At 35.7% G+C, this 72,089-nt stretch overlaps 3 protein-coding genes and 1 pseudogene across 3 annotated transcripts; all 4 read left to right on the forward strand.

Annotated features, from left to right (window-relative positions):
• Positions 1–239: 239 nt before the first annotated feature.
• LOC131172019 (MDIS1-interacting receptor like kinase 2-like) lies at positions 240–3,906 on the forward strand. The gene is made up of 2 exons (XM_058132964.1): positions 240–3,531; positions 3,614–3,906. Exons 1-2 carry the CDS (start codon positions 240–242, stop codon positions 3,904–3,906), a joined length of 3,585 nt encoding a protein of 1,194 aa, XP_057988947.1.
• Positions 3,907–11,095: 7,189 nt separating this feature from the next.
• LOC110657177 (MDIS1-interacting receptor like kinase 2-like) lies at positions 11,096–14,652 on the forward strand. Its single transcript, XM_058132965.1, has 3 exons — positions 11,096–12,216; positions 12,352–14,033; positions 14,116–14,652. Exons 1-3 carry the CDS (start codon positions 11,096–11,098, stop codon positions 14,406–14,408), a joined length of 3,096 nt encoding a protein of 1,031 aa, XP_057988948.1. The 3' UTR covers positions 14,409–14,652.
• A 40,955-nt stretch (positions 14,653–55,607) lies between these two features.
• Positions 55,608–59,082, forward strand: LOC131172020 (MDIS1-interacting receptor like kinase 2-like). The gene is made up of 3 exons (XM_058132966.1): positions 55,608–56,728; positions 56,864–58,545; positions 58,628–59,082. The coding sequence occupies exons 1-3, from the start codon at positions 55,608–55,610 to the stop codon at positions 58,918–58,920; spliced, it is 3,096 nt and encodes a 1,031-aa protein (XP_057988949.1). The 3' UTR covers positions 58,921–59,082.
• A 3,378-nt stretch (positions 59,083–62,460) lies between these two features.
• LOC131172021 (MDIS1-interacting receptor like kinase 2-like) lies at positions 62,461–65,940 on the forward strand (annotated as a pseudogene).
• Positions 65,941–72,089: the final 6,149 nt, after the last annotated feature.

Raw genomic sequence — 72,089 nt, forward strand, 5'->3', positions numbered from 1 at the left:
TCAACTATTAAAATTTATCATTATACAACACCAAATAATTTTCCAAGGGGTCGTCGAAGAACAATGAAGTCAAGGCTTGCTAGCATTCGCCGTGCTAAAGAAGGCATTTGGGCAACCGTGTCCAAGGGGGAGCTTGTGAAAGGAGCACTGGGTCAAGTCTTGTTAGTATTCATAGTGCACTAAAGCTATATATGTATATATATATATCCATGGAATTCTGAAATGTAGAGTAAACAACTATGGCAAGATTGACTTTCGAGAATCTACCTTCTCTTGTTTCCCTTGTTCTTTTCTTTCTGTTACATTTTTCGCATCATGTTGCTTCAGACTCTACTGATGAAGCAAATGCTCTTCTCAAATGGGCAGCCAGTCTTCAAAACCAGGAACAGTTCAACCTATCTTCATGGCCTCTGCTTCCAACAAATGCCACCAATTCCAAACCAAAAACAAGCCCGTGCACTTGGCTTGGAATTTATTGCAACCGTGGAGAAAGGGTCTTTCGATTAAACTTGACAAATGCAGGTTTAAACGGTATGCTTCACGACCTTTCTTTCTCATCCTTTCCTGATCTTGAGTTTATTGATTTCAGCTACAATGGACTTTTTGGTACCATCCCACTTGAAATCACTCAGCTTTCCAAACTCAGATATCTTGATTTATCAAATAATCAGTTATCAGGGATAATCCCGTCAGGGATTGGCCTCCTAACAAATCTTGAAATCCTGCACTTAGCTGAAAATCAATTAAATGGTTCAATTCCTGAAGAAATAGGTCAGTTAAGTTCCCTTATTGAGCTTTTCTTATATAGCAACTATTTAGACAGTCATATTCCTGTTTCACTGTGTAATTTGACCAAGTTGTCTACATTACACCTCTATGATAATCAATTTTCTGGTACTATTCCTTTGAAAATGGGAGACCTCACCAATTTAGTTGAACTTTTCATGGATACCAATAGACTAGAAGGTTCTATCCCTTTCACTTTTGGAAACTTGACAAAGCTAACTTATTTGTTCATGTACCAAAATCAACTTTCTGGTTCTATTCCCTCAGAAATTGGAAACTTGAAGTCTCTCAACTGGCTAAGCCTTTTTGGAAACAATCTTTCTGGCCCAATTCCAAAGTCACTAAGTGGTCTGTCAAGCCTCACCCTTCTTCATCTTTACAGAAATCAACTCTCCGGCTCCATTCCTGAAGAGTTAGGAAACTTAATGTCTATTTCTGATCTAGAATTGGGTGAGAATCAACTTAATGGTCCTATTCCTTCTTCCTTGGGTAATTTGAGCAAGTTACAATGGTTAAATCTCCGTGCTAACCAACTTAGTGGTTCTATTCCTGCTTCCATGGGAAATTTGAGCGAGTTACAACATTTAAAACTCGGTAGCAACCAACTTAGTGGTTCTATTCCTGCTTCTTTGAGTAATCTGAAGACCTTAGAATTCTTAACAGTCTATGACAACCACTTAACTGGCCCCATTTCCTTGGGTAATCTGAGCAACTTGTTGATTTTGGAACTCTCTAGCAATCGGTTTACTTCTTTTTTGCCTCATAATAATTGCATAAGCGAATCACTTCATGTTTTGGATGCAACAGACAATAATTTGAGAGGTCCAATCCCAGAAAGCTTGAGAAATTGCATGAGCTTACTTGGTATTTCTCTTGGTAGCAACCAACTTAGTGGTTCTATTCCTGCTTCCATGGGAAATTTGAGCGAGTTACGACTTTTAAAACTCGATAGCAACCAACTTAGTGGTTCTATTCCTGCTTCTTTGAGTAATCTGAAGGCCTTAGAATTCTTAGCAGTCTATGACAACCACTTAACTGGCCCCATTTCCTTGGGTAATCTGAGCAACTTGTTGATTTTGGAACTCTCTGGCAATCGGTTTACTTCTTTTTTGCCTCATAATAATTGCATAAGCGAATCACTTCATGTTTTGGATGCAACAGACAATAATTTGAGAGGTCCAATCCCAGAAAGCTTGAGAAATTGCATGAGCTTACTTATTATTTCTCTTGGTAGTAACCAACTCGACGGAAACCCATTTGAGGACTTCGTTGTCAACTCAAAGTTACTATTCATGGATCTAAGTCACAACAAATTTTCTGGTCAGATCTCAAGCATTTGGAAATGGAGGTCACAAATACAGGCCATACGTGTTGCAGGAAACGATATTACTGGCATGATACCACCTGAGATTGGAAACTTTAAGCAACTACGTGAACTTGATCTTTCTTCAAATCATATATCTGGGAAGATTCCGAATGAACTTGGAGAGTTAACGCCTCTGCTGGAGCTAGCTTTGAATCAAAATCAACTTTCTGGAGCTATACCTTCAGAACTTGGATCTCTGACCAATCTTGAGTACATGGACTTGTCCACAAACAGATTGAGCGAGCCAATTCCAGAAGATATTGGTGACTTGGTGAAACTACACTACTTGAATTTGAGCCACAACAAGTTGAACAAAGCAATTCCAAAGCAGCTGGGTGAGTTGGTTCACCTCTCGCAGCTAGATTTGGGTCATAACTTGCTGACAGGAAATATTCCTATAGATTTCGCGAAACTTGAGAGCTTGGAGGAACTGATTATCTCTCATAATAATCTCTCTGGTTTCATCCCCAACGCTTTTGAAGAAATGCATGGTTTGTGGAATATCGATATATCCTACAACCACTTTCAGGGTCCAATTCCCAATAGCAAAGCTTTTCAACATGCTTCTATAGAAGCTCTGCGTGGTAACAAAGGATTGTGCGGCAATTTTAGTGGCTTGGACCCTTGCTCGGGGCAAAAACAAGTCTCGAAGAAGGGCACTAAAATTATGCTTATAATTTTACTCCCTGTTTCAGTAACAGGTGCTCTTTTATGTATGTTGGTTGTTCTGTTCTTCAGGTTCCAAGCAAGGAAGAGAGGTTCAAAGAGAGAAGTTGAAATGAATAGTGAAGGGTTGCTTGCTACATCAATTTTTGATGGAAAAACATTGTACAAGGAAATCATACAAGCAACCGAGAATTTTCATGATATGCACTGCATTGGAGAGGGTGGATTTGGAAAGGTCTATAAAGCTGAGTTACCATCAGGAAATACTTTAGCTGTGAAGAAATTCCATTCACTGAATCAAGGTGAGACAGCAGATCAGAAAGAGTTTCTGAATGAGATAAGAGCATTAACAGAGATAAGACATCGAAATATCGTGAAGTTCTACGGCTTTTGCTCGCATCTAAGACACTCGTTTTTGGTCTATGAGTACCTGCAGATGGGCAATCTGGACACTGTGCTAAGTAATGATGAAGCTGCAAGAGAATTGGATTGGAATAAAAGGTTGAATGTCATAAAAGGTGTGGCAAATGCCTTGTCATACATGCACCATGAATGCTTGACACCAATTATTCAGAGAGACATATCAAGCAAGAATGTTCTGCTGGATTCAGAATTTGAAGCTCATGTTTCAGACTTCGGCATAGCCAAGTTTCTGAACCTAGACTCTTCCAATCAGTCTATGCTAGCAGGCACATATGGATATATAGCACCAGGTGATGTACTCTGTAGTTACTCCTCTAAACATTGAGTTAGTATTGTAAATTATCTACTATAACTACATATTTGGCATTGCAGAGCTTGCCTACACAATGAAGGTGACTGAAAAATGCGATGTCTATAGCTTTGGAGTGTTGGCGTTGGAAATCATCAATGGAAAGCATCCAAGTGATTTAATCTCTAGAATTTCATCACAATCTGCAGACACTGAGGTAGAGATGAGCAATATGTTGGACCAAAGGTTATCTCCTCCGACACATGAAGTTGAAGACAAATTGGCGTTCACCGTGACTCTGGCATTCTCATGCATACGTATGAACCCACAGTCCCGGCCGGCTATGCAGTTTGTTTCTCAGCTCTTGTCAAACTAACTTTATTTTTCAGAGCCGTCACTGCCCTGTACTATGCTAGCTGAAGCGCAATTGCTGGGCAGCTGCTATCTCATTCCTCCACTTCATCGCAATGCACTTATTTTCATAGAGAATAATTAGCAACAGCTAAACCAATTAAAATTTAAGAAATAATGTTTTTAGTAGGACCTCCATATTTTTTGGTGGGATACACAGTGATTTTTAGTAATGTGTTAATTGAGTGGAAGTATACACTTGAATAAATGTAGGCAAGAAATTTTTGGTTAATTTTTACCAATATTCTCTCAATCTTAGAGTTTGTCACACTTTCATCCTCAGTTTCATATTGTTACCATAAAGTCCCCCAACTTAAAAAATATTATATAAAAGTCTCTCAATTTAAAAAATATTACATAAAAGTCTCTCATGGTAGAATCCCACACTATAAAATGAAAAGGTCGAGTTTGTTTAGTATTGTTATTAGAACTGCTGTTAAGAAAAATATTTTCTTAAATATGATTTAAATAAATTTAATATGTTTTAGTATAAGAACACCAAAATAAGAAAATAATTTTTTTCAAACTACTTCTTTCAATAGCATTTAAAATTGTACTTTTTCTAAAAAAATGTTTTTTGACATTTGAAACTCAATGTCAAATAGTTTTGAGAACTTTTTTCTTGTGCCAAAAAATTGGGGTAAGTTTGTTAGATGGGTTTTATGATTTTAAAGTTGGAATTTCTTCTTTTTTTTTTTTTTTTGGAATGATTTGTTATGCTAAATATACCAAATTTATGTGTTTATTTATGAAATTGCAGATTTCCAATTATTGTATTATTAATACGGATAAATTTCAACAACTATCCCTGAACTTATATAGTTGTAACACTACAGTCCTTTAACTTTAAAATGTAACATAAAACCCCCTAAACTTTTAAATTTTACACTGTAAAATCCCTCTGACTTTCAATTACTGATTTTTCAGTTAGAAACTGATGTGAATAGCTCCCGCATGACGCTTAGTCAATATTTCTCTCTCCTCTCTTATACAAAGTGTAAAATTATTCTCTTTAAGCATGAAAAATTATTCTGTCTATAGAGAGAAAAAAGATTCAATTTACATATGGCTTGAGAGAGAAAAGAGAAATACTGACTAAACTCCATGCTGAAACTGTTCAGGTCAGTGTCTAACTGAAAAACTGATAATTGAGGGTTAGAGGGATTTTAATGTGCAAAATTTAAAAGTTGATGGAATTTTATATTACATATTTAAGTTGAATGACTGTAATATTATAACTAGATAAGTTCAGGGACAGTTGTCATAATTTATCCTAATTAATAGACATGAAGTAGAAATTGCAAGAAAGAGACTAACATCAATTTCATATGTGACACTTTAGTTTCTTTCATTTCTTTTTATCTTACAATATAGCACTACCGCATATTAGATTAGTCGGAGATATGATGAGATTCTTATATGAAATACTTTTATGTAATGTTTTCTTAAGTTGAGGGATTTTATGATACCAAAATAAAAATGAAAGACATAAGTGTAACAAACTCTAAAATTGAGGGATGGCTAGGGAAAATTAATGAAATTTTTAAGCCCTTAATCTTTTGAAAATGAAAGACAAAGTTTATTTCAACTTTTAGGTTTTCCATCAACACCATTTCAAACAATAACTCTTAGTGACAATTCCATAATATGTATTTGAAGATATCATCCCGCACTTTGGAGTTATAGTGTACAATCAGTCAGTTCGATTAGGATTTGAACCAAGTTATACTAACCGAAAAATCGAAAATTAAAATTATAAAAATCAAATAGAAATACTAGAGAGATCTTATAATTTCAATTTCAATTCCTTTTAACTCCTAAATCAAAATTGCTGATCTTGATTCATAATGGATTAGGTTAGCCTATGTAAAATGCAAGACACGTGGTTAATGGAACTGCCCAATAATTTGCATCCTTCATCAAACAAAATTTTAATACTATGATTATTGTTAATGTGTTTTCTTATTTTCATTTTTAATTTTTTATTTTATTTTATTATTAAATTAAATGTCATAAAATTATTCATGATAACTATCAGTAAATTAAACTTTATTTTATAAAAAAATAAAATTATGATACAAAAATCCGATTATTAGATATGACTTTAATAATTAAACATAGCATATACAAGTTTAGCCAATATTTTTAATTCATAAAATTTTAAATTGATAGCCTAATAAAGAATCATAATATATTAATATTTTCAATTTTGACAGTTAAAATCTGCAAGATAATCATATGTGAGGATTGAGAAGAGAATATTTAAGTCAAGGTAATACGAGAAATTAAAAGTTTATTAGCTGCTAAAATTATCAATTATTTTGGGAGGATTTTAATTTGTAATTTATTTACTGACTAATTAACGCAGATCAATTAGGTTCCTACTAATCCACTTTTAATTAGAAAATGAACAGCTAAATTAGCTACTAAAACGTTAGTCAATAAAATTTCCAACTAAATAATTAGTAGGTAATTCGTGAGCAAATGGTAGGGAACGTGAGAATTAACCATTATTTACCGACTATTATTTAATTGTTAACTACCGACAATTTAATATAATCAGTAATTACCGACTAACCAAATAGTAGGTACTGTTTTTATATTAATTTTTTATTCCAAATAATATAACTTAAAAATAAAATAATGAAAAAAAATGGTTACTATTTCATTTAGTTGATATATTTTTAATTTTCAAAGAAAATAAATTATCAACAGGTAATTTTTTATATTAATTATTTCTATTTTAATTGAAGAGCAAGTTTTGTTAGGTAAAAATTGAACAACTTGAGCTTAATTAGGGGCTTGAGAAAGGAACACTGAAGTCTAGTTAGGGGAGAGCAGTTTTCGGTTTAAACCGAAAAATCAAACCGAATCGATTTAATTCGGTTCAATTGGTTCGGTTATAAAATTCAATCGGTTTGGTTCGGTTCATAATTTTGATAATTTCGATTAATCGATTCGGTTTGGTTATTTTCATAAAAAATAAAAAAAAACTGAACCAAACTGAAATTATTAATATATATAAGAAATCAAAGAAAATCGAACCAAACTGAATCGAACCGAATCAAATTGAACCAAAATCAAAGAAAACCGAACCAAACCTTAAGATTTTTGAGTTTTGATTTCCTTTTTTTTTGTTTTTATGTTTTATTATTTAGATTTAATGTTAAAAATATGAAATTTTATAAATTTCGATTTAATCGGTTTAAAATCGAACCGAACCGATATTTATCAGTTCGATTCGATTTGATTTTCTCTTATTAATCGGTTTGGTTCGATTTTTAAAATTTTTAATTTTTAATTTTCGATTTTATCTGTTCGAACCGAACCGACCGTTTGCACACCCATAAGTCTAGTACCGTAATTTAACAAAGTCTTGTTAGTATTCACAACGGCAGAAAAAGGTAATTCAACGACCTAGGCTTGTTTACGTCTAGAAATTTCTACATTTTGCATTTTTTATTTTTTTAAGAAATTTTTAATTTTTATTTTTTTATAAAAATGCAAGAGAAAACATGAAAATCGAGCTCAATAATTTTCTAATTCAAAAAATAAAAGGAAAATTATTCTTATATTTCATAATTATAAAAAAAAAAAACAAATCATTGTAAAATATATTTTATTTTTGAAATTTTTTAACATGTGTATTTATTCATTTATTTTATAATAATATGATTATTTTTATCATTCTAAATAATTATTCAATTATATGTATAAAAAGTTACGGTATAACTTTGATTATAAAAAAAGTAATTGTTTTCCACTTAGAAAATAGTTGAAAAACAAAATTTTTGTTATTAAAAAAATAATGAAAAATTCAAATCTTAATTAAATTTTTGCAAAACTGATTTTGCAGTTCTCTATTTGTAAAACTGGCACATGTGAACATAAAGCTCTATTTTAATTCTCTAAGTTAACTTTTGTACCAAACTATCTTAGTTTTCCACAAAGTGAACAAGTTTTCAAAGTTTCTATACGCAGAAATTTTAGAATTCAACTATTGTATTATGATCATTCATTAGAGTATGCTTCATTTGAATCTAAGAATAATCATTGTACAACACCAAATAATTTTCCAGGGGCTTGTCAAAGAACAATGAAGTCAAGGCTTGTTGGTATTCGCAGTGCTCAAGAAGGCATTTGAACAACCTTGCCCTACAGGGGAGCTTGCGAAGGGAACACTGAAGTCTTGTTAGTATTCATATAGTGAACTAAATCTTTGGGAAATGAAAAATAATGTACAACTTCTTGAGACCTTACTTCCAAATGCTTTATCTTTTTTATTTCAATTTTAATTTTAGGTTAAGGCATAACCCTTATTTTATGTAATTCACACATGACAAATAGAGTAGAAATGCTTATGAAGTGTTTGAAGGAGCAATTTGTTCAACTACCAAATTGCAATTCATATACACTTCCTCACCTTTACCCAAAAACTTCAATAAATGTGCTTTACAATCTAGTCCATAGGCCATTTACCTTACAATTTCATCATGACAATGTTTTTCCATCTAACATTATTTCAACACACCAATTATAATTTCAAATAAAGCATTAGTCTAGTCAATAACAATGATAGTTTTTATTTTTTTTTATCAATTAAGATTTGACTGGACTAAGGATTATTCTAAAATTATTTTTTAAAATCATAAATATATCAAATCGATCAATAAGGAGAAATATACCTTAAAAGCAATTCAGAGAAAAGATTTAATTTTAATACACGTAAATTGATATAAATATATCTTGATAAAAGTATTAATAAAAATAGCAATGAATAAGATATTTATGAAAATTACTATATATATACTTTTTAAAAGAAACAAAAATATTTTTAAAAAATTCAACTATTTAATTTTGTCAAAATTAAAATCAAAATCTAAACCAAACTGAAAGTAAAGAGATCTTACAGTTTCAATTTCAATTTCTTTAACTCTTAAATCAAAATTGCCGATTTTGATTCATAATCGGTTAGGTTAACCTATGTAAAATGTATGACACGTGGTTAATGGAAGTGCCCAATAATTTGGATCCCTTCATCAGACAAAATTTTAATACCATGATTGTTAAGGTGTTTTCTTATTTTTATTTTTTAATTTTTTATTTTATTTTTATTATTAAATTAATTTTTATCAAATTTTTCATGATAACTATCAGTAAAATAAAATTTATTTTATAATAAATAAAATTATAACAAAAATATCTGATTATTCGATATGACTTTTATAATTAAACATACAAGTTTAGTCAATATTTTTAATTCATATAATTTTAAATTGATAACCTAATAAATAATCATAATATATATTAATATTTTCAATTTTGACAATTAAAATTAACCAGATAATCATATTATTATGGAGATTCATAAGTTTATATTGTTTGGTGGCAAAATATTTATATTAGCATTTAGAAGTTGAGAGAGTAGTTAATGAATTGTTATTCCTCCTAATTTTTAGATACTGAGTGAGTGTTTTAATTAGGGTCAATGAGATGATACCATTATTTTTACATTTAACAGCTAATCTAACAGATATTTTTATAGAATACTCATGCTTTAAATTACTATATAAATAGCTAACAATTAACAGTTATTATCTAACCGCTAACAACTAGTAAAACAATTGATAGCTACTAAAATAGTTGACAATTATTATGACAGTTAATATTGTCGAACAGAACCCAAGTCTTATGAGATAAAAAGGTTAATTGAATAACCTTGAGCTTGGAGGCTTGAGAAAGGAACACCAAGTCTAGTCTCGTAATCTAACAGTTAAGTCTTATTAGTATTCAACAGACATTTTTACTGAACACTATGCTTTAAATTATTATCTAAATAACTAATCATTAACAGTTAATATCTAACAGCCAACAACTAGTAACACAATTGATAGCTATTAAAATAATTAACGGTTATTATAACAATTAATATTATTGAACAGAGCCTAAGTCTTATCAGGTAAAAAGGTTAATTGAATAACCTTGAGCTTGGGGGTTTGAGAAAGAAACACCAAGTCTGGTCTTGTAATTTAACAATCAAGTCTTGTTAGTATTCAATAGTCAATTTTACCAAGCACTCATGCTTTAAATTACTATTTAAATAGCTAACCATTAACAATTAATATCTAATAGCCAACAGTTAGTAAAATAATTGATAATTACTAAAACAGTTAACAACTATTAGAATAATTAATATACAGAACCCAAGTGCTGTTAGGTAAAAAAGGTTAATTGAATAGCCTTGAGCTTGGAGGCTGGAAAAAGGAACACCAAGTCTAGTCTTCTAATTTAACAGTCAAGTCTTGTTTGTATTTTCCATTTTTTAACAAAATTTTTCATTTTTTATAGAAAACAAGAGAGGACATGCAAAATGTGTTTACCTGATTTTCTAATTCAAAAAATAAAAGAAAATTATTCATATATTTCATAATTATAAAAAAAAATCATTGTAAAATATATTTTAAAAGTTATTTTATTTTTAAAAATTTTAACGTGTTATTCATTTATTTTATAATAAAATAATTAATTTTTATCATTACAAATAAATATTTTTTTAAATAATTATTTTATTTTAGTTATATAGAGTTATGGTATAACTTTGATTATAAAAAAGTCATTGTTTTCTATTTAGAAAATAGCTGGAAAAGAAAACAATGGAAAATCCAAATCTTAATTAAATTTTGGAAAATTAGTTTTGCAATTCTCTATTTGTAAAATTGGCACATGTGAAAGCAAAACTTTATTTTCTAGTTTTAAAAGAAAATTTTTTTACAAAACTATCTTAGTTTTCCACAAGTAAACAAGTCCTTAGAGTGTATGGATGGAGAAATTTTAGATTATAACTGTTGTATTATAATAATTTATCATGGTAGTCTTCGCGTGAATCTCATAATAATCAACTATTAAAATTTATCATTATACAACACCAAATAATTTTCCAAGGGGTCGTCAAAGAACAATGAAGTCAAGGCTTGCTAGTATTCGCAGTGCTAAAGAAGGCATTTGAGCAACCGTGTCCAAGAGGGAGCTTGTGAAAGGAACACTGGGTCAAGTCTTGTTAGTATTCATAGTGCACTAAAGCTATATATATATATATATATATATATATATATATATATATATCCATGGAATTCTGAAGTCTAGAGTAAACAACAATGGCAAGATTGACTTTCGAGAATCTACCTTCCCTTGTTTCCCTTGTTCTTTTCTTTCTGTTACATTTTTCGCATCATGTTGCTTCAGACTCTACTGATGAAGCAAATGCTCTTCTCAAATGGGCAGCCAGTCTTCAAAACCAGGAACAGTTCAACCTATCTTCATGGCCTCTACTTCCAACAAATGCCACCAATTCCAAACCAAAAACAAGCCCGTGCACTTGGCTTGGAATTTATTGCAACCGTGAAGAAAGGCTCTTTCGATTAAACTTGACAAATGCAGGTTTAAACGGTATGCTTCACGACCTTTCTTTCTCATCCTTTCCTGATCTTGAGTTTATTGATTTCAGCTGCAATGGACTTTTTGGTACCATCCCACTTGAAATCACTCAGCTTTCCAAACTCAGATATCTTGATTTATCAAATAATCAGTTATCAGGGATAATCCCGTCAGGGATTGGCCTCCTAACAAATCTTGAAATCCTGCACTTAGCTGAAAATCAATTAAATGGTTCAATTCCTGAAGAAATAGGTCAGTTAAGTTCCCTCATTGAGCTTTTCTTATATAGCAACTATTTAGACGGTCATATTCCTGTTTCACTGTGTAATTTGACCAAGTTGTCTGCATTACGCCTCTATGATAATCAATTTTCTGGTACTATTCCTTTGAAAATGGGAGAACTCACCAATTTAGTTGAACTTTTCATGGACACCAATAGACTAGAAGGTTCTATCCCTTTCACTTTTGGAAACTTGACAAAGCTAACTGCATTGTTCATGTACCAAAATCAACTTTCGGGTTCTATTCCCTCAGAAATTGGAAACTTGAAGTCTCTCAACTGGCTAAGCCTTTTTGGAAACAATCTTTCTGGCCCAATTCCAAAGTCACTAAGTGGTCTGTCAAGCCTCACTCAACTTCATCTTTACAAAAATCAACTCTCCGGCTCCATTCCTGAAGAGTTAGGAAACTTAATGTCTATTTCTGATCTAGAATTGGGTGAGAATCAACTTAATGGTTCTATTCCTTCTTCCTTGGGTAATTTGAGCAAGTTACAATGGTTAAATCTCCGTGCTAACCAACTTAGTGGTTCTATTCCTGCTTCCATGGGAAATTTGAGCGAGTTACAACATTTAAAACTCGGTAGCAACCAACTTAGTGGTTCTATTCCTGCTTCTTTGAGTAATCTGAAGACCTTAGAATTCTTAACAGTCTATGACAACCATTTAACTGGCCCCATTTCCTTGGGTAATCTGAGCAACTTGTTGATTTTGGAACTCTCTAGCAATCGGTTTACTTCTTTTTTGCCTCATAATAATTGCATAAGCGAATCACTTCATGTTTTGGATGCAACAGACAATAATTTGAGAGGTCCAATCCCAGAAAGCTTGAGAAATTGCACGAGCTTACTTGGTATTTCTCTTGGTAGTAACAAACTCGACGGAAACCCATTTGAGGACTTCGTTGTCAACTCAAAGTTACTACGCATGGATCTAAGTCACAACAAATTTTCTGGTCAGATCTCAAGCATTTGGAAATGGAGGTCACAAATAGAGGCCATACGTGTTGCAGGAAACGATATTACTGGCACGATACCACCTGAGATTGGAAACTTTAAGCAACTACGTGAACTTGATCTTTCTTCAAATCATATATCTGGGAAGATTCCGAATGAACTGGGAGAGTTAACGCCTTTGCTGAAGCTGGCTTTGAATCAAAATCAACTTTCTGGAGCTATACCTTCAGAACTTGGATCTCTGACCAATCTTGAGTGCATGGACTTGTCCACAAACAGATTGAGCGAGTCAATTCCAGAAGATATTGGTGACTTGGTGAAACTACACTACTTGAATTTGAGCCACAACAAGTTGAACAAAGCAATTCCAAAGCAGCTGGGTGAGTTGGTTCACCTCTCGCAGCTAGATTTGGGTCATAACTTGCTGACAGGAAATATTCCTATAGAATTCGCGAAACTTGAGAGCTTGGAGGAACTGATTATCTCTCATAATAATCTCTCTGGTTTCATCCCCAACGCTTTTGAAGAAATGCATGGTTTGTGGAATATCGATATATCCTACAACCACTTTCAGGGTCCAATTCCCAATAGCAAAGCTTTTCAACATGCTTCTATAGAAGCTCTGCGTGGTAACAAAGGATTGTGCGGCAATTTTAGTGGCTTGGACCCTTGCTCGGGGCAAAAACTAGTCTCGAAGAAGGGCACCAAAATTATGCTTATAGTTTTACTCCCTGTTTCAGTAACAGGTGCTCTTTTATGTATGTTGGTTGTTCTGTTCTTCAGGTTCCAAGCAAGGAAGAGAGGTTCAAAGAGAGAAGTTGAAATGAATAGTGAAGGGTTGCTTGCCACATCAATTTTTGATGGAAAAACATTGTACAAGGAAATCATACAAGCAACCAAGAATTTTCATGATATGCACTGCATTGGAGAGGGTGGATTTGGAAAGGTCTATAAAGCTGAGTTACCATCAGGAAATACTTTAGCTGTGAAGAAATTCCATTCACTGAATCAAGGTGAGACAGCAGATCAGAAAGAGTTTCTGAATGAGATAAGAGCATTAACAGAGATAAGACATCGAAATATCGTGAAGTTCTACTGCTTTTGCTCGCATCTAAGACACTCGTTTTTGGTCTATGAGTACCTGCAGATGGGCAATCTGGACACTGTGCTAAGTAATGATGAAGCTGCAAGAGAATTGGATTGGAATAAAAGGTTGAATGTCATAAAAGGTGTGGCAAATGCCTTGTCATACATGCACCATGAATGCTTACCACCAATTATTCACAGAGACATATCAAGCAAGAATGTTCTGCTGGATTCAGAATTTGAAGCTCATGTTTCAGACTTCGGCATAGCCAAGCTTCTGAACCTAGACTCTTCCAATCAGTCTATGCTAGCAGGCACATATGGATATATAGCACCAGGTGATGTACTGTGTAGTTACTCCTCTAAACATTGAGTTAGTATTGTAAATTATCTACTATAACTACATATTTGGCATTGCAGAGCTTGCCTACACAATGAAGGTGACTGAAAAATGCGATGTCTATAGCTTTGGAGTGTTGGCGTTGGAAATCATCAATGGAAAGCATCCAAGTGATTTAATCTCTAGAATTTCATCACAATCTGCAGACACTGAGGTAGAGATGAGCAATATGTTGGACCAAAGGTTATCTCCTCCGACACATGAAGTTGAAGACAAATTGGCGTTCACCGTGACTCTGGCATTCTCATGCATACGTATGAACCCACAATCCCGGCCGGCTATGCAGTTTGTTTCTCAGCTCTTGTCAAATTAACTTTATTTTTCAGAGCCGTCACTGCCCTGTACTATGCTAGCTGAAGCGCAATTGCTGGGCAGCTGCTATCTAATTCCTCCACTTCATCGCAATGCACTTATTTTCATAGAGAATAATTAGCAACAGCTAAACCAATTAAAATTTAAGAAATTATGTTTTTAGTAGGACCTCCATATTTTTTGGTGGGATACACAGTGATTTTTAGTAATGTGTTAATTGAGTGGAAGTATACACTTGAATAAATGTAGGCAAGAAATTTTTGGTTAATTTTTACCAACATTCTCTCAATCTTAGAGTTTGTTACACTTTCATCCTCAGCTTCATATTGTTACCCTAAAGTCCCCCAACTTAAAAAATATTATATAAAAGTCCCTCAATTTAAAAAATATTACATAAAAGTCTCTCATGCTAGAATCCCACACACTATAAAATGAAAAGGTCGAGTTTGTTTAATATTGTTATTAGAACTGCTGTTAAGAAAAACATTTTCTTAAATATGATTTACATAAATTTAATATGCTTTAGTATAAGAACACCAAAATAAGAAAATAATTTTTTTCAAACTATTTTTTTCAAACTACTTTTTTCAATAGCATCTAAAATTGTACTTTTTCTAAAAAAATGCTTTTTGACATTTGAAACTCAATGTCAAATAGTTTTGAGAACTTTTTTCTTGTGCAAAAAAATTGGGGTAAGTATGTTGGATGGGTTTTATGATTTTAAAGTTGGAATTTCTTCTTTTTTTTTTTTTGGAATGATTTGTTATGCTAAATATACCAAATTTATGTGTTTAGTTACGAAATTGCAGATTTACAATTATTGTATGATTAATAGGGATAAATTTCAACAACTATTCCTGAACTTATATAGTTATAACACTACAGTCCTTTAACTTTAAAATGTAACATAAAACCCCTTAGACTTTTAAATTTTACACAGTAAAATCCCTTTGACTTTCAATTACTGATTTTTCAGTTAGAAACTGATGTAAATAGCTCCCGCATGACGCTTAGTCAATATTTCTCTCTCCTCTCTTATGCAAAGTGTAAAATTATTCTCTTTACACATGAAAAATTATTCTGTCTATAGAGAGAAAAATGATTCAATTTACACATGACTTGAAAGAGAAAAGAGAAATACTGACTAAACTCCATGCTGAAATTGTCCAGGTCAGTGTCTAACTGAAAAACTGGTAATTGGAGGTTAGAGGGATTTTAATGTGTAAAATTTGAAAGTTGATGAGGTTTTATGTTACATTTTTAAGTTGAAGGACTGTAATGTTATAACTAGATAAGTTCAGGGATAGTTGTCATAATTTATCCTGATTAATAGACATGAAGTAGAAGTTATAAAGAAACCAAATAATGCTCATAAAAATCAAGGAAAATTTTTAGACACGAAATACACTAAGGTTAAACGAGCCGAAACCCCAATGATGAGTAACCCGAAGGGAAAGTGACGGTGAAGGCCGTTAGCAACCCTAAACCCACGAAAACTTCATAAAATAATTTTTGGGACCTTAGGGAAGGATTATTGGGGTTCCCATGACAATAGAATTTTAAGAAAACACAAGGAAAATTTAATCAATCGGTACACACAATTTTGGCTCGTAAAGCCAAACGGAGGGCATTTTGATCATTTCGTCTTCAGAGATGATTTTTGACCAATTTGTTCATTTATGTAAATAAATTATATGACATAAAATATGAATAAATATTGATACAAAATTATTTAAAAATGAATAGTAAAGGAAAGGAAAGAAAAAGAAAGTAAATTGGATTTATTACCTAATGCTTATGTAAGCATGAGGTAATTAATTCCTTTGGCCAATCAAATTTATGAAACACAATTAAAATACATAAAAGAAGGGAAAAATCTGGAAAAAACTAGCAGCCCTCTCCCTTCTTCAAAACGTCACCCATGCTCTCCCTCACTCCTCCATTAACAAGCTTCCAAACCTTCATTTTCCCTAGTTTTCTTTCAACAAAAACCCTAAGTCTCAACACAAAACATTGATATTTCATCTTGGTGAAGCTCTTGGGAGCAAAAAGAAATCAAAAGGAAGAGTTCTTGCAAACTTTGGATTAGCTCCATTAGAGGTTAGTGACTAAACTTGATTTATATCTTTCAATTCATGTTGAAGGAGTGGTATTTGATGCAAATTTACAAGAAAATTTAGTAAACATCATGTGTATGTCTTGTTTAAAATTCCAGCAGCCTTGAACTTGGTAGGATTTTGAAGAATTCTTAGAATTAAAATGGTATTGTGGCTACCCTTAACATTAATCTATTGTTTAGGATAGTGAAAGGTAAGTTAATGTAAGTTTTGGGATGGTTGAGCTAGGGTTTGAGCATGAAATTGAGACTTTATTCATGTATTTGGTGAAAGAGAGTTTTAATGGTCAATTACTAACCATTTAGCTGTGTGTGAATAAGAAATGAAGTGGTTTGTGTAGTGGGAATTGAAGTTAGTGTGACTGCCCTTGGTGACCTGCAGGACTAAGTATGAGTCCAGCAGGTTTGGGCAGTAATAACTGGAGTTGTAGAGGTTTAATTGGTGCAAGGCCAATTGGACATGAAACTAGACACATAATGGCACAACTTTGGTGAAGAAACCATGCCCAGAAAACCAAACCAAGTTGACCTAAAGATTACCCTAATCCGGGTGGCCTGCATTCTGCCTGGGCAAAATGACCAAATGAACAGTATTTAGTCATTTGGTCATAACTCAGTGTAGAAAGGTCCACTTGACCTGTAATTTTACCAGCAATAAGCTGAGATATAGACCTACAAATTTCATGAAGAAACCTAACCCAAATTATAACCATAACATATTCAAAAAGTGACATGCAATCACTACTCAAAATACTATAGATTTAGTCAGTCCAGAAAATCTGGAAAATTTATAATCTGGCCAGTTGTGGTTTTTGGGCCATAACTTGAGCTACAAAACTCCAAATGGAGTGATTCAAAAAAAGAAATGTAACTAGACAAAATAAAGAACAACTTTCATGTTGACCACTTTGCCAAATTCCCACTGCAAAAATGACTAATAGAACAATAAACACAAAGCTTGAAATCTGAAAATTTTGAATAATTAACATTAAGCTTAGAAATGGTATTGGCAACCAATACCAACAATTTTAGAATGCAAAATGTGGTATGTTGGGAATATTAAAACCAATGTACCTATTGTCTATGCAAAAGTCAACATTTAGTTGACTAATAAAATGAATAGTAACACCTAAACTTAAATTTCAAGAATTATATAAATTAAGTGTGTAACATGCCCTAGTACACCTAGCAAGATTGGTTTGGATAGGTTGGTATGCCAATAGGGTTCTGTTAGCAGTACTGCATATGGCTTCATGCCATTTTGTGTTTTATGGCCTCACGTGCCATTCTATGACATAATAGCCTTTGGCTATGTTGATTGAGTTGTTATATTCGAGTTTTATCCCTGATAATTATTACAGCTTATTAGCTGTTCTGTTGCACACCGGGAGACACAATGTGACCGATGGTGTGATGGTCCAAGGTACTTAGTACCCAGTGCCAATTTACCCGTTTTTCCAGTCCAGTCGACTAGTATGGGTTACTCGGGCAATGATAATAAATCTTACCAAATTTTAATCGAATAATACTGCAATAAATATCAGAAATTAAGTCTACCAAAGATGTAAACATACATTCTGCATATTTACCTTATTTTAGTTTTTTTATTTTATATTGTCACCACTAAGCAGAATTGCTTAGCGCGTCGCTTTTGCCACGCGCAGGTACTAGAGACATAGCTGGGGAACCCAGCAGACATTAGACAGGGTGAACTTTCAGAGCTGCATACTAAGTCTAGAGTCACCTCACATCTACAGTGCACTTGGTAGGACATTAGGACTTTGGGTGGCATTTTGTATTTTGCATTCTGTATTAGTTTTGATTGTAATTACAAACTCTTGAACTTATGTGATAATGTAAAGATACGAAATTTCATGTTATTGAAATTTTCTGTATATTATGTTGAAAAATGAAATGTTGAGAAATATTCATGAATGTACTTCAAGTAATGATGTGAACAAAAAAATTCTGAAAATAGTGTTGAGATTTTGAGATTGAGTTAAGATGTGTGTATAATGGAGTTCTGGATTTGAAAATTTTATTGGAAGTGTCTTTTAAACAGGTTCAGAAGAACTGTTTTTCCAATTTACAGCCGGCACCCTGCCGAATTTTCTATAAAATTTGAGAAAAATTCAGATTAATCAAAATTATAAATAAATGAATTAAAAAGGATAAATTGTAATGAAAATATGATTTGGTGCTCCGACATACTGTGTGTCATATCTTGCTTGGCTACACTGTAGACGGGTAAGGGGTGTCACAGACAAAGTTTATTTCAACTTTTAGGTTTTCCATCAACACCATTTCAAACAATAACTCTTAGTGACAATTCCATAATATGTATTTGAAGATATCATCCCGCACTTTGGAGTTATAGTATACAATCAGTCAGTTCGATTAGGATTTGAACCAAGTTATACTAACTGAAAAATCGAAAATTAAAATTATAAAAATCAAATAGTATTATCGAAAATTAAAATTATAAAAATCAAATAGAAATACTAGAGAGATCTTATAATTTCAATTTCAATTCCTTTAACTCCTAAATCAAAATTGCCGATCTTGATTTATAATGGATTAATATTAGGTTAGCCTATGTAAAATGTAAGACACGTGGTTAATGGAACTGCCCAATAATTTGCATCCTTCATCAAACAAAATTTTAATACTATGATTATTGTTAATGTGTTTTCTTATTTTTATTTTTTATTTTTTATTTTATTTTATTATTAAATTAAATGTCATAAAATTATTCATGATAACTATCAGTAAATTAAATTTTATTTTATAAAAAATAAAATTATAATACAAAAATCCGATTATTAGATATGACTTTAATAATTAAACATAGAATATACAAGTTTAGCCAATATTTTTAATTCATAAAATTTTAAATTGATAGCCTAATAAAGAATCATAATATATTAATATTTTCAATTTTGACTGTTAAAATCTGCAAGATAATCATATGGGAGGATTGAGAAGAGAATCTTTAAGTCAAAGTAATACGAGAAATTAAAAAGTTTAGCTGCTAAAATTATCAATTATTTTGGGAGGATTTTAATTGGTAATTTATTTACTGATCAATTAGGTTCCTACTATCCACTTTTAATTAGAAAATGAACAGCTAAATTAGCTACTAAAACGTTAGTCAATAAAATTTCCAACTAAATAATTAGTAGGTAATTCGTGAGCAAATGGTAGGGAACCTGAGAATTAATCATTATTTACCGACTATTATTTAATTGGTAACTACCAACTAACTTAATATAATTAATAATTACCAAATAATAGGTAGTGTTTTTATATTAATTTTTTATTCCAAATAATATAACTTAAAAATAAAATAATGAAAAAATGGTTACTATTTTATTTAGTCAATATATTTTTAATTTTCAAAGAAAATAAATTATCAACGGGTAATTTTTTATATTAATTTCTATTTTAATTGAAGAGCAAGTTTCGTTAGGTAAAAAAGTTAATTGAACAACTTGACCTTAATTAGGGAAAATTATAAAAATGCAAGAGAAAACATGAAAATCGCGCTCAATAATTTTCTAATTCAAAAAATAAATGGAAAATTATTCTTATCTTTCATAATTATAAAAAAAAAAAAACAAATCATTGTAAAATATATTTTATTTTTGAAATTTTTTAACATGTGTATTTATTCATTTATTTTATAATAATATGATTATTTTTATCATTCTAAATAATTATTCAATTATATGTATAAAAAGTTACGGTATAACTTTGATTACAAAAAAAGTAATTGTTTTCCACTTAGAAAATCGTTGAAAAACAAAATTTTTGTTATTAAAAAAATAATGAAAAATTCAAATCTTAATTAAATTTTTGCAAAACTGATTTTGCAGTTCTCTATTTGTAAAACTGGCATATGTGAACATAAAGCTCTATTTTAATTCTCTAAGAAAACTTTTGTACAAAAATATCTTAGTTTTCCACAAAGTGAACAAGTTTTCAAAGTTTCTATATGGAGAAATTTTAGAATACAACTATTCTATTATGATCATTCATTAGAGTATGCTTCATTTGAATCTAAGAATAATCAACGGTTAAAATTTATCCATTGTACAACACCAAATAATTTTCCAGGGGCTTGTCAAAGAACAATGAAGTCAAGGCTTGTTGGTATTCGCAGTGCTAAAGAAGGCATTTGAACAACCTTGCCCTACGGGGGAGCTTGCGAAGGGAACACTGAAGTCTTGTTAGTATTCATATTGTGAACTAAAGCTACATATATATGTGTAGATGCAATTCTGAAATGTAGGGTAAACAATGTTACTGACATGATTCCAACTGAGATTGGAAACTTTAAGCAACAACTTGAGCCTGATCTTTCTTCAAGTCATATATCTGGAAAGGTTCCGAATGAACTTGGAGAGTTAACGCCTTTGCTGAAGCTAGCTTTGAATCAAGATCAACTTTCTGGAGCTATACCTTCAGAACTTGGATCTCTGACCAAGCTTGAGTGCATGGACTTGTCCACAAACAGATTGAGCGAGTCAATTCCAGAAGATATATGGGACTTGGTGAAACTACACTACTTGAATTTGAGCCACAACAAGTTGAACAAAGCAATTCCAAAGCAGCTGGGTGAGTTTGTTCACCTGCTGCGGCTAGATTTGGGTTACAACATGCTAACAGGAAAGATCCCGACAGAATTCACAAAACTTGAGAGCTTGGAGGAACTTATTCTCTCTCATAATAATCTCTCTGGTTTCATCCCCAAGGCTTTTAAAGAAATGCACCTTTTGTGGAATGTTCATATATCCTATAACTGGTTGCATGGTCCAATTCCCTATAGCAAAGCTTGTCAACATGCTTCTATAGAAGTTCTACGTGGTAACAAAGAATTGTTCGACAACGTTAATGGTTGGAGCTCGGGGCAAAAGCAAATATTGAGGAAGCGCAAGAAAATTGTGCTTGTAATTTTACTCCCTGTTTCAATAACTTGGTTGGAGCCTTTCATGTATCAGGTTCCAAGCAAGGGAGAGAAGTTCAAAGAAAGAAGTTCAAATGAATAGTGAAGGGTTGCTTGCCACATCAATTTTTGATGGAAAAACAATGTATAAAGAAATCATACAAGCTGGGGTGAGCATTTAACGGTTAAAACTGAAATTTAATCGAACTGATTTAATTTGGTTGTTCGATTCAATTTTTTAGTTGTTCGATTCGGTATCAGTTTTAATTTTGTGAAAAAATTGGTTATTTGGTCCGGTTTGGTCAATTAAGTGGAAAATTGTATTAACCGAACCAAAATAATTTTGGTCCCCTTTAATGCTACATCGTTTTGACACCGCCTCTTCATTTTTCCCTTCTCCCATTTTATCATGTCGACAATCAAGTCCTCCCACCCTCTCCCTCCTCCTCCTCCTCCACCTCTTTTTTCTTTTGATTGTCTCTCATTTCATCACTTCAACAGTCCCATCCCTTCTCCTTCCTTTTCTTCTTCAGTTCCTCTCCCTGCCTTTCTTCCTCAGTTACTTTGTCCTTTGTGCCAGAATTGCACGGCTCCACTGGTCGTGCCTTTTGCTTCAGCAAGGACTCTGTTGCAGTTTCTTTTGGGGGAATAGATATGCTTTGCTTGGATTTTCTATCTTGGTTTATTGCTTGTCGACACCATATTTTGGCCGATCCCCGAAATCAATAAACTTTGAAACCGATCCCCTGCACTGAGTCTCCCTTTGCCAGCCAACCACATTTCCGATCTCTCCTCAAAAGGAATCGAATCAATACTAAGTCCCCATATCATTTAAAGCCTCACCGATCTCTCAAACCAATTCTCAAGTCCCCTGACCAATCAATTACATTTCCGATCTCTCTTGTCAAACGAGATTGAACCAACATTAGGCCTTCATGCCACCAGTCTTATTGCCGATCTCCCTTTTAAAAGTTTGGAAATAATTGTTTGATAAAGTTAAGGTTCCAATCCGGTTTAATGATAATTCCGATCTTAAGTGTTCAAATCAAATTTCCAATTTTAATCAAGTCCCGTTTAGCGTTTGTTCACAGCCGATCTCATGCTTACAATGTTTTTCAACCTCTTACACTTAGATTAATAATCACTTTTAGTTGTTGTTCTAATATGTTCAGACAATCAAGTGCTTATGCAACTTAGGTACTTTCCGATCACATCCAATCATGGAACAAAAAGGGGAACTTCATTTCATTTCAAATTAAAATTTGTACAAGTCATTCGGCTGAAGGATCACCCCCAGGCCGTTCTACATTTTGTTCACCCCCCCTATCACCTTCGGCCTCCTCCTCACTATCCTCTTCTTCCTGGGGAGCCAGATCCACCATCCAAGAGAAGTCCTCCTCGGGATACCGCTTCCTGAGCTCAGGCAAGAAATCCCCATGAACGTTCACATAAGCACCGACCTCCCTTGTCACTGCCTCTTCTTCTTTTGCTTTGAGCTCCTCAGTGAGGCGAGCGACTTCGGCAGCTCGGAGCGCCCGAACTTCTTCAAGAACATGAGCCTGCTCGGCCAGCTTATCCTCGTAAAATTTCATCCGCCCCTCAATTTCAGATATGTAGTTTTGGGCGGACGAAAGTTGAGATCGGAGGGAAGCAGCTTCCTGACCCACCTTCTCGACATCCTACCTCAAGCGGTGAGCCTTCTCCCGGATAATATGTTGGTTCACCAGACTCTCCACGCTCAGGCTCATAGTTTGTGTCAGGATATCATCGAGGCTGTTCAGGGTTAGCCTATCCCGATCCTCCCGAAGGCAGATGGAGGACCCTAAGACCTTAGCAAAACCCAGGTTCTCTCGAACCGTGCGATTCTTCTCCAGCGAGTGGATCAGGATTTGGGTGCCGCGGGAAAGGGTCCTCGCAGGTGGTTAGGAAGGGCCCCCTTCTGCACTCGAAGCAACTGGAGGGGGTGGTGGCGGCTCTTCTTGACGAGGAGGAGACCGAACCACTTCTATGTCAGGGATCGGCTGTCCCGAGGGTTGAGACGAGCCTCCTTGCATCTCCCCAGGATCATGCCTGGGCGTTTGTAGCAGCTCGGAACGCTTCATCTCCTGCACCTTTCGGGAGACCTCTCTCTTCCGCTTCTGGCTCTCCTTAAAAGCCTCGCTGCTTGCCATACCTGCACAAAGAAAAGGTCAGTGAGATCGCTAAGGCCCAAAGACCAGAGATATAGAAAGTACCAAAGCTGAGGTCAGAGAGCTGGAGCCCGCGTTCTTCCCAGGACTACCAGATTGTCCAATGATGCGCTCGCCAGAATCGCATCTAAACAAGAGTACTTCTGATGGGCCGCCTGATCTTTCAGTTCCATCACCATTAGGCCTTCTTCCCTATTCAGGGTGATCCGCTTCGGAAGTAAGGGACCTTGGTGCAGCCAGCTACGTGAGAAACCCTCAAAGCCGTTCGAAACTTTGCTCCTCAGAATAAAGAAGCGATTCTTCCAATTCTTCAGGGAGGAGGGCAAATCGGTAAAAAGCCCACAATGTGGCTTCGCCTGAAAGAACCAATACTCGTCGTCCTTTCGACGAGTTAGCCTATGTAGTTCGGTGAACACCTTAGCTGTAGGACGGAGTCCTTTGGCTCGGCAAAGGCCTCTGAAGGCTACTAGGATCCGCCATGAGTTCGGATGAACTTGGGCTATGCACACTTAGTGAAATTTTAGAACTTCCTTGAAGAAGTCGTCAAGAGGGAACCGCAGCCCGGCTTTTAACTGCTCTTCGTATACCATGATCATATCATTCTCTTCGAAGAAGTGATCGGCTGAAAGATCGCCGTGACACTTAATGAGCTCGTATGAATCGGGCCGAATGTTATACTCTTGGCTGAACGACTGCAGGTCAGTTTCTTGAAGGATTGATGGCAGCTCGTCCATGGGAAGGTTTTCTCTCCCTGAAGAATGTGTTTGCCTCGAGGATGCTGCTTGACCGCGGGCTGGAATGAAGGTTCTAGGGAGTTCAGATCGCCTGCTTGTTCCGACTACCTCTACCTCATCTGACGACCACGAGACCTGAACGGAAGGGGGGCTTGCCGCTCTCTGACCCTCGGCGCTGCTCATTTTCAAAGAAAAGAGGAAATTTAAACTAAAAGAAAGATCAAAACCCTTACCGGACTGTGATCGGTGTCGGAAGAACTTGAAAAACGAGAGGATTTTGGAATCTCTCGCGAGAGGCTGAAAGTGACATAAGGAAGCAACTGGCTGACCCGTCCCCTATTTATACCCGTCTGAGCATTTAATGCTCACGGTGTCCCAAGCGGCGCATCGGTTAGCGGGATTCGCCAGCCTTTTCTAACACGTCTCGTGAATATTCCAGAGATTTCATAAGGAGATCGGCTAGTTAGACCTCTGCAAATTGAGATAGATATTTTGGATGACAGATCGGTTAAGGGTCATTCAAATTAAGAGTCGGATCGGATAAATACTTCAGAGATCGGAAAATAACCAATACAATAATAATAAAATGATAATTGACGAAATAAAAATTTTATTTCCAAAAGGTCGGATTACATCATTTGGGCAATCTCTAGAGATCGGATTACATTAAAAGTCGAATTACATCATTTGGGCAGCCTCTAGAGATCGGATTACATTAAAAGTCGGATTACATCATTTGGGCGATCTATAGAGATCGGATTACATTAAAGGTCAGATTACATCATTTGGGCGATCTCTAGAGATCGGTAGTACATCCCATCTAGTAAAGGCCTATGTCAAAGCCTAGTCTTGTGGTTGAATCAAAAGATGTGTTTGACCAGGAGACCGGCCGTCAACATCGGATAGATGTACAGCTCAGATGGGGTGACTATGACTCTCATGAAAATGAGAGAGATCGTCATCAATGTTATCGCTCGGAACCGAGCCGCTGTTGGGACACGCAATGTGGTGAAAAGCCAAATGAACTTCGAGCGGCGGTCACTAGTGATAGGAGGGAAATTAGCAGTCTTCTCGCCCGAAATCGGTTCGTCGATTACATCGGTCAATCGATTCAAGGTTAACACGATTGACATTCTCGATCTGGGTCGGTAAATTAGTCCAGTTCTCTCATTGTCATCAGAGGTAGCCATAGTGATCTTCCGATCACCGGGATCGAAAATTTTCAGTCGGTGAACAAGGCGAACAGCCAAAAAAAGATCAAAAGTCACCATCATGGCCGGAATTGTTGCCGGAATGGGAAAAGTGAGAGAGAAAGAAGAAAAATGAAATGCGGGAGGATTTCCCGTCGGGGGTATATATAGAGAAGGTCTGAGCATTTATTGCTAGCAGAAGACGAAGCGGACGTCTCGGAAACCGAATGAATAAATGCTTTGACTAAACCAAACCAGGTAAAGGAGAAGACTGGAGTGGGAGAGATCGGAAGAAGGGGGCCCGGCATGAGAGATCGGAAAAGGATTGTATTAGAAAGATTGGAAGGAAGAGGAGATCGGAAAGCAAGGAGAATAAGACAACTTCCAATAACTGTCATCATAATCAGAGCCGAGGTAGTTAAAGCGTTGCAGACGAGATCTCCACCGCACGCCTCATTTGCAAAATCGCCCACATTACTGACAGGTGCCAGAGTATGTCATGACAGTCCTGTACATCCCAATCTCCGCCGTTGATTTTACTTGTAAGGATGAGCCCGGAGCCCTTGGATTAAAGAAGAAGACGACAAGACCGGCGCCTTTTATTCCCAGCCCTCGGATCGCCCTGGACAAGAAAATTTGGGACCGTCGGATTAGAAGAGAAAAGGACAAATATTCTGAAAAGGATCTCAGCCGTTCATTTTGATTCTCTTTAATTCTCAAGCATCAGATCATGTCCTTTAAAATCCAAACCTTCCATCTCCCTCAAAGAAAATCCTGACCCTTCATGGGGAGCACCCGGTCCCTATAAATACCTGCATGAAAACTGTTGAAAGGAGGATAAAAAAAAGAAAGGTGGTGACTATAGCGGAAAGGCTCTGAAACTTAATTCAGTTTTGCCACTCTGCCATTTTTAAGCTAGAAAAACTTTAGAAACCAGTTTTCTAAAGTATTTTCTTTGAAGGAGTGTTGGACACTGGAACTCTTGATTTTCAGTTTGTTCATTGTTCTGCGTTTCAGTTCTGTTTTCATCACTTTTATATCCACTACTATTTTCCAAGCTTAGTCTCATTCATTATCATTCCACCCGATTACGTTCTAACTTGGTATTCCTCATTTCAAGACAAACATTGAATCCCGGACTACTAGCACGCAACTCTGCAACATTTGTGGCTCCATAGTTAGTTTAATAGGTCCAACTTCCTACAGGTGAGTGTCTGAACCGTTGTCCTATCCAGTGTTTGCCTTCATTTTCTTTCTATTTATGCTTGTAATTTTCGTTAAAGTTTGTCTTGTGTCAGAAGGTCCCACGTAGGTGGTTATTCTCATAAGTTTATCTTTCGATACAATAGTTCATGTTATCTATTTATTTTTTGTCTTTATTTATCTCTTAATGTGGGTATTCTGGTTATGGGTAACATATAGGTGGTTAGATAAAATGCTGGTAGCTGTATCTTAACAAGAGTTTTTTTTTATATAAAGAAAGGGTTCAGATAATAAATCGGAGAAAATTATGAAGACGAACCACTAGGCTAGCTCAAGAAGACGAACCACTAGGCTAGCTCAAGAAGACGACTAGATATGGAGAGGGGTTGGAGTAAAATTGAATTTCAGACTAGCAAATAAAGGAGAGCGGATACTACTTGTCTAAAGGTACTGGTAGACCGATCACATAAGAGATCGGCAAAAATTCAGTCTGATATTCCCTATCTAGTCACAAGGTACCGATGAGTTTAAAAAAGCCTAATCCAGGTCCCCAATGTCTTTGGATGCCAAAACCCTTCCCTTAAGGTAGGGTCCTTGTGCGATACGATTATAATTAAGTTTCAAGAGGACCGGGGAGAGTTCCTACCCGATCCTCATCCAAACCAAATAGGAGATCGGAGGAGAGTTCTTATCCGATTCTCACTCAAATTTTAACAAAATTTAAAAGAGATCGGAGGAGAGTTCTTATCCGATCTCCAATTGAAATTTTAATTTAAAAGAGATCGGAGGAGAGTTCTTATCCGATTCTCGATCTAAATTGCAACAAAATTTAAAGGAGATCGGAGGAGAGTTCTTATCCGATTCTCGATCCAAATTCTAATAAATATTTAAAAAGAGATCGAAGGAGAGTTCTTATCCGATTTTCGAATCAAATTCTACCAAATACATAGAAGATCGGAGGAGAGTTCTTATCCGATCTCCAATCGAAATTTTAATCTAAAAGAGATCGGAGGAGAGTTCTTATCTGATTCTCAAATCGAATTCTAACAAATATGCAAAGTAATCCTACAAACAAAAACCGCAACACAACACCAATTCACTAAGGTTGTCTCATTTACTTATGTATCTGGGTAATCCGAATTAGTGAAAAATCAAATATTCCTTTTTTTCAAAGGATAAACATTTTCATTCGAACCCCCCTAACTATTGATTTTAATTTATAAAGAACGTAAGGTTAAATCTGCTCACCCTCATTGAGGGACGAGGTGGGGTGCCTAACACCTTCCCCACCCGTTTACGGACCCCGAACCTAGAATCTCTGTATTTGAAGTGGTTTCGTTTTAATTTGCATTTGACAAATGGTTTTCTTTAATTTCCCTCAAAATTTAAGTGGCGACTCCTCACTCTTTCCCACTTCGGTGAGTGTTCATCCAGGCGACCGCAAAATACCTTGCGACAGCTTGGCGACTCCACTGGGGACTAACAGTCTTTAACCCCGATCTAGAGGTCCAAAAGTAGGTTTAATTTTATGATCCAACCATAGTTAGGTGGGTTCAGTTTGCAAAACCCCTTATGTTAATTATTGTTATTTTTGCTAACCGTTTTGCTTGTTTTATTCCCTACAGCATTCTTCGCCTAAAAAGAAAAAATAAAAATTCCCCCTATACTGGGAAGAGGTAAAAGGTGTCCCTTCACACACTGAACACTCACACAATGTCCTCACACACTCCAGCCCTATACCCGGGCTTTCTTATCCCATTTGGGAAAATAGGAGGGAGTCATGTAGCGGTACCCGTGGGTTTTACCCCGTTAGTATCCGTGAAGGCTTCTGCTCAGATTGAAACTCGTTCTATTTACTGTGATACCCGTGGAACTTTTCCGACAGTATCATGGGGGATAGAATGGGGCTCTACTGTTTACAGTAGGGGCAATTTGAGAACTTGTGGCTTTTAGAAAATTAGACCTTGAGCTAAACTATCACGATAGCTGGAAGCCGTAGCAAGCTACCTTATAAGATAGAACTATCCAATTAGGTAGCACCTAGCCGGTACTAGGACTCTCCTTATTTTAGGACAAAAGGGGCATACTTACTCTTACCCTATTCTGTTTGTGTTTTATTTTTTAGGGTAATCTTGAATCATACTGTCAAGAAAACCTACACACTTTCCTACTTTGATAAATGTGTAGGTGTCACTCTGCCAACAGTATAATTCAAAACTACCTAAATTTATCCTGCTAACAAGTTTTTCCCACAGGCATCACCAAACTAATATCTGTAAAAGGATAAGCATCAGTTTTAACATGGCATCCTCGAGTCAGTCGGCAGAAGAAATTCCTAGACCGAAACAGCGTGCTAAACCGTGGCCCGAACCGCCTCATTGTTCAGTGCTCCCACAAAGTGATACAAGCTTATTACCTCCATTGGACCTGAGCAAAGTTGAGGTCAGAATGAACTGTCTCGAGGGTCTATCTAATGGTTGGAGGTCATTTTCCGATCAGGTCAAGGCACGATTTGAGGAGAAATATGGGAGGATTGCAACCTTGATACGAGTCAAAGTCCAAGTCCCGGCATTAAAGGCCATGCTGTCAGTTTGGAATCCTAAATATGGAGTATTCTCTTTCAACAATATTGATACTGCTCCCACTATGGAAGAATATCAGGCATTGCTAGAAATTCCTTATGAGGTGCAGAATCGGATCTAACTACACCTTGAGCATAGGCAGACCTGGAAATGGTTCGCACATATGATGGGGATTCCCTCGGAAGAAGCAAAGGCGAGGGAAACTGTCAAAGGGAATACGCATGGATAGTATTGGACTTATCTCAAGAAGTGGTTGGATCAATACATCCAAGATGAACAGTGGGATCAAGCTTCATTGACGCTCGCCTTAGGGATCTACGGCCTAATCTTGTTCCCTGGACCTTCAGGAATTATAACTTGCAGCGTTGCAGAGATGTTCTGGGCAGTAGAAAAACAGAAGGTCAATCCAGTACCGGCAATTCTTGTCGAGACTTTCTTAACCCTTACTTACTGCAAACAACAAGGTAAGGGATCCATCAAGTGCTGTTCTCAATTGTTGCACCTCTGGATCATCAGTCATATGTGTCCTGTGGAGACGAAAGGGTTAACATGGTATCTTGACCAGCCTCTCATCGAGAAGATGACCAGATTAGTAATCAGCCCAAAGGATGAGCCGCAGTGGCAAGAACGGATTTTGAGCTTCAACAGCCATGACTACTGTTGGAGGAAATTATGGATGTCAAGTCAATCCATTTTGGTCAACACGGGGGGTAATCAATCAGTATCCCTAATCGGAGTGACTGGATACACAAGTTATACTCCGGCATTAGTAATGAGACAGTTCGGCTCAACACAGTTCAGAATCAACATTGAAGAATACCACCGAGCTCATTTTTACCATGAGCTCAATAAAGAGGAAGGATTGAAAATAGCTCGCAGATCCTGGGAAAACATCACTATGATGGAAAGGTCGCCTAAAGGTCCGAGTGCCACGGGCGATTATCTTAAATGGAGGGCTGGCAGGGATCAAGGATACTTAACTGCAGATCCAACCAAATTCGAAAGCGGCAACCCTCGTCAAAATGTCCTTTCAGAAGAAGCTAGTGATCATTTGGCAGATTCTCTACAAAAGGTGAATACCGAAAATTCGCAACTGTAAGAACAAATAAAACAGTTAGAAGACCGACAGCAGATCCTTAAAAGAAAAGTAAGAAGGCTCAGGGAAGAGGCAAGGACCAAAAGGATGGGGTTTGAAGAGCGAGAGACACAATGGGAAAGGGAAAAGAGCTCTCTCCAAGCTGCAATAAAAGAAGCAGAAATACAGAATGGCAAGCTTCAAGAAAAAATGAAATATCAGGATATACTCATAGAAGAGTATAAACAAGAAAGCAAAAAGAAGAAGCTTGAACTAAAGGAACAGGCACAGCTTATCAACGATATTCTGAAGGAATGTGCTAAAGAAAGGAAAGAAAAAGAAAGACAAGCCGCTCTCTATCAGGAGCTGAAAGGAAATATTGACCAGCTGGAGAGAATGGTAGCACAGGGGAAACAAGAACTCCTACCTGAATCCGAGTATGCCCTGAAGATGTTCAACCCCACTAGACAAGAAGAAAGGCTGTATGAGTATCTCAGGAAATGTCATTACATCATAAAGAAACTCCCTGAGCCTAGACTGATGTAAAAATGCTATGTATGGATTATTTGATTAATGGAACAATTTTTGGGCCACTGTTTAGCAAAATTGTGAATGAATAGTATAACTCCCGTAGGAACCCCCTCGCTAGGGTTATGCAAAAAATTGGATGCGCCATATGGACAAGTATCATAGACGCACATTCAATCCAGTCATTCACCGTCGGACTATCGAACGATGCCATGATAAAAGTGATGCAATTATTCTTCTACGGATTTCATTTCTGGCTCTCAGATGCCACCGTATCCTTTGTCCACAACAGGACCCTTTTAATTTTTAATCAAAATTCACTAAAATTTGTTCTTTTTTCAACTTCCTACAGAATATCAATATTGCTTCAAACAAAGCAAGCCTGACCAGACACGCAGTTCAACCCAGACGAGTGTACTTAACAAGATCACAAACAAGAAAGCTAATGGAAGACCAGGAACAAGTCCAGAACCTACAAGGACAAGTGTCTGAGCTGAAAGACCAAGTCTCAGAGCTCATGAGACTAATGAGGGAAATGTCCCATAATAAGCCTGCCTCAGAGCCTAATTTACCACTACCTCCACCACCTCCTACGACGGTTGATTCTCATTATGCTTCAACCTCTTTCGCTTTTCAGCCACCTATCCCGGATCCAATAATTACTGTTAATCCGGCCCCCCTGAATAATGACCCACCTTTCTCCTATTATCCGGCTGTCTCAAACGCCGAACCTCATCCTTCAATCCTGATCCCTCCAGTTCATTCTGCCCCTCATTTTCCAACTAGGGGAATATCTCATGCAGTAGGAGGAGAGAATAAAATGAGAGAAAACGAGAAGCTATCTGCTCGAGAAGAGAGATTAAGAGCAATTGAGGGACCAAATATGTATGGTTCAGTCGATGTAGCGTCACTGAGATTGGTGCCAGATGTAGTGGTGCCGCCTAAGTTCAAAATCCCGGACTTTGACAAATACACCGGGAACTCAGATACCCGCATTCACCTGGCCACCTACATTGCCAAAATGTCTGCCCTGACAGAGGACGATCGACTTCTAGTCCACTTCTTCCACGAGAGTCTCTCCGGAGCAGCCCTGAGATGGTGTATTCAGTTGGACAGGAGCAAATTGCACTCCTGGAAAGATTTGGCCGATGCCTTCTTAAAACAATACAAGTTCAACTGTGATGTGGCCCCCACAAGGAGAGACCTCCAAAACCTGGTGCAGAGAGATAGGGAAAGCTTCAAAGAATATGCCCAGAGATGGAGAGAGATGGCCGCAGAAGTGTATCCTCCAGTGACTGACAATGAACTATGCTCCTTGTTCATTGAGACGTTGAAGGCTCCTTACTTTAATCTGATGATCGGAAATACCTCCAACAGCTTCTCAGACATCATCCAAGCCGGTGAAAGGATAGAAGCTAATTTAAGGATGGGACAACTGCAGGAGTTGACTGAGAATCCTGCAAAGAAGACTGCCAGTTTTGGCAAGAAGAAAGAGGGTGATGTGCATTCCATCACCCGTCAGAACACCCAATCTTCATTACCCACAAATAACTACCGGCCATATCCACCTTCTCATGGCAAAACCGTTGTAAACATTCCACCCCCTTTCCCAAATTATCCTCACCCACGCCCACAGTATCCACCACCGACAAACTATCAGCCCAGACCACCTCCTCCACCTACTCAACCCAAACCACCACAAAATAACCTGAGACCACCGAGAAATCCTGATCCGCCTCTTCCCCTGCCACTTAGTGAAATATACCGATACCTCGTCGGTATAAACCAAATAGTGCCGATTCCCCTTGACCCAATTCAGCCGCCGTACCCAGGTGGTATGATGCCAGTGCCCAATGTGAGTATCATGGAGGGGCACGGGGGCACTCGACCGACAATTGCAGGGCACTCAGAGGAAGAGTGCATGCCTTAATCAGGAATGGCTGGTTGAAGATTGAAGGGAATGGTTCTCTCCCCAATGTTACCTCAAACCCATTGCCCAATCATAATACAGACAATGGCGTAAATATGATAGAGTCAGAAGGAGAATGGTCGACACCGGAGGTAGATCAACTGGTTCCTCACTTTGAGGAAATTTTTAGAATGGCAGTGAGGGAAGGTTACCTCCACCTTCAGGCACCAGAACCTGAGGATGAGGCGGGATGCCCCTATCATGGAAGGGTAGCTAACCACGAGCTGCAAAATTGTGAAGAGTTCAAACAAGAGGTCCAGAACTTACTGTCCCTCAAAGTTCTGAGATGCCAGGCAAAGTCAAAAATGGAGAGTGGAGTAAATACAGCCCGACTTAGCCAAAACGCCTCCACTTCTAATCACAAAATCACTTTCTCACCCCCAGCATCTTCACCCCCAGTAACAATTATCCGAACACCGCCCCAGCTCCCAGTCACAAATACCCATGCTGTACCTTGGAATTATAACTTCCAAGTCTTCACCCAAGGAGCATCGAGCAGTACACTGGCTCCTAGTCTTGCTTCACCTTCGGCACCCCCTAAACCGTGTTTCACTCCTCACAAACACTTCAAGATGACATACGCTGGACCTTCCAGTCATGCTACTCCCCAATCAAACCCCCAGCCTGTCACTACCACAAAATCATCCCCACTTGAGCAAGAAGTTGAGTTTATAACCCGAAGTGGGAGATGCTACGGGGATGAAGAGAAAGAAAAGAAGAAAGGGAAGGTAAAAATGGGAAAAGCCCAAGAGAATATAAAAGAGGAGGGAGGACCTGCCGAACCAAAAGAAGAGGAGGAACTGTTGCTTCAAATAATGAAGCAAAGTGAGTACGACGTGGTGGAACAGTTAAGGAAGACACCTGCGCGAATTTCACTGCTGTCACTGATTCTGAGCTCAGAGGTGCATCGCTAAGCCTTGCAAAAGATCCTGGATAAGGCCTTCGTGAACCCCGACATCACACCGGGGCAGTTCGAGAAGATAGTAGGACAAATTCAGGCATCTAGTTTTGTCACTTTCTCAGAAGAAGAGATAGACTCTACAGGCTTAGCGCACACTAAGGCCCTACATGTGACGGTGAAGTGTAAAGGTTGCATAGTGGCCAAGGTCCTTATTGATAATGGATCCGCGCTCAATGTATTGCCTAATGCCACCTTGGATAGGCTACCAGTTGACCGTTCCAATATACGTCAAAGTGCTATGGTGGTAAGAGCCTTTGACGGTACAAGAAGAGAAGTGCTGGGAGATATTGACTTGCCCCTCCAAATTGGCGCATGCACCTTCAACGTCACATTCCAAGTGATTAACATCGAACCTGCGTACACTATGTTGCTGGGGAGGCCTTGGATCCATTCAGCAAACGCCGTTCCTTCAACTTTGCACCAAAAGATTAAGTACATTATAGACGGCAAAATCATCACTGTGAAAGGGGAGGAAGCCATGCTGGTCACTAAGCCGCAATCACTTCCTTATGTAGAAGCAGCTGAGGAGTCATTGGAAAGCTCTTTCCAGGCTCTCGAATTACAAGAAACCATCTCAGGCTCTCGTACACTATGTTGCTGGGGAGGCCTTGGATCCATTCAGCAAACGCCGTTCCTTCAACTTTGCACCAAAAGATTAAGTACATTATAGACGGCAAAATCATCACTGTGAAAGGGGAGGAAGCCATGCTGGTCACTAAGCCGCAATCACTTCCTTATGTAGAAGCAGCTGAGGAGTCATTGGAAAGCTCTTTCCAGGCTCTCGAATTACAAGAAACCATCTCAGGAAATGAAGGGGCTGTGGCTATGGTAGCCAAGGTGATGTTGAAGAATGGGTATGAAGAGGGCAAGGGGTTAGGTGCCATGTTGCAAGGGATTATCGAGCCTATACCGGCTATCCAGAAGGTTGGCCGTTGCGGTTTGGGATACAAGGAAGATGCCCTCATGGATGGGCAATTCTGGATGAGGAATATGCTTCGGGATCAAAGATTTGATCAGAAAATCGGGAAAATGAAGGTAGTCCCAAGAATCGCGGAGATCTTCACTAAGCCAGTCATTGAAAATTCGGCGAAAGTTGAAGAATCACCCGATGAACCATCCATTGATGTCATCCATCTTGATTCCTTGTATGAGGCTCTAGTCTCGCCAATAGCTGAAGGGCAAGAACTGGACAACTAGACAGCAAAGGACATCCCGTACTCAATTTCGAGTAAAGTACTTTTGTTTATCTACACTTGATCATTTTGTCCATGGTGGCAAGTGTAATATTGTAAATGGACCCTTTTCTTATGATATGAATGTTAATGAATTAATAGCGCATTTTATATCTAATTCTTTTTTCTTTTTGAAATCCATCTTTATAATATATTCCATCTTCGTTTATTCAGGACCATTCATCAATTAACACCTAATAATTCAATAGACTCAGAAATTCCTCTAGTTAATTTTGAAATCCCCATAACTGCCATTACTTCAAGTGATTCTGAGGCGAAACTCACAGAAGAAAGGGATGAAAGAGATGAAGCTTCCCTAGTGCCCTGTGGGGACGAAATGCACACCGTAAACTTAGGCACGGAAGAAGTGAAAAGGGAACTTAAGGTTGTGGAGAGTGAAGAATTAGAGGATTTGATCAGTTTGCTCAAGGAATTCCTAGACGTATTTTCTTGGAGCTATGATGATATGATTGGTTTGGACCCTCATATAGTGATGCACAAAATTCCCTTAATTCCGGGGACAATCCCGGTAAAGCAGAAATTAAGAAGAATGAATCCTGACACACTGCTCAAAGTTAGGGATGAGGTCAAGAAGCAATACGAGGCTGGGTTTCTGGAAGTAGTCAAATATCCTCAATGGATAGCTAACGTTGTCCCAGTGATGAAGAAGGACGGGAGAGTCAGGGTGTGCGTTGATTACAGGGATCTTAATAAAGCAAGCTTGAAAGATGATTTCCCTCTCCCACACATAGATGTGTTAGTAGACAATGCTGCGGGATTGGGTAGATGTTCGTGTATAGATGGGGCATCGAGGTACAATCAAATCCCAATGGTTGAGGAAGACAAGGAGAAAAATGCTTTTATCACTCAATGGGTGGTATTTTGTTATCGGGTCATGCCTTTCGGGTTAAAGAATGCTAGCGCCACCTACCAACACGCTATGGTCACATTATTCCACGATATGATGCATAAAGAAGTGGAGGTGTACGTGGATGATATGATCGTCAAATCCAGGGGAGGAGAGAGCCATGTGCAAGTGCTGAGGAAAGTATTCGAGAGGCTCAGGAAATATCAGCTGAAACTGAACCCTACTAAATGCATATTCAGAGCTAAATCTGGGAAATTGTTGGGATTCATAGTGAGTGAGAAAGGAATAGAAGTTGATCCAGACAAAGTCCGAGCCATTCAAGAGATGCCATCCCCAAAAACAGAAAGGGAGGTGCGCAGTTTCCTGGGGAAGTTGAACTACATATCAAGGTTTATTTCCAATATCACCGCTAAAGCTGAGCCTATTTTTAGACTACTCCGAAAAAACAACACCACTCGATGGGATTTAGTTTGTCAAGAGGCTTTTGAGAAAATTAAGCAGTACCTGTCCAACCCACCAGTATTGGTTCCGCCGGTGGCAGGAAGGCCGCTGATTCTGTATATGGCAGTCCAACAAAGCTCAATGCGATGTGTTTTGGGGCAACATGATGATACCGGCCGAAAGGAGAGGGCTATTTATTACCTGAGCAAAAAATTCAATGATTGTGAGTCAAGGTACTCTTTCCTAGAGAAAACTTACTGCGCGTTGGCCTGGACAGCAAATCGCCTCAAACACTATATGTTGAATCATAAGACATGGCTCATCTCCAGGATGGATCCTATTAAGTATGTATTCGAAAGCCCATTCGTGCCAGGAAGAATAGCCAAATGGCAGGTCATACTCTCCCAATATGATATTGTCTATATGACCCGGAAAGCAGTCAAAGGTAGCGTGATCGCTGATCTCCTAGCAGAAAACCCTATCCAGGATTATGAAGCTCTGGATTTTGAGTTCCCTGATGAGCATATTAACGAAGTAGACTGCGGAGAAGAAGAGCTAGCTGATGTATGGGAAATGTATTTTAACAGAGCTGTCAATTTGTCTGGTAATGGAATCGGAGCTGTGTTGGTATCCCCAGAGGGGAAACACTTCCCGATAGCTATCAAGTTGAGATTTGACTGCACCAACAACGTCGCAGAATACGAAACTTGTGTGATGGAATTGCAGGCTGCCATTGAAATAAAAGTCAGGAAGTTAGAGGTATATGGAGACTCAGCCCTGATCATTTATCAAGTCAAGGGAGAATGGCAAACTAAGGATCCGAAGCTAATCCCATATCAGAAGTACTTACTGGAGCTGATTAAGAAGTTTGAAGAAATCTCTTTCACTCACCTCAGTCGAGACCAGAATCAATTTGCAGATGCCTTAGCCACCCTGGCTGTTATGGCTCAAATGGAAGAAGGGCAGACGACTCAGGTATTAAAGATTAAAGCAAGGAGTGAACCAGCATACTACTTCATGATCGAGGAAGAACCTGATGCTAAACCTTGGTATCATGACATCCTAGTCTACATTAGAGCCAGAGAATTCCCTCCAGGGGCAAGCAGAAACGAAAGAAGAATGATTCGGAGATTAGCTTTGGGATATTTCCCCAGTGGAGAAATCTTATACAAGAGGAGCTTAAACGGCGAATTGTTGAGATGCGTAGATGCTAAAGAAGCAAAGAAGATCCTTTTCGAAACTCATGAGGGGAATTGTGCAACCCATGCCAATGGGCATATGATGGCTAAGCAAATCATGCGACGAGGATACTTCTGGATTACTATGGAGAAGGATTGTATTGAGTACTTTCGGAAGTGCCATAAATGTCAGATCTACGCGGACCCAATAAATGTTCCGCCTCACTAATTGTTCAACCTCGTCTCACCATGGCCTTTCGCAATGTGGGGCATTGACGTAATTGGTCCCGTCAACCCTAAGGCATCCAATGGGCATAGATTTATCCTGGTGGCTATCGATTATTTTTCTAAATGAGTCGAAGCGACATCATATGCTCACATTACAGATAACACATTTCTCAAATTCCTCAAAAATAATATCATCTGCCGGCATGGCCTCCCCAATTAAATCGTCACTAACAACGCCAAGAATTTGAATGGTCCGAAGATCCAAAGATTATGTGATCAATACAAAATCCGACATCTCAATTCCTCACCATACCGTCCCCAGATGAATGGAGCAGTGGAAGCTGCAAACAAAAATCTCAAGAGAATAATCCGAGAAATGACAGTCACTTATAAGGATTGGCATGATATGCTTCCCTACGCCCTTCACGCATACCGGACTTCTGTAAGAACATCAACTAGGGCAACCCCATACTCACTGGTTTACGGGATGGAAGCTGTGCTACCTATTGAGGTAGAAATTCCTTCTCTAAGAATTTTGAAAGAATTAGGGATTGATGAGTCGGAATGGATCCAGTCAAGGTTGGACCAATTAAATTTGCTAGATGAGAAAAGGCTAGCGGCGGCATGTCACGGGCAGTTATACCAAAGAAGAATGGCCAGGGCATTTAACAAAGGTGTTCGCTCACGTGAATTTCAACCAGGGGACCTAGTCTTGAAGAAGGTGCTTCCGAATCAAAACGATCCCCGGGGTAAATGGTCACCAACCTACGAGGGACCCTATGTGGTTAAAAAAGCATTTTCTGGTGGGGCATTGATCTTGACCCACATGGAAGGTGAAGAATTTCCAAGACCTGTGAATGCCGACACCGTCAAAAGATACTATGCCTAAAAAAAAAAAAAAAAAAAAAAGAGTAGGGGTGAAAACCCGAAAGGGCGCTCCTAGAAAAATGTGCGAAAGAAGGCAAAAACCCTGGAAGGGCGCTTTCTGTAAAATGAGTGAGGGATGAAAACCCGAAAGGGCGTCCTGAAAGAGCGAGCCAAAAAAAAAAACAAAAAAAAAAAAAAACAAAAACAAAAAATCTAGGGGTGAAAACCCGAAAGAGCATCCCAAGAACCAAAAAATGAGAAATAAGGAAGGGGGCATGAAACCAAGGATGGAAATAAACCGTCACGGCATGAATCTCCGTTAAACAGAGTACTTGAAATAATGGCAGTTAAGAGACTTCAGAGTTAACTACACGGAATATGTGAGATCTATCCTTGTACCTTTTTTCTTTGAAACTGTACCCTTGTTTCTTGAAGCCATAATAAAGTCATCCTTTCACCTCAATTTATCTTTCTCACATTTTAATTTATCTTTTTGCTTTATCTTTCCCGCATACTCACACTCTAATGTTGTTTTCTCTACGCTATTAATCTGTTAAAATTTTTGTCATAAGATTAGGATTTGAATATTGATAACCTCATGTACTTTGCTATGAGATTTGCAGGGAATGGCTAAAAAAAAAAAAAAAAAAAAAAACTAGAAGTGAAAACCTAGAAGGGCGCTTCTAGTCAAATGGGCAAAAGGGAAAGTGAAAACCCGCAAGGGCACTTTTCGCAAAATAAGGAAGTCAAAGGCAGAAGGGGAACTGTGGGAAGCAAATAAGTAACCAAGGACGATGGGTTAAGTCTTGCAACTCGTCCTCCATTAATCGTCTATCTTCGCAATCCTGCTAAGTACACTTCGTCGCAGAGGAACTTCTAGTGTCGAGTTAGACTTGTTTTGTAAGTTGATTTTAATTTTCCTGCATTTTAAATTTCCTGTTAATCAACCTCTGGTTCCTTGATCTAAGTTGATTTTAATTTTCAAGCATTTAAATTTCCTGTTAATCAACCTCTGGTTCCTTGATCTAAGTTGATTTTAATTTTCCTGCATTTTAAATTTCCTGTTAATCAACCTCTGGTTCCTTGATCTAAGTTGATTTTAATTTTCAAGCATTTAAATTTCCTGTTAATCAACCTCTAGTTCCTTGATCTAAGTTGATTTTAATTTTCCTGCATTTTAAATTTCCTGTTAATCAACCTCTGGTTCCTTGATCTAAGTTGATTTTAATTTTCCTGCATTTTAAATTTCCTGTTAATCAACCTCTGGTTCCTTGATCTAAGTTGATTTTAATTTTCCAGCATTTAAATTTCCTGTTAATTAACCTCTGGTTCCTTGATCCAAGTTGATTTTAATTTTCTAGCATTTTAAATTCCTGTTACCAACCTCAGGGTTGTCGACCCAAGTAGGTTTTAGTTTCCTGATTTTAATTTCAAATTTCAAATTCCAATCGTCCAAAATATGGGTCTGAATCTTTATATAATCCCTACACGGAAAATTCTTTCCAGTAGGAATTATGTAAAGAGGGGCAGCTGTCGACACCATATTTTGGCCGATACCCGAAATCAATAAACTTTGAAATCGATCCCCTGCACTGAGTCTCCCTTTGCCAGCCAACCACATTTTTGATCTCTCCTCAAAAGGAATCGAATCAATACTAAGTGCCCATATCATTTAAAGCCTCACCGATCTCTCAAACCAATTCTCAAGTCCCCTGACCAGTCAATTACATTTCTGATCTCTCTTATCAAACGAGATTGAACCAACATTAGGCCTTCATGCCACCAGTCTTATTGCCGATCTCCCTTTTAAAAGTTTAGAAATAATCGTTTGATAAAGTTAAGGTTCCAATCCGGTTTAATGATAATTCCGATCTTAAGTGTTCAAATCAAATTTCCAATTTTAATCAAGTCCTGTTTAGCATTTGTTCTCAGGCGATCTCATGCTTACAATGTTTTTCGACCTCTTACACTTAGATTAATAATCACTTTTAGTTGTTGTTCTAATATGTTCAGACAATCAAGTGCTTATGCAACTTAGGTACTTTCCGATCTCATCCAATCATGGAACAAAAAGGGGAACTTCATTTCATTTCAAATTAAAATTTGTACAAGTCATTCGACTGGAGGATCACCCCCAGCCCGTTCTACATTTTGTTCACCCCCCCTATCACCTTCGGCCTCCTCCTCGCTATCCTCTTCTTCCTGGGGAGCCAGATCCACCATCCAAAAGAAGTCCTCCTCGGGATACCGCTTCCTGAGCTCGGCCAAGAGATCCCCATGAGCGTTCACATAAGCACCGGCCTCCCTTGTCACTACCTCTTCTTCTTTTGCTTTGAGCTCCTCAGTGAGGCGAGTGACTTTGGCATCTCGGAGCGCCCGAACTTCTTCAAGAACATGAGCCTGCTCGGCCAGTTTATCCTCGTAAAATTTCATCCGCCCCTCAATTTTAGATATGTAGTTTTGGGCGGACGAAAGTTGAGATCGGAGGGAAGCAGCTTCCTGACCCACCTTCTCGACATCCTGCCTCAAGCGGTGAGCCTTCTCCCGGATAATATGTTGGTTCAAAAGACTCTCCACGCACAGGCTCATAGTTTGTGTTAGGATATCATCGAGGCTGTTTGGGGTTAGCCTATCCCGATCCTCCCGAAGGCAGATGGAGGACCCTAAGACCTTAGCAAAACCCGGGTTCTCTCGAACCATGCGGTTCTTCTCCAGCGAGTGGATCAGGATTTGGGCGTCGCAGGAAAGGGTCCTCACAGGTGGTTGGGAAGGGCCCCCTTCCGCACTCGAAGCAATTGGAGGGGGTGGTGGCGGCTCTTCTTGACGAGGAGGAGACCGAACCACTTCTATGTCGGGGATCGGCTGTCCCGAGGGTTGAGACGAGCCTCCTTGCATCTCCCCAGGATCATGCCTGGGCGTCTAAAGCAGCTCGGAACGCTTCATCTCCCGCACCTTTCGGGAGACCTCTCTCTTCCGCTTCCGGCTCTCCTTAGAAGCCTCGCCGCTTGCCATACCTGCACAGAGAAAAGGTCAGTGAGATCGCTAAGGCCCAAAGACCAGAGATATAGAAAGTACCAAAGCCGAGGTCAGAGAGCTGGAGCCCGCGTTCTTCCCCAGTGACCAGCTGCATTGTCCAATGATGCAGTTCGGCCGTAACTACATCTAAACAAGAGTACTTCTGATGGGCAGCCTGATCTTTCAGTTCCATCACCATTAGGCCTTCTTCCCTATTCAGGGTGATCCACTTCGGAAATAAGGGACCTTGGTGCAGCAAGCTACGTGGGAAACCCTCAAAGCCGTTCGGAACTTTGCTCCTCAGAATAAAGAAGCGATTCTTCCAATTCTTCAGGGAGGAGGGCAGATCGGTAAAAAGCCCACAATGTGGCTTCGCCTGAAAGAACCAATACTCGTCGTCCTTTCGACGAGTTAGCCTATGTAGTTCGGTGAACACCTTAGCTGTAGGACGGAGTCCTTTGGCTTGGCAAAGGCCTCTAAAGGCTACTAGGATCTGCCATGAGTTCGGATGAACTTGGGCTATGCACACTTGGTGAAATTTTAGAACTTCCTTGAAGAAGTTGTCAAGAGGGAACCGCAGCCCGACTTTTAACTGCTCTTCATATACCATGATCATATCATTCTCTTCGAAGAAGTGATCGACTCGAAGATCGCCGTGACACTTAATGAGCTCGTATGAATCGGGCCGAATGTTATACTCTTGGCTGAACGACTGCAGGTCAGTTTCTTGAAGGATTGATGGCAGCTCGTCCATGGGAAGGTTTTCTCTCCTTGAAGAATGTGTTTGCCTCGAGGATGCTGCTTGACCGCGGGCTGGAATGAAGGTCCTAGGGGGTTCAGATCGCCTGCTTGTTCCGACTACCTCTACCTCATTTGACGACCACGAGACCTGAACGGAAGGGGGGCTTGCCGCTCTCTGACCCTCGGCGCCGCTCATTTTCAAAGAAAAGAGGAAATTTAAACTAAAAGAAAGATCAAAACCCTTACCGGAGTGTGATTGGTGTCGGAAGAACTTGAAAAATGAGAGGATTTTGGAATCGCTCGCGAAAGGCTGAAAGTGACATAAGGAAGCAACTGGCAGACCCGTCCCCTATTTATACCCGTCTGAGCATTTAATGCTCACTGTGTCCCAAGCGGCACATCGGTTAGCAGGATTCGCCAGCCTTTTCTGACACGTCTCGCGAATATTCCGGAGATTCCATAAGGAGATCGGCTAGTTAGACCTCGACAAATTGAGATAGATATTTTGGATCACAGATTGGTTAAGGGTCATTCAAATTAAGAGTCGGATCGGATAAATACTTCAGAGATCGGAAAATAACCAATACAATAATAATAAAATGATAATTGACGAAATAAAAATTTTATTTCCAAAAGGTCGGATTACATCATTTGGGCGATCTCTAGAGATCAGATTACATTAAAAGTCGGATTACATCATTTGGGCAGTCTCTAGAGATCGGATTACATTAAAAGTCAGATTACATCATTTGGGCGATCTCTAGAGATCGGATTACATTAAAGGTCAGATTACATCATTTGGGCAATCTCTAGAGATCGGCAGTACATCTTATCTAGTAAAGGCCTATGTCAAAGCCTAGTCTCGTGGTTGAATCAAAAGATGTGTTTGACCAGGAGACCGGCCGTCAACATCGGATAGATGTACAGCTTAGATGGGGTGACTATGACTCTCATGAAAATGAGAGAGATCGTCATCAATGTTATCGCTCGGAACCAAGCCGCTGTCGGGACACCCAATGTGGTGAAAAGCCAAATGAACTTCGAGGGGCGGTCACCAGTGATAGGAGGGAAATTAGCAGTCTTCTCGCCCGAAATCGGTTCGCCGATTACATCGGTCAACCGATTCAAGGTTAACACGATTGACATTCTCAATCTGGGTCGGTAAATTAGTCCAGTTCTCTCACTGTCATCAGAGGTAGCCATAGTGATCTTCTGATCACTGGGATCGAAAATTTTCAGTCGTTGAACAAGGCGAACAGTCGAAAAAAGATCAAAAGCCGCCATCATGGCCGGAATTGTTAGCGGAATGGGAAAAGTGAGAGAGAAAGAAGAAAAATGAAATGCGGGAGGATTTCCCGTCGGGGGTATATATAGAGAAGGTCTGAGCATTTATTGCTAGCAGAAAACGAAGCGGACGTCTCGAAAACCGAAGGAATAAATGCTTTGACTGAACCAAACCAGGTAAAGGAGAAGACTGGAGTGGGAGAGATCGAAAGAAGGGGGCCTGGCATGAGAGATCGGAAAAGGATTGTATTAGAAAGATCGGAAGGAAGAGGAGATCAGAAAGCAAGGAGAATAAGACAACTTCCAATAACTATCATCATAATCAGAGTCGAGGTAGTTAAAGCGTTGCAGACGAGATCTCCACCGCACGCCTCATTTGCAGAATCACCCACATTACTAACAGGTGCCAGAGTATGTCATGACAGTCCTGTACATCCCAATCTCCGCCGTTGATTTTACTTGTAAGGACGAGCCCGGAGCCCTTGGATCAAAGAAGAAGACGACAAGACCGGCGCCTTTTATTCCCAGCCCTCGGATCGCCCTGGACAAGAAAATTTGGGACCGTCGGATTAGAAGAGAAAAGGACAAATATTCTGAAAAGGATCTCAGCCGTTCATTTTGATTCTCTTTAATTCTCAAGCATCAGATCATGTCCTTTAAAATCCAAACCTTCCATCTCCCTCAAAGAAAATCCTGACCCTTCATGGGGAGCACCCGGTCCCTATAAATACCTGCATGAAAACTGTTGAAGAGAGGACAAAAAAAAGAAAGGTGGTGACTATAGCGGAAAGGCTCTGAAACTTAATTCAGTTTTGCCACTCTGCTATTTTTAAGCTAGAAAAACTTCAGAAACCAGTTTTCTAAAGTATTTTCTTTGAAGGAGTGTTGGACACTGGAACTCTTGATTTTCAGTTTGTTCATTGCTCTGCGTTTCAGTTCTGTTTTCATCACTTTTATATCCACTTCTATTTTCCAAGCTCAGTCTCATTCATTATCATTCCATCCGATTACGTTCTAACTTGGTATTCCTCATTTCAAGACAAACATTGAATCCCGGACTACTAGCACGCAACTCTGCAACATTCGTGGCTCCATAGTTAGTTTAATAGGTTCAACTTCCTACAGGTGAGTGTCTGAACCGTTGTCCTATCCAGTGTTTGCCTTTATTTTCTTTCTATTTATGCTCGTAATTTTCGTTAAAGTTTGTCTTAAGATCCCACGTAGGTGGTTATTCTCATAAGTTTATCTTTCGATACAACAGTTCATGTTATCTAGTTATTCTTGGTCTTTATTTATCTCCTAACGTGGGTATTCTGGTTACGGGTAACATATAGGTGGTTAGATAAAATGCTGGTAGCCGTATCTTAACACGAGTTTTTTTTTTATATAAAGAAAGGGTTCAGATAATAAATTGGAGAAAATTATGAAGACGAACCACTAGGCTAGCTCAAGAAGACGACTAGATATAGAGAGGGGTCGGAGTAAAATTGAATTTCAGACTAGCAAATAAAGGAGAGCGGATACTACTTGTCTAAAGGTACTGGTAGACCGATCACATAAGAGATCGGTAAAAATTCAGTCTGATATTCCCTATCTAGTCACAAGGTACCGATGAGTTTAAAAAAGCCTAATCCAGGTCCCCAATGTCTTTGGATGCCAAAACCCTTCGCTTAAGGTAGGGTCCTTGTGCGATACGATTATAATTAAGTTTCAAGAGGACCGGGGAGAGTTCCTACCCGATCCTCATCCAAACCAAATAGGAGATCAGAGGAGAGTTCTTATCCGATTCTCACTCAAATTTTAACAAAATTTAAAAGAGATCGGAGGAGAGTTCTTATCCGATTCTCGATCTAAATTGCAACAAAATTTAAAGGAGATCGGAGGAGAGTTCTTATTCGATTCTCGATCCAAATTCTAATAAATATTTAAAAAGAGATCGGAGGAGAGTTCTTATCCGATTTTCGAATCAAATTCTACCAAATACATAGAAGATCGGAGGAGAGTTCTTATCCGATCTCCAATCGAAATTGTAATCTAAAAGAGATCGGAGGAGAGTTCTTATCTGATTCTCAAATCGAATTCTAACAAATATGCAAAGTAATCCTACAAACGAAAACCGCAATACAACACCAATTCACTAAGGTTGTCTCATTTACTTATGTATCTGGGTAATCCGAATTAGTGAAAAATCAAATATTCCTTTTTATCAAAGGATTAACATTTTCATTCGAACCCCCCTAACTATTGATTTTAATTTATAAAGAACGTAAGGTTAAATATGCTCACCCTCATTGAGGGACGAGGTGGGGTGCCTAACACCTTCCCCACCCGTTTACGGACCCCGAACCTAGAATCTCTGTATTTGAAGTGGTTTCGTTTTAATTTGCATTTGAAAAATGGTTTTCTTCAATTTCCCTCAAAATTAAAGTGGCGACTCCTCACTCTTTCCCACTTCGGTGAGTGTTCGTCCAGGCGACCGCAAAATACCTTGCGACATTGCTCTGTTCTACTTAGATCTACTAATCTGCAATCTTGTGTTCATGAGCTCTTCGCTTCTTCATCTGCTTCAATTCATACGATACGTCTGAGTTTGATCCGAGGCTTGCATTTTTTTTTTTTAAGGCTTGCATATCTGTTGAGATTGACATGTATTTGATGCATTTGAGTTAATTGATACAATTTTTATTTTTAATCTTTGTTTCCATTCTGTGTTTGTGATTTTGCATTCATGAATTGAGAATTTTTTTTTTTTTTTTGGGAGGAGTCGGCTCTGCAACCATGCATCGGAAGTGTTTCAAAACCAATCATACCAAACTGAACTGAACCAATTTTTTTTGCTTCAGTTTGATTCAGTTTTACTATTAATTTGGTTTGATTTTGGTTCGATTTTGGTTCATAAAAATATTATTTTCAGTAGTTCGGCTTTTACAATTTGGTTCAATTCAGAACCGAATCGAACGATTGCACACCCCTATACAAGCAACCATGAATTTTGATGATATGCACTACGTTGGAAAGGGTGGATTTGGAAAGGTCTATAAAGCTAAGTTGCAATCTAGAAATACTTTAGCTGTGAAGAAATTCAATTTACTAAATCATGGTGAGACAACAGATCAGAAAGAGTTTTTAAATGAGATAAGAGAATTAACAAAGGTAAGACATCAAAATATTATGAAGTTCTATAGCTTTTGCTCACATCCAAGACACTCATCTTTGGTCTATGAGTAGCTGGAGATGGGCAATCTAGCCACAATGTCAAGTAATGAAGAAGCTACGAAAGAATTCGATTGGGATAAAAGGTTGAATGATGTGCCCCAATATGGCACACACATAGGCCAATTTCTTGCACACCATGGGCTAAGTCAAGAATGGGCTAGGAAGTATGCTAGAAGGGGGAGGAGTCAAAGTTCCACCCAATGGAGGTACAAAGTTCATCGCCTTCACAAGAGGAAATGGGAAAAATGACTAATGCACTTGTGCAAGAGGGAAAGCAAGATAGCTCTATGGAAGCATGTGATATGCAAGAAGAAAAGGTGCTAAATCTGAATTCATGCATACATAATAAACATGCAGTCATAGAGGAAGATGTTATTCCTTCAATCTTGATTCTAACAGCCCAAGAAGAAGAAGCCTGATGAGAATATAATTTCTTCTTCACTAATCATTCACAATGATGTTGCCTTATCTTTGCCAAAATGCAGGTCCATCAATGGCGAAAAATTTCATGATATGATACCTTTATGTGTATATCAACTAATCAAGAGTTGTGCATGGCAATCAACCTTTGTTCATGGTGCCATCATTATGTTTGTCTCTTTCAATCCATCACAAGTGTGCAAGAATCAAAAAGCCTTTTAGCAAGTTCAAGAAGGAGAATTTGATGATGAACAAGGTGTCAAGAAAGGGGGGAACTCAAGATTCAAGTAATGCAATTTTTAGTTGTAAAGCATTGGATTTGAGGACAAATCCTTTCCAAGAATGTGCCTCAAATATGGCACACAAATAGGCCAGTTTCTTGCACACCATGGGCTAAGTCAAGAATGGGCTAGGAAGCATACTAGGCATTTAAAAGAAAGAAAATTGGGCTGGAATTATGAAAATAGACTTAATCTATTTGGAATTAAAAGAACGGGACCTAAAAGAGGCCCAATATTGAAATCCTTAGTTAAGTGGCTTGGTAGCTTTGGAAAGATACATGGGGGCCCAAGAAAGATCCATAGGTGTGTGGCAGCCAAGAGGGATCCAAAAGTGACATTTTGAAGAAATCCTAATCATTTATGCTTCTAGTCTTTATTTTATTTGAAGTGTCTTAGTTATTTCATGACTCCTAATTTGCTTAGGTTGTTGTTTTTCTAATTCTTGTTGAAGTAGGATTAGTTTTGCTCTGGAGAGACTATAAACAGTCCTTGAGTCCATTAGACGTGCATCTTGATTCAGATTAATAAAATTGAGCTTTCAAGTTATTCTTTTATTCACTTATCTCTTTCTAAGAGAGGCATGAGTTTGAGAGACTTATCACCATTGGTGTAGCATCTTGTTCTTTATTGTTCTTTCTTTCTTTGTGGTGCTTTACTTATCAAAAATTGAAGGTTCAAGATCCTTGCTGTACTTCATTGGTGGCATTCAACGTGTCCAAAGGAGATCAACAAGTTCGTTTATGTTCTATTTTTATTTTCTATTTTTCTTTGAACATTAATTACAACCTTAGCTTGGGGATTCATTCAAGATTGTGCAAGACTGTTCAAGATCCATCTTGAACGTGTTCTTTGAAGGAGAAATCCAGATCTAGAATATTTTCACCATTGGCACAACATTCCAACCGAAACCCTAATTGGTTTCAATCAAATGTTGCACATCCAACCCTGGCATGCACTTGAATTCTTTGTTTCAATTACTTTGTTTTACTTTGTTTTGTGTTGTTTGGGATTGTTTAGAATTGCTAGAGTTTTTGGGCACAAATTGATCTTGGGTTATTAGTGTTTTAGAGTTACAATTATGCAAGTTTGGTTATTTACTTGTTGGCCGAATTGCTTTGAATTATTTATTCTATAATTTTGGTTTTGTTAAACCTCAAAGCACAGTCATTGAATGTCATAAAGGGTGTGGCAAATGCCTTGTCATACATGCACCATGACTGCTTACCACAAATTATTCATAGAGACATATCAAGCAAGAATATTCTACTGGATTTAGAATTTGAAGCTCTTGTTCCAGACTTGGTCATAGCTAAGCTTCTCAATCTAGACTTTTCCAATCAATCTATGCTAGCAGGCACATATGGATATATAGCAACTGGTGATGTACTGTGTAGTTACTCCTCTAAATATTGAGTTCGTATTATAAATTATCTATTATAACTAAATATTTGGCATTACAGAACTTGCCTACGTAATGAAGGTGACTGAAAAATGCAATATATATAACTTTGGAGTTTTGGCATTGGAAATCATCAATGGAAAGCATCCAGGTGATTTAATCCCAAGAATTTCACACAATCTGCAGACATTGAGGTAGAGATGAACAATAAATTGGACCAAAGGTTATCTCCTCTGACACATGAAATTGAAGACAAATTGGCGTTCACCATGACTCTAACATTCTTATGCATATGTATGAACCCACAATCCCAGCCAGCTATGCAGTTTGTTTCTCAGCTCTTGTCAAACTAACTTTATTTTTCAGAGCCGTCACTGCCTCCCGTGCTAAGCTAGGTGAAGTGCAATTGCTAGGCAGCTGCTATCTAATTCCTGCCCTTCATAGCAATGCACTTACTTTCATAAAGAATAATTAGTGGTTGCTATCTAAACCAAACTAAAACCAAAGAGACCTTACGATTTTAATTTCAGTTCCTTTAGCTCTTAAATCGAAATAGCGATTTTAATTTAGAATCAATTTGAATAGATCCTAACATAAGTTAACCTATGTGAAAAGAAACGTGGTTAATGGAAGTGCCCAATGACGTCATAGGATTGAAGTGGGTGTTTCGGATAAAGCAAAAGCAATGTGGCTCTATTGACTATTACAAAGCGCATCTTATTGGTAAGGACTTTCATCAGCGCCCTAGCATTGCTTTATGGAGACTTTTTCCCTAGTTGTCAAAACCACTAGTATCATAATAATTCTATCTCTTGCAGTATCAAATGGATGGGACCTTTGCAGCTTAATGTTTCTAATGCTTTTCTTCATGGTGATTTTGACAATGATGTGTATATGGTTTAGCCATCTAGCTTTATTGATCTTGATAAAAAAAACTATGTTTGAAAATTTTACAGGTCGTTGTACGGTCTTCGCCAAGCACCAAGTCAGTGGTATAAAGGGCTTGCTGCAAAATTGTCATATGTTGATTTCAAGGTGTCTAACGTCGATTCTTCTTTGTTCTACTCCTCCACGCCTACTTGTCAGGTCTATTACTTGGTACATGTGGAAAATGTTATGTTGACCCCGTGTAGCTCAAAATGAGCATTGATTTTGATGACAATAAAACTCAAATAGAATTTATCTAACTCAATTTTAAGTGATGTGTAGATTCTTTCTCTTATTCATGAAGATTCTTTGAGGTTGCATCTAAGGAGGAAGAGCACTTAAAGGCATCTCAAGATGAATCAAAGTTGAGAAAGAACAAGATTATGAAAGCTAAAACTCAAAGTAAAGGTATGAAAGTTATAGAGTTAGGAATTGAGTCTTAGGACTTGTGTAAAAAGAATATATGAAAGTTTTAATCAATTGAAGCTCAAAAATTAATTTTTCTTTTAATTATTTTATAAAATTTTCTCTGATCATAACCTTGGATATTTCTATTGGAATATATATTTTTCTTAAGATCTAAATTAGATTTTTAAATATTACAATTTGAAATAGGCATCTGGTAAATTAGTTTGCTAACTTGCTTGCTAAAATATTAGTTTGCTAATGTGTTGGCTAAAATTATAGTTTGCTAATTAGTTTACTACTGTCTTAAAAAATTTCATTAGTTTGCTAAATGATCAGAGTTGCTCTACTTCGTACAAAAAGACAAAAGAATAGCTATTTTGCCTAGAACAGAGTGTATAACGTTCCAAAAAGGTTTCAAACAGTTAATGATTTGGGACTATAAATACACCTTCTTTACTTTATTTTACACTTGATGAAAGCTTACAATTGCACTCCAATCTTGATTTTTTATTTATTGCTTTCATTCAAGAGCTTTAAAGTGTTTGAGCTACCATTGGCAAATCAACTCATCTCTTCTTTATAGTTTGATTTGTATTGAGTGAGAGTGAGTGTTAAAACATTAAATTGCATTTAAGAGAGGTTGTACAAGCACCTATTGAAGCTTGAGAGTGTGAGTGCTTGAGATAGCACTTGTCTAAGGGTTCAAGCTACCTTGGTAAAAGCTTGGTGTTGAAAGAGTTGTAAAGGGCTTTTGGTCTCTTGCCTTTAAAAGAGCAAATAGTGGAGAGAAGACTCAAAGAGGGTTCTTTGAGAGAGTGGATGTAGGCTAATTAAGCCGAGCCACTATAAAAATCATTGTGTTTGATTTCTCTAATCTTAATATCTTTACTTTTGTTTAATTTAAATTTTATGCACATGTTATGTTAAAAATTGCTATAAATATTGATTGAGGCTCAAATTGCAATTTAGGGACACATTCTTGAAACACATATCACTTTCACTATATATACAGGAGCACCTAGTTGAACAAAGCCATGGCTACAAGCAAGGGCTAAAAATTTGGTTAAGTCCAATTCACCTCCCTCTTGGACTATTTTGGGACAACATGTTATCTTAACTGGTAGCTCTAGTACACATTTGCAATAAGTCATTCGCTCTCTCCAACATGACTTTATGCTAAAAGATTTGGGCACTCTTGACTACTTTCTTGGTATTGAAGCAACTCGTAATTCCAAAGGTTTGCTCCTCACACAAACCAAGTACATTCTAGATCTTTTAACTGAAGCTAGCATGGATCAGTGCAATGAGATATCTACTCCAGCCAACACTAATGAGAAACTCAACTTGGTAATAGGCGAACCAGCAAAAGACCCGCACTTGTACTGCACAATTGTGGAGGCTTGCAATATTTATCTCTAACCCACTTAACATATCATTTCAAGTGTATAAAGTGTCACAGTTTGTCCATAATCCTACTGAGACTCATTGGGTAGCAATGAAAAGAATTCTATGATATCTTAGAGCAACAGTGCAATATGGGCTTCTTCTTTCCAAGTTGGTTGGTTTTGCACTTAACATATACAGTGGTTTTGATTGGGCACCGATTGTGGATGACTAGAAATCAACATCTAGTTATGCCATTTTCACAGGAAATAATCTCATCTCTTAGTTCACAAAGAAGCAGAACACTGTAACCCATTCCTTGATTGATGAAATACCACACTGTGCAGCTACAAGAAAAGTCATATGGATCCAATATTTGCTTTGGGAAATATCAAATACTTCTCCTATTATACCCATCTTGTGGTGTGATAATGTAGGGGTAACATATCTTTCCACCAACCCCTGTTTCATGCATGCATGAAACATATATTGAAGTTAAGCATCATTATGTTTGTGGCCTAGTCTCCTTCCGTCAACTTGAAGTCTGCCTCTTATCCTTTGAGGACCAACTAGCCGATATTCATACAAAAGCGTTGTCTGGATAGCATAATCAACAACTCACTACTAGACTAACAATTCAACCCCATCCGAGATAGAATTGTGGGGAGTATTAAAGATATTGTACATGTATATCCTGTATGCTCATCTGTTGTTAAGTAGTTGTAGATGTATCAAACTCTTCTATTGTAGAGAGTTATCCTTCTCTGTACAAACTTGTATTTATATCAGCTTAATAACAGTCTAAACCAAGATTGGTTTTACCATATCAATATATATTTGAATGTAGGCAAAAAGTTTTAATACTCTATAAATCTTTGGAAAATGAAAAATAATGTACAACTTCTTGAGACCTTACTTCCAAATGCTTTATCTTTTTAATTTCAATTTTAATTTTAGGTTAAGGCATAACCCTTATTTTATGTAATTCATACATGACAAATAGAGTAGAAATGCTTATGAAGTGTTTGAAGGCGCAATTTGTTCAACTTCCAAATTGCAATTTCAACTTCCAAATTGCAATTCATATACACTTCCTCACCTTTACCCAAAAACTTCAATAAATGTGCTTTACAATCTAGTCCATAGACCATTTACCTTACAATTTCATCATGACAATGTTTTTCCATCTAACATTATTTCAACAAACCAATTATAATTTCAAATAAGCCATTAGTCTAGTCAATAACAATGAAAGTTTTTATTTTTTTTTTTTCATCAATTAAGATTTGACTGCACTAAGGGTTATTCTAAAATTATTTTTTAAAATCATAAATATATCAAATCGATCAATAAGGAGAAATATACCTTAAAAGCAATTCAGAGAAAAGATTTAATTTTAATACATGTATATTGATATAAATATATCTTGATAAAAGTATTAATAAAAACAATAATGAGTAAGATATCTATGAAAATTATTATATATATGTACTTTTTAAAAGAAACAAAAATATTTTTAAAAAATTCAACTATTTAATTTTGTCAAAATTAAAATCAAAACCTAAACCAAACTGAAAGTAAAGAGAGCTTATAGTTTCAATTTCAATTTCTTTAACTCTTAAATCAAAATTGCTGATTTTGATTCATAATCGGTTAGGTTAGCCTACGTAAAATGTATGACACGTGGTTAATGAAAGTGCCCAATAATTTGGATCCCTTCATCAGACAAAATTTTAATACCATGATTGTTAAGGTGTTTTCTTATTTTTATTTTTTAATTTTTAATTTTATTTTTATTATTAAATTAATTTTTATCAAATTATTCATGATAACTATCAGTAAAATAAAATTTATTTTATAATAAATAAAATATCTGATTATTTGATATGACTTTTATAATTAAATATACAATTTAGTCAATATTTTTAATTCATATATTTTTAAATTGATAACCTAATAAATAATCATAATATATATTAATATTTTCAATTTTGACAATTAAAATTAGCCAGATAATCATATTATTATGGAGATTCATAAGTTTATATTGTTTGGTGGTAAAATATTTATATTAACATTTAGAAGTTGAGAGAGTAGTTTATGAAAAGTTATTCCTCCTAATTTTAAATACTAAGTGAGCATTTTAATTATGGTCAATAAGATGATATCATTATTTTTACATTTAACTGCTAATCTAATAGATATTTTTATAGAATACTCATGCTTTAAATTACTATATAAATAGCTAATAATTAACAGTTATTATCTAACCGTTAACAACTAGTAAAACAATTGATAACTACTAAAACAGTTGACAGCTATTATGACAGTTAATATTGTCGAACAGAACCCAAGTCTTATTAGATAAAAAGGTTAATTGAATAACCTTGAGCTTGGAGGCTTGAGAAAGGAACACTAAGTCTAGTCTTGTAATTTAACAGTTGAGTTTTATTAGTATTCAACAGACATTTTTACTAAACACTATGCTTTAAATTATTATCTAAATAACTAATCATTAACAGTTAATATCTAACAGCCAACAACTAGTAACACAATTAATAGTTATTAAAATAATTAACAATTATTATAACAATTAATATTATTGAACAGAGCCTAAGTCTTATCAGGTAAAAAGGTTAATTGAATAACCTTGAACTTGGGGGTTTGAGAAAGAAACACCAAGTCTGGTCTTGTAATTTAACAATCAAGTCTTGTTAGTATTCAATAGTCAATTTTACCAAGCACTCATGCTTTAAATTACTATTTAAATAGCCAACAATTAACAACTAATATCTAATAGCCAACAGTTAGTAAAACAATTGATAATTACTAAAACAGTTAACAACTATTAGAATAATTAATATACAGAACCCAAGTGTTGTTCGGTAAAAAAGGTTAATTGAATAGCCTTGAGCTTGGAGGCTGGAAAAAGGAACACCAAGTCTAGTCTTCTAATTTAACAGTCAAGTCTTGTTTGTATTTTCTATTTTTTAACAAAATTTTTCATTTTTTATAGAAAACAAGAGAGGACATGCAAAATTTGTTTACCTGATTTTCTAATTCAAAAAATAAAAGAAAATTATTCATATATTTCATAATTATAAAAAAAAAAATCATTGTAAAATATATTTTAAAAGTTATTTTATTTTTAAAAATTTTAACCGTGTTATTCATTTATTTTATAATAAAATAATTAATTTTTATCATTACAAATAAATATTTTTCTAAATAATTATTTAATTTTAGTTATATAGAGTTATGGTATAACTTTGATTATAAAAAAGTCATTGTTTTCTATTTAGAAAATAGCTGGAAAACAAAATTTTTGTTATAAAAGAAAACAATGGAAAATCCAAATCTTAATTAAATTTTGGAAAATTAGTTTTGCAATTCTCTATTTGTAAAATTGGCACATGTGAAAGCAAAACTCTATTTTCTAGTTTTAAAAGAAAAATTTTTTACAAAACTATCTTAGTTTTCCACAAGTAAATAAGTCCTTAGAGTGACTGGATGGAGAAATTTTAGAATATAACTGTTGTATTATAATAATTTATCATTGTAGTCTTTGCGTGAATCTCATAATAATCAACTATTAAAATTTATCATTATACAACACCAAATAATTTTCCAAGGGGTCGTCAAAGAACAATGAAGTCAAGGCTTGCTAGTATTCGCAGTGCTAAAGAAGGCATTTGAGCAACCTTGTCCAAGGGGGAGCTTGTGAAAGGAACACTGGGTCAAGTCTTGTTAGTATTCATAGTGCACTAAAGCTATATATATATATGTATCCATGGAATTCTGAAATGTAGAGTAAACAACTATGGCAAGATTGACTTTGGAGAATCTACCTTCCCTTGTTTCCCTTGTTCTTTTCTTTCTGTTACATTTTTCGCATCATGTTGCTTCAGACTCTACTGATGAAGCAAATGCTCTTCTCAAATGGGCAGCCAGTCTTCAAAACCAGGAACAGTTCAACCTATCTTCATGGCCTCTACTTCCAACAAATGCCACCAATTCCAAACCAAAAACAAGCCCGTGCACTTGGCTTGGAATTTATTGCAACCGTGGAGAAAGGCTCTTTCGATTAAACTTGACAAATGCAGGTTTAAACGGTATGCTTCACGACCTTTCTTTCTCATCCTTTCCTGATCTTGAGTTTATTGATTTCAGCTCCAATGGACTTTTTGGTACGATCCCACTTGAAATCACTCAGCTTTCCAAACTCAGATATCTTGATTTATCAAATAATCAGTTATCAGGGATAATCCCGTCAGGGATTGGCCTCCTAACAAATCTTGAAACCCTGCACTTAGGTGAAAATGAACTAAATGGTTCAATTCCTGAAGAAATAGGTCAGTTAAGTTCCCTTATTGAGCTTTTCTTGTATAGCAACTATCTAGACGGTCATATTCCTGTTTCACTATGCAATTTGACCAAGATGGTTGCATTACGCCTCTATGATAATCAATTTTCTGGTACTATTCCTTTGAAAATGGGAGACCTTGCCAATTTGGTTGAACTTTTCATGGATTCCAATAGCTTTGAAGGTCCTATCCCTTTCACTTTTGGAAACTTGACAAAGCTAACTTATTTGTTCATGTATCAAAATCAACTTTCTGGTTCTATTCCCCCAGAAATTGGAAACCTGAAGTCTCTCAACTGGTTAAGCCTTTTTGGAAACAATCTTTCTGGCCCAATTCCAAGGTCACTGGGTGGTCTGTCAAACCTCACCCTTCTTCATCTTTACAAAAATCAACTCTCTGGCTCCATTCCTGAAGAGTTAGGAAACTTAATGTCTATTTCTGATCTAGAATTGGGTGAGAATCAACTTAATGGTTCTATTCCTTCTTCCTTGGGTAATTTGAGCAAGTTACAATGGTTAAATCTCCGTGCTAACCAACTTAGTGGTTCTATTCCTGCTTCCATGGGAAATTTGAGCGAGTTACAACATTTAAAACTCGGTAGCAACCAACTTAGTGGTTCTATTCCTGCTTCTTTGAGTAATCTGAAGACCTTAAAATTCTTAACAGTCTATGACAACCACTTTACTGGCCCCATTTCCTTGGGTAATCTGAGCAACTTGTTGATTTTGGAACTCTCTAGCAATCGGTTTACTTCTTTTTTGCCTCATAATAATTGCATAAGCGAATCACTTCATGTTTTGGATGCAACAGACAATAATTTGAGAGGTCCAATCCCAGAAAGCTTGAGAAATTGCACGAGCTTACTTGGTATTTCTCTTGGTAGTAACCAACTCGACGGAAACCCATTTGAGGACTTCGTTGTCAACTCAAAGTTACTACTCCTGGATCTAAGTCACAACAAATTTTCTGGTCAGATCTCAAGCATTTGGAAATGGAGGTCACAAATAGAGGCCATACGTGTTGCAGGAAACGATATTATTGGCATGATACCACCTGAGATTGGAAACTTTAAGCAACTACGTGAACTTGATCTTTCTTCAAATCATATATCTGGGAAGATTCCGAATGAACTTGGAGAGTTAACGCCTTTGCTGAAGCTGGCTTTGAATCAAAATCAACTTTCTGGAGCTATACCTTCAGAACTTGGATCTCTGACCAATCTTGAGTGCATGGACTTGTCCACAAACAGATTAAGCGAGTCAATTCCAGAAGATATTGGTGACTTGGTGAAACTACACTACTTGAATTTGAGCCACAACAAGTTGAACAAAGCAATTCCAAAGCAGCTGGGTGAGTTGGTTCACCTCTCGCAGCTAGATTTGGGTCATAACTTGCTGACAGGAAATATTCCTATAGATTTCGCGAAACTTGAGAGCTTGGAGGAACTGATTATCTCTCATAATAATCTCTCTGGTTTCATCCCCAACGCTTTTGAAGAAATGCATGGTTTGTGGAATATCGATATATCCTACAACCACTTTCAGGGTCCAATTCCCAATAGCAAAGCTTTTCAACATGCTTCTATAGAAGCTCTGCGTGGTAACAAAGGATTGTGCGGCAATTTTAGCGGCTTGGACCCTTGCTCGGGGCAAAAACAAGTCTCGAAGAAGGGCACTAAAATTATGCTTATAATTTTACTCCCTGTTTCAGTAACAGGTGCTCTTTTATGTATGTTGGTTGTTCTGTTCTTCAGGTTCCAAGCAAGGAAGAGAGGTTCAAAGAGAGAAGTTGAAATGAATAGTGAAGGGTTGCTTGCCACATCAATTTTTGATGGAAAAACATTGTACAAGGAAATCTTACAAGCAACCAAGAATTTTCATGATATGCACTGCATTGGAGAGGGTGGATTTGGAAAGGTCTATAAAGCTGAGTTGCCATCAGGAAATACTTTAGCTGTGAAGAAATTCCATTCACTGAATCAAGGTGAGACAGCAGATCAGAAGGAGTTTCTGAATGAGATAAGAGCATTAACAGAGATAAGACATCGAAATATCGTGAAGTTCTACGGCTTTTGCTCCCATCTAAGACACTCGTTTTTGGTCTATGAGTACCTGCAGATGGGCAATCTGGACAATGTGCTCAGTAATAATGAAGCCGCAAGAGAATTGGATTGGAATAAAAGGTTGAATGTCATAAAAGGTGTGGCAAATGCCTTTTCATACATGCACCATGAATGCTTGCCACCAATTATTCACAGAGACATATCAAGCAAGAATGTTCTGCTGGATTCAGAATTTGAAGCTCATGTTTCAGACTTCGGCATAGCCAAGCTTCTGAACCTAGACTCTTCCAATCAGTCTGTGCTAGCAGGCACATATGGATATATAGCACCAGGTGATGTACTGTGTAGTTACTCCTCTAAACATTGAGTTAGTATTGTAAATTATCTACTATAACTACATATTTGGCATTGCAGAGCTTGCCTACACAATGAAGGTGACTGAAAAATGCGATGTCTATAGCTTTGGAGTGTTGGCGTTGGAAATCATCAATGGAAAGCATCCAAGTGATTTAATCTCTAGAATTTCATCACAATCTGCAGACACTGAGGTAGAGATGAACAATATGTTGGACCAAAGGTTATCTCCTCCGACACATGAAGTTGAAGACAAATTGGCGTTCACGGTGACTCTGGCATTCTCATGCATACGTATGAACCCACAGTCCCGGCCGGCTATGCAGTTTGTTTCTCAGCTCTTGTCAAACTAACTTTATTTTTCAGAGCCGTCACTGCCCTGTACTATGCTAGCTGAAGCGCAATTGCTGGGCAGCTGCTATCTAATTCCTCCACTTCATCGCAATGCACTTATTTTCATAGAGAATAATTAGCAACAGCTAAACCAATTAAAATTTAAGAAATAATGTTTTTAGTAGGACCTCCATATTTTTTGGTGGGATACACAGTGATTTTTAGTAATGTGTTAATTGAGTGGAAGTATACACTTGAATAAATGTTGGCAAGTAATTTTTGGTTAATTTTTACCAGTATTCTCTCAATCTTAGAGTTTGTTACACTTTCATCCTCAGTTTCATATTGTTACCATAAAGTCCCCCAACTTAAAAAATATTATATAAAAGTCTCTCAATTTAAAAAATATTACATAAAAGTCTCTCACGCTAGAATCCCACACTATAAAATGAAAAGGTCGAGTTTGTTTAGTATTGTTGTTAGAACTGCCATTAAAAAAAATATTTTCTTAAATATGATTTAAATAAATTTAATATGTTTTAGTATAAGAACATCAAAATAAGAAAATAATTTTTTTCAAACTATTTTTTCCAATAGCATCTAAAATTGTACGTTTTTTAAAAAAATGCTTTTTGACATTTGAAACTCAGTGTCAAATAGTTTTGAGAACTTTTTTCTTGTGCAAAAAAATTGGGGTAAGTATGTTAGATGGGTTTTATGATTTTAAAGTTGGAATTTCTTCTTTTTTTTTTTTTTGGAATGATTTGTTATGCTAAATATACCAAATTTATGTGTTTAGTTATGAAATTGCAGATTTCCAATTATTGTATAAATTTCAACAATTATTCCTGAACTTATATAATTGTAACACTACAGTCATTTAACTTTAAAATGTAACATAAAACCCCCTAAACTTTTAAATTTTACACAGTAAAATCCCTTTGACTTTCAATTACTGATTTTTCAGTTAGAAACTGATGTGAATAGCTCCCACATAACGCTTAGTCAATAATTCTTTCTCCTCTCTTATGCAAAGTGTAAAATTATTCTCTTTACATATCAAAATTTATTCTGTTTATAGAGAGAAAAAAGATTTAATTTACACATGGCTTGAGAGAGAAAAGAGAAATACTGACTAAACTCCATGCTGAAACTGTCCAGGTCAGTGTCTAACTCAAAAACTGATAATTGGAGGTTAGAGGGATTTTAATGTGCAAAATTTAAAAGTTGATGGGGTTTTATATTACATTTTTAAGTTGAAGGACTGTAATATTACAACTAGATAAGTTCAGGGACAGTTGTCATAATTTTTCCTGATTAATAGACATGAAGTAGAAATTGCAAGAATCAATTTCATATGTGACAATTTAGTTTCTTTCATTTCTTTTTATCTTACAATGTAGCACTACCACATATTAGATTAGTCGAAGATATGATGAGATTCTGATATGAAATACTTTTATGTAATGTTTTCTTAAGTTGAGGGATTTTATGATAACAAAATAAAAATGAAAGATATAAGTGTAACAAACTCTAAAATTGAGGGATGGCTAGGGAAAATTAATGAAATTTTTAAGCATCTTTTGAAAATGAAAGACAAAGTTTATTTCAACTTTTAGGTTTTCCATCAACACCATTTCAAACAATAACTCTTAGTGACAATTCCATAATATGTATTTGAAGATATCATCCCGCACTTTGGAGTTATAGTGTAAAATCAGTCAGTTCGATTAGGATTTGAACCAAGTTATACTAACCGAAAAATCAAAAATTAAAACTATAAAAATCAAATAGAAATACTAGAGAGATCTTATAATTTCAATTTCAATTCCTTTTAACTCCTAAATCAAAATTGCGGATCTTGATTCATAATGGATTAGGTTAGCCTATGTAAAATGTAAGACACGTGGTTAATAGAACTGCCCAATAATTTGCATCCTTCATTAAACAAAATTTTAATACTATGATTATTGTTAATGTGTTTTCTTATTTTTATTTTTAATTTTTTATTTTATTTTATTATTAAATTAAATGTCATAAAATTATTCATGATAACTATCAGTAAATTAAATTTTATTTTATAAAAAATATAATTATAATACAAAAATCCGATTATTAGATATGACTTTAATAATTAAACATAGAATATACAAGTTTAGCCAATATTTTTAATTCATAAAATTTTAAATTGATAGCCTAATAAAGAATCATAATATATTAATATTTTCAATTTTGACAGTTAAAATCTGCAAGATAATCATATGGGAGGATTGAGAAGAGAATATATAAGTCAAGATAATCATATGCTTCTCAATTCTTCGAACTTTCCAAGCTTCCTTCCACACTATATTACTCCGGAACTTTACCAAAACCCTTACAATGCAGCAAGAGTCAAATTTCTCTATTTAACACAATTATTTTAACAACTCTCTAAATATATGCATAATAGATAATTATACTTTAATCAATTGAATTAGACATAAAGATACATTAAAAACACTAAATGTGATGAGAGTAAAATTAATAAATTATGCACTTATCACTACTAAAGCGTTAGTCAATAAAATTTCCAACTAAATAATTAGTAGGTAATTCGTGAGCAAATGGTAGGGAACGTGAGAATTAACCATCATTTACAGACTATTATTTAATTGGTAATTACCGATTAATTTAATATAATCAGTAATTACCAAAGAGTAGGTAGTGTTTTTATATTAATTTTTATATTTTGTATTTTTATTTTTTTAAGAAAATTTTTATTTTTATTTTTTATAAAATGCAAGAGAAAACATGAAAATCGCGCTCAATAATTTTCTAATTCAAAAAATAAATGGAAAATTATTCTTATCTTTCATAATTATATAAAAAAAAAAACAAATCATTGTAAAATATATTTTATTTTTGAAATTTTTTAACATGTGTAGTTATTCATTTATTTTATAATAATATGATTATTTTTATCATTCTAAATAATTATTCAATTATATGTATAAAAAGTTACTGTATAACTTTGATTATAAAAAAGGTAATTGTTTTCCACTTAGAAAATAGTTGAAAAACAAAATTTTTGTTATTAAAAAAATAATGAAAAATTCAAATCTTAATTAAATTTTTGCAAAACTGATTTTGTAGTTCTCTATTTGTAAAACTGGCACATGTGAACATAAAGCTCTATTTTAATTCTCTAAGTTAACTTTTGTACCAAACTATCTTAGTTTTCCACAAAGTGAACAACTTTTCAAAGTTTCTATACGCAGAAATTTTAGAATTCAACTATTGTATTATGATCATTCATTAGAGTATGCTTCATTTGAATCTAAGAATAATCAACGGTTAAAATTTATCCATTGTACAACACCAAATAATTTTCCAGGGGCTTGTCAAAGAACAATGAAGTCAAGGCTTGTTGGTATTCGCAGAGCTAAAGAAGGCATTTGAACAACCTTGCCCTACGGGGGAGCTTGCGAAGGGAACACTGAAGTCTTGTTAGTATTCATATAGTGAACTAAAGCTACATATATATGTGTAGATGGAATTCTGAAATGTAGAGTAAACAAACTATGGCAACATTGACCTTGGAGAATCTGCCTTCCCTCGTTTCCCCTGTTCTTTTCTTTCTGTTGCATTTTTCGCTTCATGTTGCTTCAGACTCTGCTGAAGAAGCAAATGCTCTTCTCAAATGGGCAACCAGTCTTCAAAACCAGGAGCATTTCAACCTATCTTCATGGCCTTTACTTCCAACAAATGCCACCAATTCCAAACCAAAAACAAGCCCGTGCACTTGGCTTGGAATTTATTGCAACCGTGGAGAAAGGGTCTTTCGATTAAACTTGACAAATGCAGGTTTAAACGTTATGCTTCACGACCTTTCTTTCTCATCCTTTCCTGATCTTGAGTGTATTGATTTCAGCTCCAATGGACTTTTTGGTACGATCCCACTTGAAATCACTCAGCTTTCCAAACTCAGATATCTTGATTTATCAAATAATCAGTTATCAGGGATAATCCCGTCAGGGATTGGCCTCCTAACAAATCTTGAAACCCTGCACTTAGGTGAAAATGAACTAAATGGTTCAATTCCTGAAGAAATAGGTCAGTTAAGTTCCCTTATTGAGCTTTTCTTATATAGCAACTATTTAGACGGTCATATTCCTATTTCACTGTGTAATTTGACCAAGTTGTCTGCATTACACCTCTATGATAATCAATTTTCTGGTACTATTCCTTTGAAAATGGGAGACCTCGCCAATTTGGTTGAACTTTTCATGGATTCCAATAGCTTTGAAGGTCCTATCCCTTTCACTTTTGGAAACTTGACAAAGCTAACTTATTTGTTCATGTACCAAAATCAACTTTCTGGTTCTATTCCCTCGGAAATTGGAAACTTGAAGTCTCTCAACTGGCTAAGCCTTTTTGGAAACAATCTTTCTGGCCCAATTCCAAGGTCACTGGGTGGTCTGTCAAACCTCACCCTCCTTCATCTTTACAGAAATCAACTCTCCGGCTCCATTCCTGAAGAGTTAGGAAACTTAACGTCTATTTCTGATCTAGAGTTGAGCGCAAATCAACTTAATGGCTCTATTCCTTCTTTCTTGGGTAATTTGAGCGACTTACAATATTTAAAGCTCCGTAGAAACCAATTTAGTGGTTCTATTCCTGCTTCTTTGAGTAATCTAAGGATCTTAAAAATCTTAACAGTCTTTGACAACCACTTAACTGGCCCTATTTCCTTTAGTAATCTGAAAAAGTTGTCAATTTTAGAACTCTCTGGCAATCGGTTTACTTCTTTTTTGCCTCATAATAATTGCATGAGCGAATCACTTCTGGTTTTGGATGCAAGAGACAACAATTTGAGAGGTCCAATCCCAGAAAGCTTGAGAAAGTGCACGAGCTTAGTTACAATTTTTCTTGGTAGTAACCAACTCGACGGAAACCCATTTGAGGACTTTGTTGTCAACTCAAACTTACAATACATGGATCTAAGTCGCAACAAATTTTCTGGTCAGATCTCAAGCATTTGGCAATGGAGGTCACAAATAGAGGCCATACGTGACAATATTACTGGCATGATACCACCTGAGATTGGAAACTTTAAGCAACTACGTGAACTTGATCTTTCTTCAAATCATATATCTGGGAAGATTCCGAATGAACTGAGAGAGTTAACGTCTCTGCTGGAGCTAGCTTTGAATCAAAATCAACTTTCTGGAGCTATACCTTCAGAACTTGGATCTCTGACCAATCTTGAGTACATGGACTTGTCCACATACAGATTGAGCGAGCCAATTCCAGAAGATATTGGTGACTTGGTGAAACTACACTACTTGAATTTGAGCCACAACAAGTTGAACAAAGCAATTCCAAAGCAGCTGGGTGAGTTGCTTCACCTCTCGCAGCTAGATTTGGGTCATAACTTGCTGACAGGAAATATTCCTATAGAATTCGCGAAACTTGAGAGCTTGGAGGAACTGATTATCTCTCATAATAATCTCTCTGGTTTCATCCCCAACGCTTTTGAAGAAATGCATGGTTTGTGGAATATCGATATATCCTACAACCACTTTCAGGGTCCAATTCCCAATAGCAAAGCTTTTCAACATGCTTCTATAGAAGCTCTGCGTGGTAACAAAGGATTGTGCGGCAATTTTAGTGGCTTGGACCCTTGCTCGGGGCAAAAACAGGTCTCGAAGAAGGGCACTAAAGTTATGCTGATAATTTTACTCCCTGTTTCAGTAACAGGTGCTCTTTTATGTATGTTGGTTGTTCTGTTCTTCAGGTTCCAAGCAAGGAAGAGAGGTTCAAAGAGAGAAGTTGAAATGAATAGTGAAGGGTTGCTTGCCACATCAATTTTTGATGGAAAAACATTGTACAAGGAAATCATACAAGCAACCAAGAATTTTCATGATATGCACTGCATTGGAGAGGGTGGATTTGGAAAGGTCTATAAAGCTGAGTTGCCATCAGGAAATACTTTAGCTGTGAAGAAATTCCATTCACTGAATCAAGGTGAGACAGCAGATCAGAAAGAGTTTCTGAATGAGATAAGAGCATTAACAGAGATAAGACATCGAAATATCGTGAAGTTCTACGGCTTTTGCTCGCATCTAAGACACTCGTTTTTGGTCTATGAGTACCTGCAAGATGGGCAATCTGGACACTGTGCTAAGTAATGATGAAGCTGCAAGAGAATTGGATTGGAATAAAAGGTTGAATGTCATAAAAGGTGTGGCAAATGCCTTGTCATACATGCACCATGAATGCTTGACACCAATTATTCACAGAGACATATCAAGCAAGAATGTTCTGCTGGATTCAGAATTTGAAGCTCATGTTTCAGACTTCGGCATAGCCAAGCTTCTGAACCTAGACTCTTCCAATCAGTCTATGCTAGCAGGCACATATGGATATATAGCACCAGGTGATGTACTGTGTAGTTACTCCTCTAAACATTGAGTTAGTATTGTAAATTATCTACTATAACTACATATTTGGCATTGCAGAGCTTGCCTACACAATGACGGTGACTGAAAAATGCGATGTCTATAGCTTTGGAGTGTTGGCGTTGGAAATCATCAATGGAAAGCATCCAAGTGATTTAATCTCTAGAATTTCATCACAATCTGCAGACACTGAGGTAGAGATGAACAATATGTTGGACCAAAGGTTATCTCCTCCGACACATGAAGTTGAAGACAAATTGGCGTTCACCGTGACTCTGGCATTCTCATGCATACGTATGAACCCACAGTCCCGGCCGGCTATGCAGTTTGTTTCTCAGCTCTTGTCAAACTAACTTTATTTTTCAGAGCCGTCACTGCCCTGTACTATGCAAGCTGAAGCGCAATTGCTGGGCAGCTGCTATCTAATTCCTCCACTTCATCGCAATGCACTTATTTTCATAGAGAATAATTAGCAACAGCTAAACCAATTAAAATTTAAGAAATTATGTTTTTAGTAGGACCTCCATATTTTTTGGTGGGATACACAGTGATTTTTAGTAATGTGTTAATTGAGTGGAAGTATACACTTGAATAAATGTAGGCAAGAAATTTTTGGTTAATTTTTACCAATATTCTCTCAATCTTAGAGTTTGTCACACTTTCATCCTCAGTTTCATATTGTTACCATAAAGTCCCCCAACTTAAAAAATATTATATAAAAGTCTCTCAATTTAAAAAATATTACATAAAAGTCTCTCATGCTAGAATCCCACACTATAAAATGAAAAGGTCGAGTTTGTTTAGTATTGTTATTAGAACTGCTGTTAAGAAAAATATTTTCTTAAATATGATTTAAATAAATTTAATATGTTTTAGTATAATAACACCAAAATAAGAAAATAATTTTTTTCAAACTACTTTTTTCAATAGCATATAAAATTATACTTTTTCTAAAAAAAATGTTTTTTGACATTTGAAACTCAATGTCAAATAGTTTTGAGAACTTTTTTCTTGTGCAAAAAAATTGGGGTAAGTTTGTTAGATGGGTTTTATGATTTTAAAGTTGGAATTTCTTCTTTTTTTTTTTTTTTTGAATGATTTGTTATGCTAAATATACAAAATTTATGTGTTTAGTTATGAAATTGCATATTTCCAATTATTGCATGATTAATAGGGATAAATTTCAACAACTGTCCCTGAACTTATATAGTTATAACACTACAGTCCTTTAACTTTAAAATGTAACATAAAACCCCCTAAACTTTTAAATTTTACACAGTAAAATCCCTCTGACTTTCAATTACTGAATTTTCAGTTAGAAACTGAAGTGAATAGCTCCTGCATGACGCTTAGTCAATATTTTTCTCTCCTCTTTTATGCAAAGTGTAAAATTATTCTCTTTACGCATGAATAAGTACTCTGTCTATAGAGAAAAAAATGATTCAATTTACACATGGCTTGAGAGAGAAAAGAGAAATACTGACTAAACTACATGCTGAAACTGTCCAGGTCAGCGTCTAACTGAAAAACTGGTAATTGAAGGTTAGAGGGATTTTAATGTGCAAAATTTGAAAGTTGATGGGGTTTTATGTTACATTTTTAAGTTGAAGGACTGTAATGTTACAACTAAATAAGTTCAGGGACAGTTGTCATAATTTATCCTGATTAATAGACATGAAGTAGAAATTGTAAGAAAGAGACTAACATCAATTTCATATGTGACACTTTAGTTTCTTTCATTTCTTTTTATCTTACAATGTAGCACTACTGCATATTAGATTAGTCAGAGATATCATGAGATTCTGATATGAAATACTTTTATGTAATATTTTCTTAAGTTGAGGGATTTTATGATAACAAAATAAAAATAAAAAACATAAGTGTAACAAACTCTAAAATTAAGGGATGGCTAGGGAAAATTAATGAAATTTTTGAGCCCTTAATCTTTTGAAAATGAAAGACAGTTTATTTCAACTTTTAGGTTTTCCATCAACACCATTTCAAACAATAACTCTTAGTGACAATTCCATAATATGTATTTGAAGATATCATCCCGCACTTTGGAGTTATAGTGTACAATCAGTCAATTCGATTAGGATTTGAACCAAGTTATACTAACCGAAAAATCGAAAATTAAAACTATAAAAATCAAATAGAAATACTAGAGAGATCTTATAATTTCAATTTCAATTCCTTTAACTCCTAAATCAAAATTGCCGATCTTGATTCATAATGGATTAGGTTAGCCTATGTAAAATGTAAGACATGTGGTTTAATGGAACTGCCCAATAATTTGCATCCTTCATCAAACAAAATTTTAATACTATGATTATTGTTAATGTGTTTTTCTTATTTTTATTTTTTATTTTTTATTTTATTTTATTATTAAATTAAATGTCATAAAATTATTCATGATAACTATCAGTAAATTAAAATTTATTTTATAAAAAAATAAAATTATAATACAAAAATCCGATTATTAGATATGACTTTAATAATTAAGCATAGAATATACAAGTTTAGCCAATATTTTTAATTCATAAAATTTTAAATTGATAGCCTAATAAAGAATCATAATATGTTAATATTTTCAATTTTGACAGTTAAAATCTGCAAGATAATCATATGGGAGGATTGAGAAGAGAATATTTAAGTCAAGATAATCATATGCTTATCAATTTTTCGATCTTTCCAAGCTTCGTTCCACACTATATTATTCCGGAACTTCACCAAAACCCTGAAAAATACAGCAAGAGTCAAATTTTTCTATTTAACACAATTATTTCAACAACTCTCTAAATATATGCCTAATAGATAATTATACTTTAATCAACTGAATTAGACATAAAGATACATTAAAAATACTAAATGTGATGGGAGTAAAATTAATAAATTATGCACTTATCACTACTAAAGCGTTAGTCAATAAAATTTCCAACTAAATAATTAGTAGATAATTCGTAAGCAAATGGCAGGGAACATGAGAATTAACCATTATTTACCGACTATTATTTAATTGGTAACTACAGACTAATTTAATATAATCAGTAATTGCCGACTAACCAAATAGCAGGTACTGTTTTTATATTAATTTTTTATTCCAAATAATATAACTTAAAAATAAAATAATGAAAAAAATGGTTACTATTTTATTTAGTCGATATATTTTTAATTTTCAAAGAAAATAAATTATCAACAGGTAATTTTTTATATTAATTATTTCTATTTTAATTGAAGAGCAAGTTTTGTTAGGTAAAAATTGAACAACTTGAGCTTAATTAGGGGCTTGAGAAAGGAACACTGAAGTCTAGTTAGGGGAGAGCAGTTTTCGGTTTAAACCGAAAAATCGAACCGAATAAATTTAATTTGGTTCAATTGGTTTGGTTTTAAAATTCAATCGGTTTGGTTCGGTTTATAATTTTGATAATTTTGATTAATCGATTCGGTTCGGTTATTTTTATAAAAAATCAAAAAAACTGAACCAAACTGAAATTATTAATATATATATATAGGAAATCAAAGAAAATCGAACCAAACTGAATCAAACCGAATCGAACCAAATTAAAATCAAAGAAAACCGAACTGAACCTTAAGATTTTTGAGTTTTGATTTCTATTTTTTTTTGTTTTTATGTTTTATTATTTAGATTTAATATTAAAAATATGAAATTTTATAAATTTCGATTTGATCGGTTTAAAATCGAACCGAACCAATATTTATCGGTTCGATTCGATTTGATTTTCTCTTATTAATCGATTTGGTTCGGTTTTTAAAATTTTTAATTTTTTATTTTCGATTTTATCAGTTCGATTCGGTTCGAAACCGAACCGACTGTTTGCACACCCATAAGTCAAGTACCATAATTTAACAAAGTCTTGTTAGTATTCACAACGGCAGAAAAAGGTAATTCAACGACCTATGCTTGTTTACGTCTAGAAATTTCTATATTTTGCATTTTTTATTTTCTTAAGAAAATTTTTATTTTTATTTTTTATAAAATGCAAGAGAAAACATGAAAATCGCGCTCAATAATTTTCTAATTCAAAAAATAAATGGAAAATTATTCTTATCTTTCATAATTATATAAAAAAAAAAAAACAAATCATTGTAAAATATATTTTATTTTTGAAATTTTTTAACATGTGTAGTTATTCATTTATTTATTAATAATATGATTATTTTTATCATTCTAAATAATTATTCAATTATATGTATAAAAAGTTACGGTATAACTTTGATTATAAAAAAAGTAATTGTTTTCCACTTAGAAAATCGTTGAAAAACAAAATTTTTGTTATTAAAAAAATAATGAAAAATTCAAATCTTAATTAAATTTTTGCAAAACTGATTTTGCAGTTCTCTATTTGTAAAACTGGCACATGTGAACATAAAGCTCTATTTTAATTCTCTAAGAAAACTTTTGTACCAAACTATCTTAGTTTTCCACAAAGTGAACGAGTTTTCAAAGTTTCTATACGCAGAAATTTTAGAATTCAACTATTGTATTATGATCATTCATTAGAGTATGCTTCATTTGAATCTAAGAATAATCAACGGTTAAAATTTATCCATTGTACGACACCAAATAATTTTCCAGGGGCTTGTCAAAGAACAATGAAGTCAAGGCTTGTTGGTATTCGCAGAGCTAAAGAAGGCATTTGAGCAACCTTGCCCTACGGGGGGAGCTTACGAAGGGAACACTGAAGTCTTGTTAGTATTCATATAGTGAACTAAATCTTTGGGAAATGAAAAATAATGTACAACTTCTTGAGACCTTACTTCCAAATGCTTTATCTTTTTAATTTCAATTTTAATTTTAGGTTAAGGCATAACCCTTATTTTATGTAATTCACACATGACAAATAGAGTAGAAATGCTTATGAAGTGTTTGAAGGAGCAATTTGTTCAACTTCCAAATTGCAATTCATATACACTTCCTCACCTCTACCCAAAAACTTCAATAAATGTGCTTTACAATCTAGTCCATAGGCCATTTACCTTACAATTTCATCATGACAATGTTTTTCCACGTAACATTATTTCAACACACCAATTATAATTTCAAATAAAGCATTAGTCTAGTCAATAACAATGATAGTTTTTATATTTTTTTATCAATTAAGATTTGACTGGACTAAGGATTATTCTAAAATTATTTTTTAAAATCATAAATATATCAAATCGATCAAGAAGGAGAAATACACCTTAAAAGCAATTCAGAGAAAATATTTAATTTTAATACACGTAAATTGATATAAATATATCTTGATAAAAGTATTAATAAAAATAGCAATAAGTAAGATATTTATGAAAATTAATATATATATATATATATATATATATATATACACTTTTTAAAAGAAACAAAAATATTTTTAAAAAATTCAACTATTTAATTTTATCAAAATTAAAATCAAAATCTAAACCAAACTGAAAGTAAAGAGATTTGACAGTTTCAATTTCAATTTCTTTAACTCTTAAATCAAAATTGCCGATTTTGATTCATAATCGGTTAGGTTAGCCTATGTAAAATGTATGACACGTGGTTAATGGAAGTGCCCAATAATTTGGATCCCTTCATCAGACAAAATTTTAATACCATGATTGTTAAGGTGTTTTCTTATTTTTATTTTTTAATTTTTTATTTTATTTTTATTATTAAATTAATTTTTATCAAATTTTTCATGATAACTATCAGTAAAATAAAATTTATTTTATAATAAATAAAATTATAATAGAAATATCCGATTATTCGATATGACTTTTATAATTAAACATACAAGTTTAGTCAATATTTTTAATTCATATAATTTTAAATTGATAACCTAATAAATAATCATAATATATATTAATATTTTCAATTTTCACAATTAAAATTAGCCAGGTAATCATATTATTATGGAGATTCATACGTTTATATTGTTTGGTAGCAAAATATTTATATTAGCATTTAGAAGTTGATAGAGTAGTTCATGAAAAGTTATTCCTCCTAATTTTTAGATACTGAGTAAGTGTTTTAATTAGGGTCAATGAGATAATACCATTATTTTTATATTTAACTGCTAATCTGATAGATATTTTTGTCGAATACTTATGCTTTAAATTACTATATAAATAGCTAATAATTAACAGTTATTATCTAACCTCTAACAACTAGTAAAACAATTGATAGCTACTAAAACAGTTGACAGTTATTATGACAGTTAATGTTGTCGAACAGAACCCAAGTCTTATTAGATAAAAAAGGTTAATTGAATAACCTTGAGCTTGGAGGCTTGAGAAAGGAACACCAAGTCTAGTCTTGTAATCTAACAGTTAAGTCTTATTAGTATTCAACAGACATTTTTACTGAACACTATGCTTTAAATTATTATCTAAATAACTAATCATTAACAGCTAATATCTAACAGCTAGTAAAATAATTGATAGCTATTAAAATAATTAACGGTTATTATAACAATTAATATTATTGAACAGAGCCTAAGTCTTATTAGGTAAAAAGGTTAATTGAATAACCTTGAGCTTGGGGGTTTGAGAAAGGAACACCAAGTCTGGTCTTGTAATTTAACAATCAAGTCTTGTTAGTATTCAATAGTCAATTTTACCAAGCACTCATGCTTTAAATTACTATTTAAATAGCTAATCATTAATAACTAATATTTAATAGCAAACGGTTAATAAAATAATTAATAACTACTAAAACAGTTAACAACTATTAGAATAGTTAATATATAGAACCCAAGTGTTGT

The sequence above is a fragment of the Hevea brasiliensis genome, chromosome 13 (genome assembly GCF_030052815.1).
Source record: "Hevea brasiliensis isolate MT/VB/25A 57/8 chromosome 13, ASM3005281v1, whole genome shotgun sequence".
In the NCBI taxonomy this organism is placed as follows: domain Eukaryota; kingdom Viridiplantae; phylum Streptophyta; class Magnoliopsida; order Malpighiales; family Euphorbiaceae; genus Hevea; species Hevea brasiliensis.

What these genes read in the sequence shown, in the direction of transcription:
- LOC110657177 (XM_058132965.1), top strand. Translation starts at nt 11,096, where the DNA reads ATGGCAAGATTGACTTTCGAGAATCTACCTTCCCTTGTTTCCCTTGTT. An exon ending in TCCATGGGAAATTTGAGCGA is followed by an intron (nt 12,217 to 12,351) that starts GTTACAACATTT and finishes GGGTAATCTGAG; the next exon opens with CAACTTGTTGATTTTGGAAC. An exon ending in ATATGGATATATAGCACCAG is followed by an intron (nt 14,034 to 14,115) that starts GTGATGTACTGT and finishes TTGGCATTGCAG; the next exon opens with AGCTTGCCTACACAATGAAG.
- LOC131172020 (XM_058132966.1), top strand. Translation starts at nt 55,608, where the DNA reads ATGGCAAGATTGACTTTGGAGAATCTACCTTCCCTTGTTTCCCTTGTT. An exon ending in TCCATGGGAAATTTGAGCGA is followed by an intron (nt 56,729 to 56,863) that starts GTTACAACATTT and finishes GGGTAATCTGAG; the next exon opens with CAACTTGTTGATTTTGGAAC. An exon ending in ATATGGATATATAGCACCAG is followed by an intron (nt 58,546 to 58,627) that starts GTGATGTACTGT and finishes TTGGCATTGCAG; the next exon opens with AGCTTGCCTACACAATGAAG.
- LOC131172019 (XM_058132964.1), top strand. Translation starts at nt 240, where the DNA reads ATGGCAAGATTGACTTTCGAGAATCTACCTTCTCTTGTTTCCCTTGTT. An exon ending in ATATGGATATATAGCACCAG is followed by an intron (nt 3,532 to 3,613) that starts GTGATGTACTCT and finishes TTGGCATTGCAG; the next exon opens with AGCTTGCCTACACAATGAAG.